Below are 53,139 nucleotides of genomic sequence, written 5' to 3' on the forward strand. Positions count from 1 at the left end.
GGGTAAGAACACTATATATTGAACACCATCTTTGGGTTTCAACGCATTTGTGGCTAATAAAAAGTAACGAAAGGTTTTTCGGATAAAATTTTGATAGTGTAGCTTAAGCTTGTTTCTCTGCTTCGAATCGATATATTTTATTTCGCTGAAATATGTTTTCAAATTATCATTTAAGCCTTTTTATTCAAAATTACTTTTGTCCCAATGATTGAACACAATGATTCAAATATTGAACAGGCAATGTTTTAATTATTGAACACGTAAACATTGAATATCATTGCATATAGCTAGGGGTATTTCGCTCGATAGTATGCCTTGCAGGTGCGATTTTGGTTGAGCTAGCAACCAAGAAACAGTTTGTTTATATTTCCAAACACCAACTGATGTTTGTTCAATACCTGGTACATGCATTTCTTTACGAAACGAGTACTGCAAGATTGAATGTTCAATAATTGAAACATTGGCGTTTTCTGTGATCCAATGATTGAACACTTCAATGTGTTAAATTTTAGGAAAATACGGATAAAAAAGGCTGCCACTCTTCCAGAAATCATATAAAAAGACTTAGTTGGAAACACACATATTATTATTTAAGGCGTTTATTTGCCTTTAATCAGATTTTTCTCCCAATCAATAAAAGCCTGTTTTCTTCACCCAGTTGAAAAACCAAGCCAAAATTTGAACACATATTCGGGGATTGTGGCTTTAAGAGTCCGAAATTCTTGATAAAAATTTGAACAGAGGTAGCAAATGCTTAAACAGTGGCCCAACGATTTTTAATTCATTTTTCTACTGTATATTATTGTTTTAATTTGTTAGTGTTTCACTAGTGTTCAATATTTGGTACCTGTTCAATAACTAGTGCTTCTACCCTATTTGTTTGATTCATTTCACTGTTTTTAACTGATGTTTGCTCCATTGCTAAAGATTCCTCATTTTAACACCTTCTAACTTTTTCTTTGTAGCTCATAGCAATTTGTGGTCTTTGAAACATTTGTGATCATTCAAAGAACATTTTTATCACATTTGTTAAAACAAATCTGTGTTAGAATGTTTAAGTACACCCAAAATAATCTGCACGTCGTGGCTACGTGAAAAACTACATAATTTTTATCCAATTGATTTTTACGTAAATGCTACGAAATAGTTAAGTAAACGCGCCCCTATTGGAATTTTTACTCACATCTAATTTACGTGAATTTTTAATGCTTGCAACATGGTTTGACGCTGAAAGTTACGAGAAATTTTTATACAATCGAGATTCCATTATAGTCAGCTATATCGTTCATTTTAATTATTATGATATTTGAATTATTAATCGTATGGCCTTTTTTCTATAATAAAAGTCATCCTAAAATTTATTTTTTATTGTTTATTACACAATCTACTAAACATACAATAGTCACTGCTTCCAATCTACTTAAAAATATGAAAACTTACTGTTTGAGTAACTCCTGCTCCTAGCCACCAAGCACTTGTTATTCCGGATTTCCTCCTTATTCGTCACCACCAATTTTTGGCTCGAGCCTTTGTTCAAGCGGGGGTGAAGGTTGCGCATTTGCCAGGTTGCCTTTCCGGAAACATCTGTTGTTTTTCCTGCTGCTGTTGTTAGTACAGTGAACTTGGTACGGTTGTTGCAGTCTCTGTAAAAGCAGAAAAAACCTCGATTGACATAACTTTGCCTTCCTGTCCTGTAATTTTGACTTACCGATAGTTGCATTTTAAGATTTTCCCCAGCAGATTCGTCGGCTCCGGCCATTCTAGCTGGGTCTTGCAGACACCAATAATCTCGCTTCTTGGTAGTTGCATGACCTAGTTGTAGCAAAGCGCATAAGGTGACTTGTTCATCCGCCGTGCGTTTTTCGTTTATAAATATTCGCTAATGGAATCAATTTTTTTTAGACAACCGGCACGGGTGTTGCTGTGTTGAAAAAGGAAATTTGTCTTACAAGTCACTGTGATTGTATCTGGAAAATAATTATACAAGTAATCAATAATGATAAAAAAAAATAAAAATAATTAATACTCACCTGATTATGTTCCAGCTTCTGGCGTGTTAGGCTTTTCGGATGCTCATCAGAAGGACGATTTTGTCGACGGTGGGCATCCCACCGAACCCAACAACGTCAACGGTCGTCGTCATTATCGTCGTCCAAATATTCAATGTTCATTGAATAAAAACACCTTCACTAAATAAACGATTCAAAATGTTTTTATGAGAAACTTAAACAAGCTGGTGTTTTTTGATTCCACCACGTAAAATAAAAAAAAAGTGCCATTGCGTTTTTCGCGTTCAACGGCGCGCCAGTTTGCTGTGGCGCTTATCGAGAATTTTTTTGGGGCTACAATATATTTAAACGTAAACAAATTCGGAAGGCTACCTTTTTTTCTTATAAGAAAAATGATCACACGCTCGAAAAAATTGATCAAAGCGGAATTCAAGACACCCACTTAGAATTTACGTGAATTTCATGTATCAGTTGCGGGTTGATATGTATTAGTTACGGGGAAGTAATGTGGTTGCTACAGGACACACGTAGAATCGATGGGATGCATCAAAAACTTAGTTTACGTGAAAAATCCCGTGAAATTAATTTCTTTATTATTTTGGGTGTAGGAGCCGAAAAAGTAATTTTCGCCGAATCGCAAGAACAAATCCAGGCAAAAATTTCATAACTCGAGCGCCGTTGAATGACCTCTTAGAGTTGACCGATTGAGCTGAAAGTTGACAGGAGGCCTTCTGCTAGGCCAAGGAAAAATTTGAGCTTCCATAGTTTGAAACAGTAAACATAATTTATATTTTGGCCATGTACAGAACATCAGCTTTTATAAAATTTGTTTGGAGGACATTTGTCAAAATTTGTAAATTTACCTAATCATATCATGAGACAATTCATTCTGTGGGTAAAAAAATTTGTATCACTTGATAAAAAAATTCAACTTGTTCAAAAGAGTCCAATGTGCATTCGTGAATCAATGAGCTAACTCTTGCAATTTTGTTTTTGTGTTTATACCGCCAATTTCGACATCGAGTATCCTTATCGAGGCCTAATCATTATCTTGTTTATCAATTTGTCTGTCTGTTCCGTATAGACTCGGAAAGTTCTGAAGCGATTTGCTTGAAACTTTACAGGAGGATTCTTCGGGGGTCGAGAGAAATTCCTATAACAGTTTGGGACATCTCCGCCTTTCTAAAAGAAGGGAAGGGGACTTTCAAACAAAAGAAACATGTTTGAATAATTCGAGAACTGATCATGCAAATGGATCCAAATTTGGCATGGGAGTGTATTTGGCTACGAGGAATGTTTCTTATTGGTTCGATTATAGTAAAGGGTGATACGGTCAAAATTTAGTCAAGGGAAAACGCGTGTAAATCGGTGAAATCGTTCATTTAAAAAATCAAATTAAATTTCTTTTTCATGTTTAATTAGTATAAAATTCAGGAAAAATATTCAGTTAGGCTTCCGCTTTTCCAAATCCGAATTGCCGGGCTTTACGCTAAACCCCTGCCATCAGATTTTGTACAGCCACCTTGTCCACCTTCTTCGCCGCAGAAAGCCAGTTTGCCTTGAACTGCTGCTCGTCATTAGCAGTTCTTTTGGTCTTCTTTAGGTTCCGCTTGACAATAGCGCAGTATTTCTCAATTGGGCAGAGCTCTGGCGTGTTGGGAGGGTTCTTGTCCTTGGGAACCACCTGCACGTTGTTGGCGGCGTACCACTCCATGGCCTTTTAACCGTAATGGCAAGATGCCAAATCTGGCCAAAACAGTACGGAACAACCGTGTTTCTTCAGGAAAGGCAGCAGACGTTTATTCAAACACTCTTTCACGTAAATTTCTTGGTTGACAGTCCCGGAAGCTATGGAAATGCTGCTTTTCAAGCCACAGGTAAAGATGGCTTGCCAAACCAGATATTTCTTCGCGAACTTTGACAGTTTCATGTGCTTGAAAATATCTGCCTTTCTCCTTCCGTTTTGCCGTATAAAACTCCTGTCCTGGAAGCTGCTTGTAGTCGGCTTTGACGTAGGTTTCGTCGTCTATTACCACGCAGTCAAACTTCGTCAGCATCGTCGTAAACAGCCTCCGGGATCGCGCTTTGGCCGTCGTATTTTGTTTATCATCGCGATTTGGAGTCACTACCTTCTTGTAAGTCGATAGTCCGGCTCGTTTTTTGGCTCGATGCCCGGTTGTAGAACGATACGATAGTTGATATTGACCAAATTTTGACCGTATCACCCTTTAAGTGGGCAAGAGAGGTGGCGGGACTCGATCCCCGATCGTCTGATTACGGTCTTTCATTCTCAAAATTCACTTTTTATTTATATTGTCAATAAAATGAAATTAATGACTTCTTTCTCGATCTTGAATTTATGATACTTGAATTAAACCGTACCATCGAAATTAATTTATGTGGTTTTTTTGGCTGTTTAATGAGAAATTAAAAAAAGCTGGCTAAACGGAGTTGACAGGAGAGCTAGTGAATTGAAAAAAAAAATCCGTTTAATCTTAACAATAACAATGTTTTATGGAATTTTGTTAAGAAAGAGCTCGTTACTGGTCTTTCATCTTATAGGATTTTTTTCCAGAGTGTCACCGTCTTCAATATCCAGATTTTATATTGTGTGATGAAAGATAAAAATAATGTTGGAAAATGAGCTTTAAGACATACTTGAAGTTCTTTGAAATGCACCGTGTACGTACGTGCTAAAGTCTGCTTCATTTAATATTGGAACAAATTCTTTTGCTCATTGTGGCGCTCCTAGTGGACGGATTTGGAAACTTTTTTCACCCACGTGTCGGGAAATTCATTACCTTTCACCATGTTTTTATGTCATAACACCAAACGATAGCATTTTGTAAACAACCGCCATGGAAGCCGAACGGAGAGATCAAATTGTGCACAGTTTTCTTACGAGTACGAGTACGAGAATTTCTTCGAAACAGCAATGAATAATTTTTTTAATTTTTTTTTATGAAAGAGTAAAGAAAATGCTACATTTGTATGAAAAACAAATTATGAATTCGTTAATAAATGACTGAACTACACGCAATTGTTTGTGTTCCAATATTAAATGAAGCAGACTTTACATCCGTCGAACTTGGTCAGCACTTGGTCGTACAGCTTTCGAGCACGGATTCTGGCCACATTGTTTTGCTTCAGCGTCCGATTTGGCTGTTTGCTGGCTCGGAATGACCTTATTCCTTCCCGGAGACGAATTCGTCGCACCGTACTGTGAGCGGCCTGGAACTTATTGGCCAAATCGCGGTCTGAAAGATTGGGATTCCTCTTGACGGCCTTGATGACTTTCCCACGCAGTTTCCGGTCGACAGTTCCATTCCGACGCTTCGAATGCGGCTTCCGAGCCGTCGTCAATGTTTCCTTGTACTGCTTGATAACACGCCATACGGTATTTCTGGGCATTTTAAGCTGTTTAGCTAGCTTCGATGCCGACAACAATGGATTTTCAAGAAAACTGTGCACAATTTGATCTCTCCGTTCGGCTTCCATGGCAGTTGTTTACAAAATGCTATCGTTTGGTGTAATGACATAAATACATGGTGAAAGGTAATGAATTTCCCGACACGTGGGTGAAAAAAGTTTCCATATCCGTCCACTAGGAGCGCCACAATGAGCAAAAGAATTTGTTCCAATATTAAATAAAGCAGACTTTAAATTTGTGATTGGACTCGGACATTCATCACGCTCCTCGCTGCGTGATAAGGGACTGCGATCTAACCGCGAGACAAAATACAATACCTACATGTGAGTACCTACCGCAACAGTTTACCTACAAGCTGGCGTCGCGGTCGTCCGTTGAGTTTCTTGCGTAAATGTTTGTTTAAATTTTTTAGCAAATCACTCGAAGAAAGAAACAACGGAATACAAATCTTGGCAATTGATAACAGCGCGACAATCATTACCACAAATTTTCAGCTAAGAGGTTTAGTCTACAATTGTGGGATTCGTCATTTCGATGAATGAATTGTCTTCCAAAATTAGTTCGATTGGAAACGTGCCATCTCGTTTCGTTTCGAGAAGAAAAACCGTTTAGCATAGCAATACATTCCATGCCGGTGTATTATATTTAGTCAGCGGAAGATGAAAGTGGCAATTAGAACAGGCTCTTGTGAATCTGCAGTGTGATTTCAACTAGCGAGATGTTAGGTCGATCAAGAGTGCTTTTGACGGTCGCCTTGTTAGCTGCACTTTTGCGGTCGACAGGGGGTGCAAAAATTTTGGGAATTCTACCCTCAACGGGATGGTCCCACTATGTAATCGGTGAGGGCATTATGAGTGCCCTGAATCAAGCTGGACACGATGTAACAGTTATTGGTGCTCACTGTCCGAAGGATGCTCCCAGCAATTACGAGTGTATCGTCGTGAAAGATTTGGTGTTTGATAAAGGAGGTAACGATTACGTTCGGTTCGAAGAGTTTTTAATATTCCCGGGAAAATTTCATACGATTTAGTTTGAAATTGAGTTTGATCGTTTGAATCCGATCCCTTTCCAGGATCCACCCCCAATTTGTTCCAGTACCGCAACGATCCGTACCTGAAGGTGCTCTACGATTTGTACACCATGATAGGGCCAACTTTATCGACCTTGTTGATGTCGCATCCGAAAGTAAAAGAATTACTTCAAGCCAACCGGTCATACGACGCCGTTATCAGCGAATGTTTCGTAAGTGAAGCGCTTTATGGTTTCGCGGATCACTACAAGGCCCCGTTGATAGTGTTCTCGCCCTTCGGAGCCTCCATGTGGACTAACGAGCTGGTGGGAACTCCATATCCGTACGCACAGATACCGCACGTGTTCCTAAGCTATACAGATCGGATGACATTTTGGGAGCGTTTCGTCAATACGGCACTGTGGAATATCGATAGCTTTTACTATAGGAATATCTTCCTTCCGAGTCAGCAGGAGATGTATGCTAGCTTTTTCCCCAATGCTTCTCAATCACTGGCCGAGGTGATGAAAAGTACGAGCTTGGTGTTGTTGAACCAGCATTTTAGTTTGAGCTATCCGCATCCTTACGCGCCGAATATGATTGAAGTCGGAGGTATTCAAATGAAGGAACCGAAAGCGCTGCCTGAGGTAAAAGGTTTGATAACGTTTATTGACACAAATGTTTGCATTTTTTTTTTAAATAAATTTCAAACAGAGCTCGGTAACATCATCTGTTGAATTCGCAGATCCGTAATCACATATTGTTAACTGATATTCCTCAATTTGAAATAAATCAGTTGAGTATATCTCGCGTGCGCTCTCATTACATCTCATGAAACAAAATGTTAACAAATAGTTTTATTACAAAGAAAAAATACAAAAATTAACATAAACTACAAGTCACAACTTTTTTTTCATTTAGAATATTTGTTGTATGGATAACAGATTCTAGATGTGAAGTACAAATTTTATATCCGTTTTCTGTGAAACCTCAGGACTTTCATATGACACAATGAAGGCGCACGCTAGAAATATGGAAATACGCAGTTCCACTCTAGCCCAAAGATTATACTTCGGTTCTGAGTTTGCACCTAGTGGAAGGTTGCAGATTATGTTTTGAATTTATTTTTCATGTTTGCGTCCAAAGCGAATTTTTTCGAGCATGATTTATAAAAATAATTATGAACGGTTTTTTGGAAGCCTAAAAAACAATTTGAAATCTGCTGTTGAGTTTTGACAAAAAACATGTTTTTCATTTTTTTTAATGATTTTTGTTGAGTAGTTACTAGGTTTTGACCAAATTTGCCCGGATGTTTGGTTGTCAAGTGTTAATTATGTTGGTGGTGATTAGAGGCTGACGACGGTTAGAGGCGGTGGCGGTTGGGCGGACACGAAAAAGATATACAAACATTGTAAAGCTTATAAAAACAGCTTATACGTTAGGTGTTGGCAATTCTGGACATGTGAATGATGGGAAGTGCGTATTTCACATTGATTCCAGCGAGATAAATCTCTTTGAAGGAAGCGTTTATCGGCTATGGCTCACAGTAATGAGTCATCGGGTACTTCAACATAAGAGCTTATTAGTTCAAGTAACTTTCTATCTTGGTTCTTGTGTATTGCTTCAGCATTGTTTTAAATTTCTTGATGTTCATTTCTTCCCTGAGAATTCCAGAAAGATTATTGTAATATGATTTTAGAGCCATTTCAGTAGGCGGTCGATCAATTGTCAGGGCGGCCTGGTTACGAAGTGTGTATTCGTGGCTTGGTTGTTCGTACACAACATTGTGGTCATAGAAATGCGAGTGAACGATCGAGGTTGCTTTAAGTTCTCCCAAAGCTTTATTGGGAGCGTTGAGTTTAAAGCTTCTGAGTATAGGACGCGTGTAGGGTACATCCTAGGCCGGTTGTAGACAGCTTACAAGCACCGATTTTGCGCAGCTAGGAGTTTTTTCAAATGGATATCCGCTGATGCACCCCTGATAAAAACTTGATATTGCAGCTTTGATTGGACGTATGGTTGGTACATCATACCTAAATGTTTCCGTGGTACAAATCTCTTGATTTTCCACAATAAACCACACGTTGTACTTCTTTATGTAATTTCTCTATGTGCTTGGTCCATGTTGGTCTATTTTCGATGTTGAGTCCTAAATATGTGAAATTTTTCACTCTTTCAATTGGTATGGGTATGGAGTCAACAGTCCAATCATCGTTTGATCTCCTGAATGTTGATACAACCCAAGCAACCAAAAGTCCCCTAAAATAGGTACAAAAACGCTTACTCGGCTCCATCATTGATATGAAGTACGTTCTATGCTGCCAAAAATTTAAGTTCTTATTGATACTTTCAAGTTCCAGAACAAGTCTTAATGATCTCCTATTCAGCTTCCAGCGACCTTTTAATTCAGCTTCCAAAAAATCGCATAATGAGCAAAAAATCTCTCTCTATCTCAACTGCACCCTTGGCTTCTGTTTATATCACCTTCCTTTGATTATTTACTATGTTCTGTACATGGTGCCACCATGATGCCACGCGCCGAATTAGAAACTCGACAAATTGCTCAATTACTTCTATCCTACATTTCCTACATATATCGCATCAGAATGGTCACTCAATTACCAAATTACTTATTGAAAAAAAAACTTGCCCGACTTGGGGATCGAACCCCGACCTTCAAGGTAAGAATCGAACATGCTACCACAAAGCCACGCCTAGATGTTGTTCTAACTGAAACTAAAACTCGAAGTGGTGATTTGATTCTGAAAGCACATCAATGCAATTTTTGTGACTTACCAAATCCCGTTTTGAGCACTTTTGTGCCCTTTATGCGACTTAAGTCCCGTATAACGTACGTATAAATCACTTTTGCAACTTTCAAGTTCGTTAATGAGTACATATAGTTCACTCATGTGAATTGGGCAAAACAAGTCACATACATACATCTGTGTTCGTGTTTTGGTTTTTTTTGGGTGTTCAGGGGTGCCAAGTGCATTGATATTTGGATAATGATTTTATTTTTTTAATTGCATTGTTATTGAAAAATCTTTTCATGAGTACTGAGAATTTGCCACTTTCCCGTAGATTTCTATTCGAATATGAAATTCAACGCATCATTTATCTGAACGAAATAACAACTGTCTGTATCGCACACTTAAATTAAGTAGCGAATAATGTGGATATGTTTAAAATAATCAGAGCATGTAGGCGATTTTTTTTTAAAGTCAACATAGACGGGGCTTTCATTAATTTATTTGTTTGTAACTGTGAATGATTTTGCATTCGTTTAGAAGTTGGAAACAACTCTCTTTTAATCTACCAAGCAGTACATGAAAATATATTCCAAATGTTTTGAATTCACCTTGAAAATATACGTTTGCAAAAGATGGCTTATCTTCATCCATTTAGGGACGACCCGTAATGAATTCAAACGCTTAGCTGTTGATAGTTAAACACTTTAATCAATTCAGAAATATTATGAGTTTAAAACAAGCAAATACTGATTCTAGAAACACTCCTAGCATCACTGGCGAGGCCACCAGCGAATCAATATTTGAGGTTATGGCTGAGGCCAATTTTTCGCCAATACTATTGTCCGTATTTACCCTTATAGTTTTGTTAATTTTGTTTGGTTCCGGCATGAATTTTTATCTTAAAGGATTACAACTCCATTCAAACACTGCTCAGTTTTTGTCGAAAAGTGAAAAAATGCTGCAAAAATGCTGTAAAAATGCTGCAGCTAATTTCTATTTACCTTACTCAGAGTGGCCGTTGTTCTCTGATAAAGCCGTGGTGGCTTAGAAAGGGCTCAACGAGTAAAAACTGAGTGTTGCGTTTCAAAACCGCCTAGAGATAGAATCTCACGTTTACTGTCTTACTTTTCGCTTCTTACATATCACTTTCTCACGTGTCACGTATCACAACTCAAATCTTACGTCTTACGTCTTACATTCTCACATTTCACGTCTTACTTCAACTTCGTTTTCTTACGTCTCACTTCACACTCCTATGTTTCACGTCTCAAGTCACAGGTCTTGCATTTCATGACATACTATTCATATCTCATATCTCACTTGCTCACATTTCACGTATTACTTCTCCCATCTCACATCTTATAACTCATGTCTACACTTCTCACTAAAGCTAGTTTCAGATAGAATTGGAACGAAAAAAATTTCCTGTATTTAAGTTATTTATTTTTGGATTCAAGATAAATTTTTTATACACTTGTAATAGGTATATAATATTTATAGAAAAAATACGAATGAAATTATTCGTTACGGTTTCGAAGGAATTCTCGATTTTTTTTCTGGTAACACGGCTCATTAGGCGGCGAACACCTTGTTCGTCCATCGTTTTAGCTATTTTATTCCACCAGATCTTCATCTGATTGATGTCTTTGACAACCTTTCCCTTTACCTTGAGTCTCCTCTTCATGATTGCCTAGTATTTCTCAATGGAACGGAACTGGTGGCAGTTGGGTGGGTTAAGGTTTATCGGAACAAACTGAAGAATCTTTCTCTGCTAAACCATTCTTGAACAACTTTACTGTAATGTCAGCTTGCCAAATCTGGCCAAAACATTATGGGATGGTCGTGGGATCTAATGAACGGCAAAATTCGTTTTTGGAGAAACTCTTTTTGGTATGTTTCCGACGTCATTGTCGGGGGCGAACACGAAATTATTGCTACACCGAAAATGTCATGCCAATTTTCTTAAAATGTTTAGAATCAAACCAAAATTTCAGGGTAGTTTTGTACATACAATTACTTCAAAATCAAAACAAAAATTAGTCGATGGAGCCTTGAGTGCAAAATTGAACGGATTTTTGCTCGCTGTCCTCCTCCATCAAAGTCTTAACATTGTCATCTGGTACCAGTTTTTCAGTTTTTTTTCCATTTTCTTAACATGTTCTTCTCGTCTTTGAATGTCTTCTTGCTCTTCCGAAGTTCCCGCTATATTATTGCCCAGTATTGCTCCACCGGGCACAGTTCCGGACGGTTTGACAGGTTCATGTCCTTTGGAACAAAATGGACAGAATTGGCCTCATACCACTCCAGGACAATTTTAGAATAGTGGCATGATGCCAAATCTGGCCGGTGAAAAACTCCAAACCCGGAATTTGCCTAAAATCGGCTTTTATATACGTTTCGTCGTCCATCACACAGTAGCCATATTTTGTCAGCATCTTCTATTAGAGCTTTCGTGCCAGAGTTTTAGCCGTCTATAAGGGTATATACGGACGATAGTATTGACGAAAAATTGGCCTCAGCCATAACCTCAAATTTTAATTTGCTGGTGGCCTCACCAGTGATGCTAGGTGCGTTACTAAAATCAGTATTTGCTAGTTTTAAACTAATTATAATATTTCTGAATTGATTAAATTTTTTAATTATCAACAGCTAAACGTTTGAATTTATCACGGGGCGTCCATAAATGGATGAAGACAAGCTATCTTTTGCTAATGAATGTTCAAGGTGAATTGAAAACATCTGAAATATATTTTCATGTACTGCTCGGTAGATTAAAAATGAGTTGTTTCTAAATTCTAAACGAATGCAAAATCATTCACTGTTACAAACAAGTGAAAGCCCCGTATTTGTTGAATTTGAAAATAATCGCCTGCATGCTCTGCGGCTCTGACTATTTTAAACAAATCCACATAATTCGCTTCTTCACTTAAGTGTGCGATACAGTAAGTTGTTCTTTCGTTCAGATAAATGATGCGTTTAATTTCACATTCGAATATAAATCTACGGGTAAGTTGCAAATTCTCAGTACTCAGGAACAGGTTTTTCAATAACGATGCTTTTAATGGCATAATCATCGTTTTCCAAATATCAATGCACTTGGCAGCCCTGAACACCCAAAAAAAATCAAAACACGAACATCTGTGTATCACTTTTCCACAGGGCGAATTTGTCGATTTTAGTACCGGAAAATCGCGTTTATCGTGCGCCCTTCTCAAAAATCGATTCTGTTCTCCCATGGTTTGAGGTTAGGGCTGAGGCCTTCTGTTAAAGTGGTGTTCGTGTAGAACTGTCAATATATCCTAATTGTTGCCGCTCATCGCGATTCGGGAATTTCTCTACCTTGTATGTATGTAGTCCAGCTCTCTTCTTTGCATTCCGGACGTAGCTCTGCGACATGCCGATCTTTTTAGCCAAATCACGGCTTGAGACGTTGGGATTTGCTTTAATCATCCGGTTCTCCTTTCCCTCCGTCTTTTTGTTCTCCGGTCCCGGTTTTCTTCCAGCCCTTTGCCGTGGTTCAACGTCAACTGCTCCTGGAACCGCTCCCACATTCTGGAGACGGTTGAATGGTGAATGTTCAATATTTTTCCCAACTGCCGGTGCGACAGGTCAGAAAATTCCAGGTGTTTGGAAAGAATTTGTTTTCTCGACTTGCGTTGATTCACCTCCATTTTCGTTGAATTGAAAAACACGACATCGAGTTTGACAGCATGTAAACAATACACATCAATGAGAAAGTGTGCAAAATTTGGTTGATTCTTACCCAATGGTAAAAAAGTTATACCCTGTTGAATGTTTCGCAATAATTTCGTGTTCGCCTGTTATTTGTAACGAAAACTATTGTTTTTTGCCACACCTGCAAATGCCCTGCCAAATCTTAAATTTCCGTGCAAATTTATATTCAATTGGAACATTCCCACGAGCCGCTGCCAAGTAAAATTTTTGACCTGGGATTTGCCCGAAGTCAGCCTTGACATAGGTTTCATCGTCCATCAAGAGACACCCGTCGAACTGGTCGTATAGCTTCCGAGCACGGATTTTGGTCACAATATTCTGTTTAATGGTCCGATTTAGCTTTTTGCTAGTTCGATACGACATGATTCCTTCCCGGAGTCGAATTCTCCTCACGATAATATGTATGTGCAGACCCGAATTTTCTGGCCAAATCACGGTCCGACAGATTGGAATTCCTTTTAATCTTCTTCAAAATCTTACCACGCAGTTTCCGGTCGACAGTTCCACTCCGACGATTGGCTGTAGGCTTCCGAATCGTCGTCAATGTTTCCTTATACCATTTGATAACGCGCCATAAAGTATTTCTGGGTAATTTCAGCTGTTTAGCTGCAGTCCACAATGGAATTTCTAAATATCTGTGCACAATTGTTGATTGTTTACAAAGCACAGTCGATATGCGGAATGTCATAAATACATACGTGGAGCTGACAAAATTCCCGACACGTAGGCTCTAAGAACTTCCAAATCCGTCCACCAGGAGCGCCACAATATCATCAAAAGTTTGTTCCAATTCTAAATGAAGCAAGCTTTAACAGTAACGCAGTTATCAGAAATTTATAGGTAGGTAAAAGTAGCTGTCATAAGTTTGATGAAAGCATTTTTTTCGCAAATACGACAAAGTTACTGTTCTTTTATCTTATCTGATTTTTTTTCCAGAAGGTCACCGTCTTAAATATCCAGATTTTATTGAATAAAGAAGATAAAAGAAATGTTAAAAAACTTAACTTTTAGACATACGTGAAATTCTTTGAAATTGCGCTAAATTTGTGATTGGACTCGGACATTCATTGCGCCCCTTGCTGCGTGATAAGAGACAGCGATCTAACCGCGAAACAAAATTCAATACAGATGTGAGTAGGTACCTAACGCAATAGTTTACCTACAAGCTGGCGTAGCAGTCGTCCGTTGAGTTTCATGCGTAAATGTTTGTTTAATTTTTGTAGCAAATCACTCGAAGAACACAAATCTTATCAACTGATAAAATTTTCAGCTAATAGCTTCCAAAATTAGTTGGATTTGAAATGTGCCATTTCGTTCCGTTCCGAGAAGAAAACCCGTTTAGCATAGCAATACATTCCATGCCGGTGTATTATTAATAGTGAACCAGCCGTGTGATTTCAACTAGCGAGATGTTAGGTCGATCTAGAATGCTTTTGACGGTCGCCTTGTTAGCTGCACTTTTGCGGTCGACAGGGGGTGCAAAAATTTTGGGAATTCTACCCTCAACGGGATGGTCCCACTATGTAATCGGTGAAGGCATTATGAGTGCCCTGAATCAAGCTGGACACGATGTAACAGTTATTGGTGCTCACTGTCCGAAGGAAGCGCCCAGCAATTACGAGTGTATCGTCGTGAAAGATTTGGTGTTTGATAAAGGAGGTAACAATTACGTTCGGTTCGAAAATATTTTAATAATTTCTGGAAAAAATCTCATTCGATCTGGTATGAAATTGTGTTTGATCGTTTGAATCCGATCCCTTTTCAGGATCCACCCCCAATTTGTTCCGGTACCGTAATCATCCGTACCTGAGGGTGCTCTACGATTTGTACACCAAGATAGGGCCAAGTTTATCGGCCTTGCTGATGTCGCATCCGAAAGTAAAAGAATTGCTTCAAGTCAACCGGTCATACGACGCCGTTATCAGCGAATGTTTTGTAAGTGAAGCGCTTTATGGTTTCGCGGATCACTACAAGGCCCCGTTGATAGTGTTCTCGCCCTTCGGAGCTACCATGTGGACTAATGAGCTGGTGGGAACTCCATATCCGTACGCACAGATACCGCACGTGTTCCTAAGCTATACGGATCGGATGACATTTTGGGAGCGTTTCGTTAATGCGGCACTGTGGAATATCGAAAGTTTTTACTACAGGAACATCTTCCTTCCGCGTCAGCAGGAGATGTATGCAAGCTTTTTCCCCAATGCTTCTCAATCACTGGCCGCGGTGGTGAAAAGTACGAGCTTGGTGTTGTTGAATCAGCATTTCAGTTTGAGCTATCCGCATCCTTACGCGCCGAATATGATTGAAGTCGGAGGCATTCAAATGAAGGAACCGAAAGCGCTGCCTGAGGTAAAAGTTTTGATAATGTCTACTGACACAAATTTTTTCCTTTTTTTTCAAATTTCAAACAGAACTCGGTAGCATCATCTGTTGAATTCGCAGATCCGTAACACATTTAATGCGTTTAACATTTAACACATTTAAACGCTGTTCAGTTGGCTGTAAAACAGCTCTTTCTCCTGCAAATCGGCAACGTTTGTTGGCGCATAACACTAGACCATTGTATGGTTACTTACCAGTGTTCTAAATCTGGCTACGATTATTCTTTCGTTTATCGGTTCCCTTCTAAAGAGCGCCGCATGGGCCTGCGGGCTTAACAGTAAACCAACTTCTCGTTTCCGGGTTGCGTTTTCTCCACGTATGCCAGAGTATCAGGACTTGCCCGGACTTGTGTCTTGTGTTCTCCAGTGTTAGGTCAACCAACTCCGCTCAGTCCCAGAATTTCTAGCTTGAGGCGGCTAGCTTCTCTAGCAAGTTGAGCCAGCTTGCCTTGTTGGGAAAGGATTGAAACGTTCCATGTTCCAATTCGTGTCCGTGTTTTCATGCTAAAAGTCGTCGCCAAAGTTCCAAGTCGGTCATTTTTTTCGGATTCCGTAACAATTTTATAATTGGGGAGCAATAGGTTGTTAGCCTAAGGTCCTTATCCCGTGATGGGGCTGCCATCTTGGACTTAGCTGGCGGGAACCGCATTTCATAAAATCAGCCGCTCGCTGCCTGACAAACGTTGTTTGAGCCGCCCCTTAACTGGAGAGTGCGGACACCTTCTCAGTCTGCTTGCGACCAAAGCATCCACCGGGGTTGGGTACCAGATCTCCGCTTAGTTTACTCGCATCCTAGCCGGTACCACGTGGAGGTTGAGATAGGACACAATTTAGGACCAATTTTTTTTTTCACTTTTATGTTCCCATAGTCTTCTTTTACAGTGAAGAAAAAAAAAGGATTCCAGTCAATCATAGACCAATGGTCGAGTTTTTAAACACTTTTTCCAGTCTTTTGCGAAGTTTTCGATTGAATCTGCAGTCTTCAGTTACCTTAGGTTAAATTGTAACAAAAGTTTTCTTAAATGAGCGGTCAAGTTAATTAAAAGTGAACGAGCATGTGGATTGTAAATGTATGCTAATGACATTCAAATTTTTCTTTAAAGGCTATTTTTCTGTGATATTTTTTGTATCCGATCAGACCTGTTTTTAATCTGGCCGTTTTTTAACTTTGACTTTTTTAACTACTTAGCGAAATGTTCGGTTTGCCCTTGACTAAACCTTTCCCATTAATTGCTTTCATACTACTTACATATCACTTTCTCACGTCTCACATATCGCATCTCAAATCTTACGTCTCACGTCTTTCATTATCACGTTTCACGTCTCACTTCACCTTCCTCTGTTTCACGTTTCACGCCACAGAATTTTGCGTTTCACGATTTACTATTCATGTCTTATATCTCACTTTCTCACATTTCACGTATTTCTTCTTCCATCTCACATCTTGTATCTTATATCACTACTTCCCGAGTCTTATCTATAATCTTAACTTCCCTTATTTTCCATCACGCGTCTCAAGACTAACATCTTACCCCAAGTAACCAAAAGTTCCATAGAATGGTCTCTTAGAAGCTTACTCAGCCCTGATTGAAGGCTTTATAGCGTTCTACTCAGCCAAAATTTTAAGTTCTTATTGATACTTTCAAGTCCCATAAACAAAGCTGAGTAGAAGGCTAATCAGCTTTAAATAAAAATTTGAAAAAAAATCATGCAAAAATAAAAAGCGATTTTAATCCGTTTTTCTTGCTTTGAATTCTGATTTGCTTTATCTTTATTGTTTATTTATATTTGATTCTATTTTCGTTAATTTTAAACTTACTTGAAAAATTTTCCTGCATATAGATTTGAACTTGAACCTGCGGGGTGAAAGCTGAGCACCTTACCTTTGTACCATGGCTGTTTTCTGATTTAATGGTATTTGAAACATCTATTTGAAATAATCTACGGGTTATCCTTTTAAAAGTAGGCGGGATGAAAAATGGTAAACAACCAGAAGTTGTAAACAAGAGCCGCCGTACGAAAAAAATATCCTTGCTTTCAAATTTGCAAACCATGAATCAAGATCACCGTGTGGGTAATCAATTTTTCCCGTGTCGAACCCGCAACATTTGCAATTAAACGTAAGTGCGCGAACGAAATGTTAGTTTTTTTTTGTGATATTTGTATCTCATTGTATTTGCAGTTCAAGAAAGGAATATACCTAAATATGAGGGCCGTCAACATGCCGTTGCAATTTCCGTTACAATCCAATTTCAAAGAGCTGCAGAAACGGATTCAATAGGAGGAAGTTAAAATTTGCTTCTCGTTTTTTATGTTTTTAAACAGAAAATATCTGTTCATTTCAGATTGGCTGAAACCAGAAAACAAAACTTAAGAAAATTATCAGAATTGCACGCTTTTACGGGAAATCTTCGAATTCAACATTGAATAATATGAGTTCAATCGACCCACATTTTAAAAGAGTCCATCGATGAATTTCCCGTCGCGACAACTTGCCCTTGATACCAACTGTTTGTTGTAATGTACTAGGATGTGTCGATGCTGTTTCTGTGAGAGTTGCTTTTATCGAGAAGGAAAATAAGAAGGGACGGAGTCGGAATTACTATGTTTCTACTAATGCGGAAAACGTATAAACTATGAAATGTAGACTGATAGTGAATACTTATAAGTTATTTAAATTTAAAAACTTTGAATATCGCTAATAAATACACATTTTCAAAAAAATTTTAACTTTTTTTATGTTTTCCCCTGCCCCCATTGTCCAATTCACCATCGACGTAGGGGAAAATAATTTTTTTTTTTTGAGAAAACATCTTAATGAACCTGACAGATTGAACCGTCACCAATTAAGAAAGGCTTTAAAAAAAATCCTAAGCGAATGTGAAAAAATCATGTGAAAAATATCGACACAACTCGGACAACACACAAAGTCTATAAAAGTTCTGCATGGAACTAAAAAGTTCATTAGAAGTTCCATATGGAACTTAAAAGTTCGTTGGAAGTTCCGCATGGAACTAAATAGTTCGTAAAGGGTTCATTAGAAAGCACGATATTTCAATATAATTTTCAAATTTTTTAAATCGCTTAGAACGCACAAAAATGTTCTATGATACTTCTATGGACTTTCCTGGTTCGTTAAGAAGTCTAAATTGAGCATTTTCGAAAAATTTTTGTTTTTCCTCTCGAGTACCTTTTACTCAGCCAAATGTGAACTTTGAATGCACACGATTAAGTAACTATGCGAATTTTGGTTATACGTCTCTCGTCTCACTTCCTTAACATCTCACTTTTTCGCAACTTATGTCTCTCAGCTCACTTCCAATGTCTCAGGTCTCACGTTCTACTTATCATGTATATGACACACTTCGCCTCATCACGTCTCAACACTCATCTTCTCACGTGTAACACCCTAAATCTTACGAGAACGGCTAACCTCGCCGTCTCCCGCCTCATATCTACGTCTTACCACCTCGTTGAGTCCTTTCACTCAATACGATACCAAAGGTTTAATGTTACTCCAAATGTTATATCTCTTCTTGAGGATAAACTGAAGTCGCCATTCTGAATTTCAAAATGACGGCAAAGTTCAATACTTATTCGAATTTTCTTCATCAGAACTTTTGACCTGGTATTAATCTACGTACTTAAGGTTATAAGTCATACCACTGTAGTATTTTTAATAAATATTTTTCCCTTTCCAGGACCTCGAATCCTTTATCCAGAACTCCAAGAATGGCGTGATTTACTTCAGCATGGGCTCGATGTTGAAGGGTAGCAACTTCCCGGAAGAAAAACGAAACGCCTTCATCAATGCCTTTGCCCGGCTGAAGCAAAACGTTCTCTGGAAGTACGAAAACGTCAGCCTTCCAAATAAACCGGAAAATGTTCAAATTAGAAAGTGGATGCCTCAGAACGACATTCTAGCGCATCCTAATGTGAAACTTTTCATCACTCATGGAGGTCTGTTAGGATCGACGGAATCCTTGTTTCACGGCAAACCCATGATCGGTGTTCCAATCTACGGGGATCAACGACTCAACATGGCTAGAGCTGAAAGGACTGGCTACGGAATCTCCATTGAGTACGAAGATTTGAACGAGGATTTGATCCACCAGGCGATAGAAAAAGTCCTTAATGATCCGGCATATGCAAAGAATGCTCAGCTGATTTCCGACCGGTACCGAGATAAGCCGATGACGCCAGCTCAGACGACCGTCTACTGGGTGGATTACGTTATCAGACATGGTGGCGCCCCACAGCTGCATTCGGCTGCCGTTGAGCTTTCGTTCGTCGCGCGTAGCACGTTGGATGTTTACGGAACAATGCTATTAATGGCCCTACTTATGCTTGCATCTGTTCGGTATTTGGCGAGGAAGATCTTCAGAATGGTTGGCTCACATCCAGTTGCAAAAACGACAAAAAAGAATGATTGATTTATTTAGATAGGTTAATTTCGTATAGTTATGTACGGTACTATACTGTATATGTAAATAAATTCTGTCAATAATAACTAAAGAAATTACTCCTTTAAATGGCTTAACTTCATTGACTATTCACATCATCCATCGATTTTTCAAATTCACTTTTAAGGATCATACTACTGCGGTTCAAAAAACACAGGTCAAAGAACAGGTCAAATAAACCTTTTTTTCGATGCGCCAAGAGCTTCAGACCTGAGTTTAGCTAATTTAGGTATGCCGAATTCAAATACACATTCAGTTTTTCTCAAACAGCTTTACTTTTTGAGATTAAAAAAAACATATACATGACCTTATAAAGGGTTTAGATTCAAAAATTTATTTAAAAAAAAATAGAAAAAACCATAAATCTTAAATATTTAATTGAAATAAATTATCAACTTTCATGAAAACCACAAATAATGTTGACTTCTGAACAGGCTTGAGAATGTGATTGAGATGTAATTCAAACTCGTAACAGTCGCAAGACATTTCCCATAACATTCCTAAGAGATTGGTTTCATGGTTCGATTGGTTCTAGGAATGTCGCAATGAAATTCGTGGATTTTAGTAGTTGTGAATGTCATCAAAATCATGTTAAAATGTCCTTTTTTCGACTGTTATGAAGTTCATTGATCGCAAAAAATAAAATAAGATACCTATCCAAAACGCGTATATTAATCAGTTGACGTATCTTTAGAGAGATTAAACTCGAAAATAAAACAAATTGATGATGATTAATGGCACAAATACCGCGAGAAATTAGGCTCCGATTTCTACTTGCGACCCCTCTAGTGAAAGGGTTTGACTTGAACGCGACGAAAACTAGTGTCGCGAGTTAGTAAGTACAAGCTACAAGTGTTAGTACCTCGAGAAATTAGTTCAGCTCCGATTTCTACATTCGACCGGTCAAGTGAAAGGGTTTGACTTTTAGGTGACGAAAACTAGTGTCGCGAGTTCGCTAGTACAAGCTACTAGTTTTAGTACTGGTAGAAATAAGTTCTACCGGTACTAAAACTATTCGTTTGTACCAGCGAACTTGCGACACTATTTTTCGTCTCCTAAAAGTCAAACCCTTTCACTAGAGGGATCGCAAGTTGAAATCGGAACCAAAATAATTCCTCGTGGTACTTGTGCCATTAATCATCATTAATTAATTTCGCGTTTAATCTCCCCGAATATTCGATTCATCTACTAATCCAATAGATCTAAATCCTATGGTTTAATTTCAGTCGCGGTCGCGTCGGTCAAATTCATATTGTGAATTTAAATAAAATTTTTAGAAACGTCGCTGGTGAATTGGCAACAAAACACGGACTTCCGACAATCTAGTACTTCATTTCTCTTTGTAGGAAGTCTTTCGGAAGTCGGAAGTCCGGACTTCCGAAGTGAAATTTAGTGCTGGCGCTATTATAACATTTCAATTAATGTTACGATTGAGAGTTCGTGACATTTAAATGTCTATGTCGCCGTAATATTCCCAAAAAAGAATGTCATTCTAGCTATCGCCAACTTTCATATGACTATTTTTCCATAACCGTCCCGATCTTAAAGCAAGTTGTGACATTTTTTCGAATGTCATTCGACTTTTTTTCGAGTAACATTCTTTTGGAATGACATTTGCAAAAAGGAACAAAGACATGACAGCTACATGACCGTCCGTTCCGATGACTGCGACTTTTTTCCGTGTGACAGTCAAACGACATTTGTAACATTTATCATCCCTGCCTCTGAGAAAAAAGTTACAACAGACAGACGGAGTGTCTTTGTGTTTTTTTTTTTAAATAAAAAAAGGTTATCTGTTTATCTAGAAAAAGGGTAATTAGCCGATTAGTTTTATTTCGACCCGAAATCTTTTCGGTTATAGAATCAAAACGTTTGAACCGATTTTCATAGAAAATACAAAATAGGAAATGTCAAAATATGTCTGCTGTCAACTGTTTTATTTTTTATTTTTGATTTAAGGTGTATTTCAAAAACCGACCTCAGTCAGAGACGAAGCAACACTTAACACAAGATGTCTTCCAATAAGTAGAACTCATCTGGACATTCTCTGAAATATGATGCAGTTTTTTTATTCAAATGAATTAATTAAGACCCCTTTAAGAGATTATTTTAAAGGAATGCTCAGTTTTACAGAGCACAGCTGGTAATAAAAATAATTCTGTTTTTTTATCGTGATTTTGTTCTCAAAGCTTGCTTCAAAAAGAATTGGTACAAAAACAATAGTCTGTATTTCAGTAATTAATTACACTAGTTTACAGAATTTTTTAAAAAAAATTGTGAATTTTATTGACCTAGGGGAGATGGGGGCATAATGGCCACCTTAAGGAAAACGGTTATTTAACCATAGAAAATAGCTATAATATGGAGGTTACATTATTGTTTCGTGTTCAGACACTTGAAAAGCCTATTCCCTAACGGGCTGAAACGTGAAAAACTAGATGAAAACGTTAAAAAATGCATTTTAAAAAATTTTGCCAAAAGCTGAAAACCAGCCACTGTGGAGGCATAATGAGACCCCCCCTGAGGCAGTATGAGCACCATTAATCAGAGCAAGATGTGCGTTTTTGCCGGGGAATCTAGCAGCGAATTCAATTCGATGAAGTCAGGTGAGTCGTAGATTCATCAAACAAAGCAATAACAAAATAATCTAGGTCTGTTTGTAGAATACAAACAATTCACGCACGCTCATACATTAAGTGCTTTGTTCGGAGGATGATGCTACTAGCCGTATTATGTAACAATAAAAAAATCTATCATGAAATGTAAATGAAAAAAAATCACCTCGAACAGAAATCTAACTCTAGTCTTTTGATTACCTCTACGACACCTTACCAATAGGCTAAATCGTTGGATGAAAACTAGTCAAGGTGTGGCGCTATAAATCAATTTTAATTCGCTGCTAGATTATACGGCAGAAAATGCTCATTATGCCTCGATAATATGGTGCTCTATATGCCCCTGGTCAAAAAATTTAAGTAAAAACGTGTTTTAAAATTGATAAAAGTGAAAAATCAAAAATTTTATGATGGTAAAAATTGAGAAACAATGTGTACATCATGTTGCAGTGCGTACATTAAAGATCAAGGTTATTTTAAGATCATAAGAGCTTATTTCGTGGTGCTCAAAAATTATAATATTTTCGTAACTTGAGAACCAAGCTAGTTTTTTTTTAAATATCTCTGTAAAGATGATAAGGAGATTCCATTTTTTGTGAAAAATTAATACTATAGGAAGTACGAAACAAATCCTCATGAAAATTTATTTTAGAAAATACGCACTTTCGTAGAAAAGCGTAGTTCTCATTATGCCTCGGGGACTCGTTATGCCCTCATCTCCCCTACCTATATTTTTGAAATCGGGCGCTGAATTCTAAAATGAAAATTAAAAAAAAAACGCAGTAAAACAGTTTCAGAGTTGTGCTCCAAATATGAAATTTTCAAATAAAAAAAGTACTTGTACTCAGATTTAAATATCTCGGAATGCATAACATTGTATTGTTGATATTAGTGACTTTATGATTGAAAAATTATAAAAAACGCATTTTTTCAGAGGAAATTTTGTTTCAGCAAAAGTTTTAGGCTCAAAAATAACATTTAATTGAATTGATTTTCTATTGGCCTTACACATTACTTTAAAACGATGAGATTTTTTTTTAGATAACCTCACAAAAGGGGATGAACGGATAGAAGTTGAATTTTGTTGTCCGACGCCATCTGCTGCAAGGGTCTCAAAATCGCTTGAAACCTTCACAATATGGATATTGGGTGAAAGGGCTCAATGAGCAGAAGCCGCTTCCACTTGTTCAAAATGCTTTTAATAAAGAAAAAATCGTATGAAACCCCAACAACATGAGTGAAATGGCTCAAAGAGTAGATGAAAAATATCAGACACTGACAAAAAAATTAACAAATATATAAAAAATCTGAAAAAGCGGTGGAAAAATGATACAAGAATTTGACCTATGTTCTAAAAATAAGACACAATGATGGATAAATATAACAAAACTGTTGTAAATTTAGTATGACAAATTTGTTTATAAAAACACTATGACTAAGAATCTGATAAACAACTAAAAGAACTATGACAAAAAATACGAAAAATGAAAAAATGACAAATCAGCACAAACACTTGAAAAGGGGATGAAAGCCAAAGTAAACAAAACGTTTTTAGTGGATTCAAGTAGCACAATATGAGCCCCACAAAAACTGTTTTAAGTTTATCAGGTTCCATTGAAATTCTCTGAAAAAACTGAAGCCATAATTTGAAATTACTCCCCAAAAACTTTGTTGTACAATATACACCCTTTGCTCCGAAGATCGATATGCAAAACTTTGAAAGTGGGAAAATGCATAAACCTTTTCACACACTCTTATACCGTATTTTTTTTCACCTGGAGGCAAACTAGAGGCAACCTAGGTTCGCTCTAACTGCTGTCATCGTGCTCATTTATTGCTCGAGAGGCAACCTAGGTTCGCTCGAAAAAGGGACGGAGTCGCCCTGAGAAAAAAGTCAGTTTTGCGAGAAGTTCACCAATACTCTCAACGTTGTTGTCAAAACATTAAACAGCTGTTTTTGGCTGAAAACAAAACAGTTGAAATAATGAACGGGCAAATGATTATTGCCGCGATTTTGAACCTCTCAGCCAAGAAAAATCGTACTATCTGCAGTCCAGTGCAATCCGGACACGAAAAACGGCAATCCGGATGTGAAGAACCGAATGAAGAAATCCAGAAGGGAGAACAAAATGACAGCTGCATGTAAACATTGCGCTTGTTCTCACGCACACCTACGTATGGAATAACTCGAAACCCGAAACTTGCTTTTTTATTCTGACGGTTCTAGAGCCAAATCCTGAATCAAAAAAAAATACGCCATTAAAGAACGACCCAAAAGCGTCTGTCAAAAAATAGGGGAAATTATATCTTGATCACACTCACACACATGAGACATTAGACTGTGTCGAAGTGGGGTAATTTTTGAATTTTTGAAACCCTGGGGTCTTAAAAGCTTCTTTTTGATTCTAAACTCATCCATGATTTTGGCAAAAAATTTAAGTAACGTTTACATGAGCTAATTTGAACTTTTAGGTTTGTATGAGAAAATTGAATATTTTGTACTGAAATATCAACATCATTTTTATTTCTTCTCCATGGAACCAAGCCCGCTAATGGTTTTAGTGCCAATTTATAAATTCTCTAAAGGATTTTTATCGCTGAAGAACTTTGTCGAAGTCTTTAATTTCGTAACTTATTAGGCAAAAAAGTTATTAGCTGTTTAACAGGAGTTTGTTTTTTTGGCATTGAAAAATAATAAGTTCAATTGACACTGGCCTCGTGAAGTATTGCATGAAAAGAAGTGACGCAATACCTGGCGAGGCACTCAGCAGTGATGTCAATTGAATTTATTGAATCAAAGTAATCAAAAGATTCCTTTTAATTCAACCACGGTACCGCTACCTAATTTACAAATATGGTTAAAATCATAACACAAATTTTACAATAGAATCACAAAAAGTTGACAAATATATGATAATAAAACTAACATAAAAAAATTGACAATTGTCATATAAATGTGAAAAATATTAACAAAACTTTGACATCAAAGTGCCAAAAAAATTACATCAAAGCGCCAAAATTATGACAAATGTGCTAGAATATTACAAAGTTCTGACAAAAATATGACAAAATAATGAAAAAGAGGATGAAAATATGACAACTGAATATGACAAAAATTTAACAAAATATGACAAAAATCTGAAAAATCTAATACAAACAAATGAGAAATGTTATAAACTATACCACAAAATTTGACAAAATGATAAAAATCGGACATGACTTAGACAAAAAACAAAAAATTAAAAAAATTATAAAATTATAAAAAAAAATTACAATAAAATGACAAATATCTGACAAAACTATTACAAAGTTTTGTGAATTTTTGTTATTTATTTTAATTACATTTGTCGTTGAAGCGCTTAACACATTTGTAATATTTTTGTCATAGTATCATTTTTTTTTGTAAATTCTTTATTTGAAACGGCTCATACCTTTAGGCTTTAAGGAGCCAAATTAGTTTTGTTTGATTACAATTGTGTGCTTATATCTAGTTCACTTTTGGGAAAAAAAGTAGATAGATAGAGAAATATGAAAATAAAAAGAATTATAGACGAAGATCAATAGTTTTAGGGAAAAGATATATTTCAAACATATAGTTCAAGTCCATCACAGCTAACACATCCCTTACTGGAACGTTGGGTGGCTTTCCTCGGGCCCGAAGGGAATCTATGAAATTCGCTCTGGCGACAGGGTGGTCCTCACACGACCAAACAATATGCTCGATGTCATGGTAACCTAGGCCACAACCGCATAAATTGCTGCCAGCAACATTTATTCGATAGAGTACCGCATTCAAGGAATAATGATTGGACATGAGACGGGAAAATATACGAATAAAATCCTGACTCAGGTTCAATCAATTAAACCAAAGCTTAAGGCTTACCTTGATTTATGTCATTTTATTGCCAAACTTTGTTAAACTATTTAAAAAAATGGCGTATTCTATTGGTTTTGTAAAAAAAGTATCTTTATTTTGTCTTACTTTTATCACATTTGTCATATTTTTTTCAAATTATCTGTATAGTTTTTTTTACTCTATTGTCAAATTTTGGTAATAATTCTTTCATCTGTCATATTTTATTTTCTATGTTTTGGTCATAGATTGTTGTCATTTTATTGTCAATTTGTTTTTCTCGTAGATTTTTCGGATTTTTTTTTGTTTTTTTGTCATAGTTTTACTATATTTTTGTAATTTCTGAAATATTTTTGTCGAAGTTTTGTTAGATTTTCTTTTATTGATGCGATTTTCAGTCATTTACAATGTTTTGAAGTTGAGTGGAAGTTTTGTTTCAAGAGGGCGTCCGACGGCGTCAGACAGCGAAATTAGACTTCTACTCATTTAGGCCTTTCACGCGATAATTATTATTGGGGTTTCATGCGCTTTTTAGTCATATTTTGATAATAATAATAAAATAATTTTAAACTTTGAAAGTCATTCGGATCTGCCAGTCATGTTAAGCATTTTGAAGTTATGCGGAAGCCGCCATCTTGGATTTCAAAATGGGAATGGTTCTTGAAATTCTGAGGATTTTTCATTCTGGGCAAAAGGTTTCGGTTAAATGGAGTACAACCATATTAGTAATAGAGTTAATTTAGGGTATGTCCACTTTTTCCTCAACAAAACACTTTCGAAGGATTTTGAATTCAACTCAATAAGTGCTTCTTTCAATTATTAACTTCATTCGAAAGGAGATTTTTAAAAACCTTAGATTCCAAAAAACCGGCTAAAATTTATGGTCCCTTACCTTTTTCCATGTGGAACGCAGATCCAATCTTAGAAGTTGTTCTTTGGTCCAACAAAAATCATCCACCTGTACACAACAGCTGAAAACGCGATTTTAATGTGGTCAAGATGACGAAGTGTTTTTTTTTCTCGCGGGAGCCGTCACGGAAGGTTCTCCATTCAAAAATTCCAGCATATCAGAACCGCGAGTTGATCCATTGATGGATGAGCCGTTGTTAGTGATTGGGACAAAAAATTCGGCAGATTTGTCGATTCTAACTCGTTTTGGTGATTTTAACGACAACGGTCAGTACCTGTTGCCGAGTTGATCCGGCAGGTTGTGAAATTTGAATTCGGTTGCTAATTCATTGATAAGAGATAGGAATCGCGAGCAGAATGATAATGAAATTTTCGTGGTTGATACTAATTTTAAGTGTAGCGTGGATATCCAATTTGAACTATGTTGAATCCGCTAAAATATTGGGAATTTTCCCTACCACTGCTAAGTCTCATTACATCATCGGATCCTCGTTGATGAAAGCTTTGGCAAAAAAGGGACATGAGGTAAGGATTGTTCAATTGTGTTTAACAAAATTCAAGAGAAATTAGTAATTTTCCATCTCTTAGGTCACGGTTGTGAGTCCATTCCCGCAGAGCAAACCACTCAAAAACTATCGAGATATTACAACGACCATAGTTTGGGAAGCTGTAAAACGTAAGTTACAATCTTTTTAACTTTTTTTTGTGAGTAAATGTAAAATTATCATATTTTTCTACTCATTTTTTGTAGCATTTTCTTCCAACATGTTGGAGTTCGCCCAGAAGGGTATGCTGGACACCATCAAATCAACGTACGGTTTCGGCCATGCGGTCGTTAATGGCACCCTCAACGATCCGGCTGTGGTAGAACTGATCGCTTCGAAGGAACATTTCGACTTGATTGTGCTCGAGATCTTTATGAATGACGCAATGCTCGGTAAGATATTAGTCCGGTCCAGGCGAAGATGTTTTTTTTTTCAGCTTTGACCTTCATTTTCGTCTTCGCGTTCGTCTTTGCGTTCAGTGAACTTAATTGTACCTATGAAAGTTCTGTTTCTGAGGGACAAAAATAAAGAAATGATTGATCGATTTTTGTTAAGGTTGAACTTAAAAAAGTATTTTAGAGGATATGTTTTGTTATTTGTTATTTGTTATTTATTTCCTATCAACGGATCACATGTTGATCCAAATGATTACTTAAAATTAAAAATTAAAAACATAACATTAAGTCTAACTATGGGGTTCTCAAGGCCCGTATCACTTTTCTTCGGAAAACGTCCCTCGAAACGTCGAAGTCAAAATGCGCCGAGAAACGGTTGAACGATCTCATTGCGCCGATGAGGGCGCTGTTAGCTCCGTAATTGTTCATTCGAAGGGGAATGTGCAACTGAAGATCCAGATTTCTAAGACCACGGGGTCGTACACTAAGCGGAATAGCCTCCAGTAGCGTGGGACAGTCGATTCGCGATGACAGGAGGTCGGCGACGAATGAGGCATCGATTTTCGTAGCTAGGTAAGCGAAAAGGGTCTTGCCAGTTCAGGTGTCTAAGGGCGTATCGCAAGAATCGCCGCTGGATAGCCTCGAGCCGATCGACACCGTTCTGGTAGTAGGGACACCAGACAGCTGATGCGTATTCAAGGATGGAACGAACGATGCTGGAGTATAGGCTTTTCAGGCAATACACATCCTTGAAGTCCTTCGCCACTCTAAAAATGAAACCGAGACTTCTGGATGCTTTGTCAATCACGTAGTTGGTGTGTGCCTTGAATTCCAAGCGCTGATCTAAGATTACGCCAAGATCGTTAACGTGGTTCACACGTGAGATGGGTCCGTCTCCTAGGAAGTACTCCGCGATTAAAGGTTGCCGCTTACGAGAAAAGCTGATGACTGCACATTTGTTGCGGTTTAATGGCAGACAGTTAAGGTCGCACCAATCAGCGAAGAGGTTAAATTGACATTGCAGAAAATTTATGTCGTCGTGGTCGTTTATGGTGTAAAATAGTTTTAGGTCATCGGCATAGCAGAGTTTGGGGACGTCGAGGAGTGACAACACGTCGTTGAAATAAATTAGGAAAATGATCGGTCCTAGATGGCTACCTTGGGGCACACCAGAGGTGGCTGGGAACTGCCTAAAAAAGGTGTCACCCGTTCGAACAATCAATTTACGACCGGTTAAGTAACTGCGGAACCAGCCCAGTAGCGTACCACATAATCCTAAGCGTTCGAGTTTTCCGATGGCAATCTCATGGTTCACCTTGTCGAATGCAGCGGACAGATCGGTGTAGATTGCATCAGTTTGAGATTTGGCAGCAAAACTTTCATGCACAACAGAAGTAAACGTTAGCAAGTTACTTGTTGTAGAGCGTTTGGGCATGAATCCGTGCTGATCATTGGAGATGTAATTTTTGCAGGACGTGAAAAAAGGATCCAAGATCATCAATTCAAATAATTTGGCAATAGAACATAAAGCAGAGATTCCACGGTAATTGTTAATATCTCTCCTATCTCCTTTTTTATGAACCGGGAACATGTAAGCTTCCTCCCATAGTAGAGGGAAGATGGCTCTATCAAGCGAAGCTTGAAAAATGAGCCGAATAGGGGTCAGCAAAACAGGCATGAAACTTTTCAAAAAAGCAGCTGGTATCCCGTCCGGACCTGTAGAAAAGGAATTCTTGAGCTTCGCTGCTGCTTTAGAGATGGCTGCCTCCTCGATTTCAAAACCATTTATTGAAAAGCCCACTGGCGAAACGTTTCTGACAGCACTAGCTAAATGTTCTGGGGATGTTGAAGCTGAAGTGAAGATACTGGAAAATTTTTGGGCGAAGAGATCGCAGATACCACGATCAGAGTTCGCCGTGATGTCGTCCAAAAACATGTTTGAAGGTATACCAGGTTCCTTACGCTGACTCTTTACGTGTTTCCAAAAAGATTTTGGGCAAGACTTGAGGTTACGTTGTACGCGACGTAGGTAGTTATGGTAACAACGTTCGCTGGCTTTTTTATAAACGGAGTTAAGTTTACGGTATATATCCTTAGTGTAGGATGATTTTTGCTTCTTGTAATTTCGAAGAGCACACCTTTTAGCAGTCTTCAGTTGTCGCAGTTCAGTCGTGATCCAGGGGATTCGCGTATTTCCGCTGCTAGAGCGTTTTGGAACGTGGCGATCGATGACATAATTCAGAATGTGTGAGAAGGTATCAGCAGCGGCGTTAGGATTTGACAGATCAAGCTCAGATACCCAGTCGATAGTTGCCAGAATGTGAGAGATGTCATCGAAGTTGGCGTTTTTGAAGTCGAGGTAGAAGGTCGCTGGTTTTCCTACTATAGCGATCGGCCTAGTTATTTCAAGTGATGCCAGTAGAGCAGGGTGATGTGGGACTACTTTAACTAGCGGTGCAGGAGAAATACTAGCTGACCCGATAAACTTCGTTTTACCTTCTAAACTATAAATCGTAATAAATGTTTAATTTCATCTACACGTCCCTAACTGCACCGTGCTCGCGAATAGATTCTTATGGAAATCGTAACAAATAAAGTTGAATTTGTATTGGGACCACCTTCCATAAAAAGTGAGATCCTTGAAACTATTATACAAACCATCTCTGACCCAAAAAACCCTCGGATACCAAATTTCACTTCATTCCGACCCAAGGCCGTGTGAACGAGGGGGGGGATGGGGGGGTTGGGGTTTTAGGGGTTTAACCCCCCCCCCCCCCATGAAGATTATTTCAAGTAAAATTTTCATCGTAGTATTGGAAAATAACTTGATCTTAAATAAGTGTTAACAAGCAAGTCAAAAATTTTGCTCGCCTCCGGCGGAATTTAGTCTTAAAACACCTTTGGCTTGAAACATTTCATTCTACGACACTTCACGATTTGAAATCAATTTTTCATTGTTAATTTTGATTTGCTATTCAATTAACCTTTTGTATTGAAACTCTTAACTTGACATACAAAAACCCTTAACTTCGTCTTTAGAATGGGTTTTTATTAAGAATTGTAACTAAACAAGAACAGAATTTGAAATGAACAATTTAAACTTTAAAATTAATTTATCGAATATTAATTTTCTACATCGAAAAGTTGGAAACCATGCAACAGGCACAATGATCAACAAAATTAGCAAATAAAAAACAATAAAAAATCCTCTACCTTATTACTTAAATTTTGATTTAATAAAATCTTTGATGTCATTAACAATGTTATGCTGATATGAACTATTCTTCAAGAAACTAATTTCAGTCTTAATAAAATTTTGTACTTTTTATTCTAGCTCAACATCAGATTTGAAAAGGTTTTGATTAATAACACTAGACCACAAAATCTACATTTTTCCAAAGTAAATGAATTAAAAAATGTAATTTTGTCTAACTTGAGTGCCCCGAATCTAAATATACAATCTGTTTATCAGGGATCAGCTGTTATTGAAATAACTTTTCAAAATAGGTTAAAATCTTTTAAGGAAGTTCTGGACTTTTTTTGACAAAACTTGAAAACAACAAAAAAAAATTTTTTTGAAATAAAATTTTTAAATCATTAAACAATTTTCTTCAAACTTAAAGTAATTTAGAGTTCTGTGAAAAAAGTTATAGTTGATTTTTATTTGTTTACTTTTCTCATTTAACGAATTTTTAATTAAGTTTGAACCAATTTTTTTAACCTTTTTGCAGTAATTTCAAAAATACTTGTAAGGATGTCTTTCAAAATTTTCAAAAACTGTCGAATTTTACTTTTTTGAATCATGCATCATCATCATCATCATCACCGTCAAAATATTATTCCTAAATTGAATGAAGTATTATGAAAGAAATCAGGACCAGATTTTTTCTCAAATGTATGTTTTATAGTTAATCAGTTATCAATGATTGATTTCACTTAAAACTGACACAGTTTTAAACAAAATTTGTTAGTTAAAATTTAACAAAAGATTCGAGTTCAGGGCGCTAAAATCTACCAAATAAATCATTAAAATATAAGCACCAAAATCACCAAAATATTTCTCTCTTGAGTTATCAATTAAATTTCTCAAATAAGTTTAATAATGGTAACCCGATCAGGAGGGAAAAACAAAATAATATCAAGATGAGATATTTTGATATTAATTTTTTTCTATCTTAATGAGTTTTAATTCAGTACTCGTAGGATGTTAAAATATCTCAAATTATATCAAAAAATCTATACGATCATAGCTTAATTATATCAGTTTTTGATATGCTCTTATCAAGATTATATCTGGTTCAGATAGCATAGTTTGATATTAGGCAGAACAAATCCTATCAAAATTATAACTTATCAAGATATAAATGCTTCGAAAAAATTTCTAGAGGAATCCCACATTATTTGTTGAAACCATGTTCCATTTTTGGTTTCCTAAAATTTGGACTCTTTTTCAAGAATCTGTTGAGCGAAACTCATTAAAGTACGGTTTGGGCCGTTGACTTCGATGTCCGTGTTTCAGAAAAAGTTGCACGTATATCAAAATAAGATATAATCATTTTATTTAAGGACAATCCGAAAAAAAATCTTTATAATTGAAAATGAGCTCAACCCCATTCAAGTCTGTCGATCAGAATAAGATATAATTCAGATTGGAGAAAGTTAAATCAAAAATTTTGAGTACTTAATTATAACTGAATGAGATGTAAATATCTTGGTGAGATACGTTTGATTTATTATTTTGATATGCTCTCCTGATCGGGAAGACGTAATTATTGAAAAAAAATCCCTTTTAAACTTATCTTTTTCATCTTAATATTTTGTTTAAATTTTTAAATGAGTTTACCGAATTTCATAGTACAGTTTTATACAGACACGAATGCCATGTAAATGGTAAAATGTCTTTAATAAAAATAATAGTAATAATAATAATAATAGTACAGTTTTTTTTTCCAATTTTTAAATAAATTTACCGAAAGTATTTAAATTTTAAAAAATATTTTAAAAAGTTTGTCTATGTTTTTCAATTCAAATTTTTGTGTTTTGAAACATAAACCTTTAATTTTTTTTCCTTATCAAAAATTCATTTAAATTGCGATTAATTTTTTTTTTCATATTCAAAAAACATCAACGCTTGAGTTAAAAATGAAGATAAGAAATGTAAATTAAGATGAGTAATAAATATCAATTATTATCATTTTCCTAACAATCAATCATGGTTTAATTTTTACCTGATCTGACATTTATTTATTGGATATTATTCGAATTAAGATTAATTTTTAAATCTGTATTTTGGAAATATTAACATATTTCAAATTTGAAAAAAATTGGACTGTTAAGATATTATTTTGAAGCAAATTTCTAGTTCAGAGTAAGGAACATCATTTTGAAAAATTTATCAATAACTGCCCAAAAACATCATTGATTCAAAACATCCATTGTGATTTGATTGGTCTATTTTATCAATAAAATTTATTATTTTTTTAGTTCGTGTGAAAATTATAAGTAGGGAAATGATGTTAGAAATCAATTTCCTTCTTTATTGTGTAATTTGATATTGTTATTATTTTTAGCTAAATTTGAATTTTGAAAACCCCCCCCCCCCCCCCCATGGACGGGTCCTTCGCACGGGCCTGTTCCGACCGACCATTCATACGTGATGTTGTTACAAAGAAAACGCCTCCATTTTTATATATAAGATGTGAAGAGATAATTTTGTATGGGGACCCCCCTTTCATCAAAAGTGAGATTCTTGAAACTATTATACAAACCATCTCCGACCCAAAAAACCCTCGGATACCGATTTGGCCTATTGGTAAGGTGTCGGGGAGGTAGACTCGAGTTCGATTCTTGTTCAAGGGGATATTTTTTCACATACCATTCATGATTGATTTTTTTGATTGTTACATTACACGGCTAGTAGCATTATCCGTCAAACAAAAACCAGAAACATAATGTATGAGCATGTGTTAATTTTTTGAATTCTACAAACATAGCTAGATTATTTTGTTATTGCTTTGTTTGATGAATCTACACCTCACCGTTTAGTGCAAAATGCATCGATCATGAATGATAAATGAAGAAAACCACCTTGACCAGGAATCGAACTCGAGTCTACTGATTATCTCTCCGACACCTTACCAATAGGCCAAATCTACAGATGAAACAACCCAAGCAACCAAAAGTCTCATATCTACTTAAACTCGTGCCTCGTGTTCGAATTTTGCTGAACAAAGGTTCCAAAGGGAATTGATACCGAATTTTCTCGAATGTGAGCATGAAAGTTACAAAAAGTTCCTCAAATATCCTTCTATAGAATTGAAGTTCCAAAAAGTTCCTCAAATAGCTTTTTTGTAACATGTCAATCGCATCCACACAGTATAAAAGTTACAAGTTAGGTCTCAAATAACCTTCTGTGAACTTCAAGTTCCAAGAAGTTCCTCAAATAGCCTTCTCTGAACTTCAAGTTCCAAGAAGTTCCCCAAATAGCCTTTTTTGAAACATGTCCGCCATTCCAAAAATATGAAATGTGAACAAACATCACAAAAGGGTATATCAAAAATAAATCTTTTTTTTTTTGAGCTTAGAAATTGTTGAAATGTTTAGTTTATTTTGAAATTTCAACTCAGAACAACTTAAAGCTAACTCGCAAATGATTGTTTTTGAAAAGAGTAAATATTTTGACTTTATAAAATTTCGTCCACCTGTATTTACTTACCACGAATTTATCACACATAGAAAGTCAGTTGAAGCAATTCATTAATTAAACATCAAGAAAAACTCAAGAATTTGTATAATTTTAGGCTTAACAGTTATAAACATGGAATTTCATTTTTTTTAAAAACCGATATTATTTTAACCGATGATTGATTTATATGCCGTTTCGTAATGTTTCTTAGTAATATTCAACATGCGTCTTTGCTTCTGGCCGCTGGCTGCCCTTGCGGGTATTCAAGGAAGCTTATAATCACTTCGAATTTTGGCTGCCGATAAGGCATCATCTAGGCGTGGTGTCGAGGCAGCGTGTTTGGCTATCATCTCGGAGGATCGGGTTCAAATCTGATACCAGGACTTTTCCATAAGGTTTTTTTGATTGCTCGAGAAAGCGAATCAAATATTGTGTAGCAGAACTGGCGTACGAGCCGGCATGTATCGAACAAAGTTAAAAACAAAGCAATTAAGTAAAATCAATTGAGGAAGGAGGTGATGTGAGGAATAAAGATGGATGCCGAGAAACCGGCAGCACCACATGGGCTGATGGTGACCAAAGTAAGAGAGGAGAGGAAAATAATTTTTGTTTTTGCTGATTAAACGTTTACTTGTGGGCTGAATAGAAGGCCGTTCAAATCTGTAAAGGAACTTCAAAGTTTCAATAAGAACTTAAATTTTGGGCTGAATAAAACGAACTTCAGCGCATTGATTATGCTAATTAAGCTGTGTTCGACCCTTTTAACGAGACTTTTGGTTACTTGGGAAGTCAAGCTGTAGCTCTTTTATTCAGTTGACTTCATCGAGTCGAATTCGCTGCTAGATTCCCCGGCAGAAAACGCTCATCGTGCCCCGATTAATGGTGCTTATACTGCCCCAGAGGGGGTTCTCAATCTGCCCCTACAGTGACTTGTTTTCAGCTTTACGCAAATAAATTTAAAATGCATTTTTAAACGTTTTTGTCTATACTTTTTCAAGTTTCATCCAATAAGGCAATAGACTATTTGAGTGTCTGAACACGAAACAATGATGTAATTCACATATTACAGCTGTTCTCTATGGTTAAATAAGCGTTTTCCCTCAGGTGGCCATTTTGCCCTTATCTCCCCTAGACAGCTTTATTTATCTTTCTACGCTTATTAAAATTGCATGAGCGCTTAGCAAAGTTATAAAAAATATTCTTAAGGTAAATCAGAAGAAAATTACGATTTTCTAAAAAATGCTTATATTTTTGTACATTTTCCCTACATTATTTTTAAATAATCTGGAAGTATCACTCCATCAAGGAAAGTTTTAAATAGAACATGCATGCAATCCGTGAAAACTACATATGTACTGGTCAACCAGATCAAGTTATTTATTGTTCTTAGAATAATCTTAATAAAGCTAGTGTATAGAATCTTTTTTCTATACACTAGTCCGGTCAAAAACAATAATTTTTAATTTTTTGACTATACTGCCCTTTAGATGGCAGCCATGCTGAATTTAGAAAACCGGCCATATACATTTTGCAGTTTGGCCGAAAAAACTGACCTGTGCAAAAATTCAGATCAATCGGACTTGATTAAGGGATGCCTCAATGCACTCAAATTTTCGAATATTGACCCTCGAAAATAGTTCCAAAGGAAATCGAAAAAATCGAAGTTTTAATTTTAATGCCAAATGACTTAAAAATGCATAAAAATTCGAAATCTGATGTTATCTTGAAAAAAAAAATTGTCAAAAATCGACCTAGAAATTTCAAAAATTGCCCCAAAAAGAAAATCGGAAATTTCAATTTTCATACCAAATGACTTAAAAATGCATAAAACGTCGAGATCTGGTGATATCTCAAAAAAAAAAAATGTTGGCAAAAAATCGACTTTCTGGGACTTATAGGGTGTCCCATTAGACTGGCCCATAACAAAAAAAAATCCGTATATTCCACGCGCCCCCCCTAAGGTTGGTGCCTTTAGGTGAAAAAATGACTTTCTGAAAGTTTCAGGTCATTTGGCAGAAGCACGAGCTGGCGCAAAGGACTTGAAATTTGTATGGAGATTTTCGGCAAAATGTATGAAAAATCGACATATTTTCACTCTTTGTGTTCTAAAATATGTTTCCAGTGTGCTAGAAAGCTCAGAATATCAGGAATTGTAGTTCAAACAATGAAAAACAAGTTTGTAGAATATTGTGACGCGATTCGAGTTGACTGTGATGAGTTATTTGCAATTGAATTTGTGATTTATTTCGCATTTCTTTGATATGTATATCGTGAACGGAATCGTACGGAGAAGGGATCCACGTTTTAGGTCACATTCTTGACTGAGACAATTTTCTTACTGTCGTAAGCACGCATTACATTCCGGTCCAAAGTTTTGTCCACTGAACCCGATTTTTGCCCAGATTTTTTTGTCCACGTAGCTGCTTTCCTCTCCATACCTCTGAATCGACTGCTCCAATGCACAGTGGTCCAGGATGAATCCTTATCCTGACAAAATTAATTACGATATTTAAAATTATTATTAATAATATATTAATTTATTATACTATTTATAGGTTTCGTCCATCACTTCAACGTACCATGCATCGGTGTTTCCACATTTGGTGCCTCCAAATGGACCAACGATCTGGTAGGAAACATCGCACCCCCATCATACGTGCCGAATCCATTCCTCGGATTCACCGATCACATGACTTTTGCTCAAAGATTAATGAATACCGTCATGTCGGGAGTTGAAATCCTAGTGGAAAACGTTATGGACAAACCAGTTCAAACAGAATTCTATCAGCAAGCTTTCCCGGATCCGAAGCCGTCACTTGACGAGCTCAAAAAGACAGCTGTATCGGCTGTGTTGCTAAATAACCATTTCTCCATCAGCTATCCTCGGCCATACGTTACCGGTATGATTGAAGTCGGGGGTATGCACGTGAACAGAGTTGCTAGCCCTCTACCGGAGAGTATCCAAAGTATTATGGACAATGCTACGGACGGAGTAATCTACTTTTCCATGGGATCCAACATCAAAAGTAAAGATCTACCGCCAGCTAAACGTGATGCTTTCCTGAAAGTATTTGCCAAGTTGAAGCAAACAGTCCTGTGGAAATGGGAAGACGACAACCTTCCGAACAAGCCTTCGAACGTGATCGTTCAAAGTTGGTGGCCTCAAGACGATGTGCTTGCACATCCAAATGTGAAACTCTTCATTACCCATGGAGGACTGCTGAGTACTACCGAGTCACTGTATCACGGAGTTCCGGTCATTGGTATTCCAGTTTTCGGTGATCAACATCTCAACATGGCCAATGCCGAACGGGGAGGTTACGGTCTATCGGTAGCGTATCAAGAAATTTCGGAGGACAGGCTCGACGAAGCGATTAATTCGATTCTAGGTAACGAAAAATTCCGCAACAGCGCGCAAGCAATATCCACGCGGTATCGGGATCAACCACAATCGCCGCTAGATCTGGCTGTTTACTGGGTCGAATATATAATACGTCACAAGGGAGCCCAACATATTCGAATGGCTTCGGTTGATCTTAGTTTTGTGCAATACCACAATATTGACGTATTTTTGGTCATTTTTGGGGTGCCTCTGTTGATCGTTTTGGTATTGAAGCGATTGCTTTGTAAACGGAAACAAGAATTTTATAAAAGCGCTAACGATCGCAAAAAGAGAAACTGAATAAAAACTAATGTTAAGGCCTATCAACCTAAAAACAAAATTTAAAGTTTTAACTCAAGCTACTAGTATCTAAAAAACCATTTAATTTAAGAAAGTCGAATGTTGTTTCGAAGATAATAAAAACATAAACGTTACATCTGTTATTGAAAATACTGAAGTTTCTTGAGTTTTCAATACATTTAGATATATGAAACAGGTCTTCATAAGAATCCTCCCACGACAACGTATTTAAAACAACATGATATCACGATATCACACCTGATATTAAAAATGTTAATTATTCTGGGGTTTTGTGAGTATATTGAAAGATCAAGAAATAAGTACCAGATAATCTGTTTCCGTACGTTGGACGAATTAGTATGTATTCTACGGAATAAATGTGTGAGCAAATGTCTGGTGTATTCTTCATCATGAGAAAGATCCTGGTTGGTATGAGTCTTCACAGATTGTTCGGCTCCCAAGTCAACAGTTGATCGTGACCATTGGTTCTTTTTGACGATGATGATGGCCCCACCTCATTCCCCAACACAGTTTTGAGCTGGCCATTTCTTCAATACAGTACTGCGCTTCTTACTGGTACTTCGTTCTGGCTACGTTGCCGTGGGTCAAAATCCAAAGTGGTCCTTCGAACCGGATTCTCCTACCGGACCGGGAGCAATAGAAGAATCGATCGCACAAAACAAAAGAATTTTTTTGAGCCGCATGAAGACGCACAGCTGTAAGCGGAGCTTCGCGATAAAGGGGACGATTCAAGTAGCAGGAAGGTTATTGCCGACTGATCCAAATCAAGTTGAGGGTTATTTTTTTTCTGTGGATCGTATTGTCGCTGAATCCCCAAATCGAAGTTTCAGTCAACATCAGGAACGGCGACATTACAAATTACCAGCGCGAAAACTTCGGATTTTAACTGCATTGACAAATTGCCAAAATATATTTGCAGAATTCAAATTGTTTATGACTATTAAAAATCCCAGAAATTTTCATAAAGAAATTCTTTTTCTGTTGCCCATTAGCTTCGAAAAGGGGATATTTTGGTGATATTCAACAGAATTTCAATTAGGTAAGTATTCAGAGTACTTCAAAGTGTTCGAAACAAGGATCCAAAAGCACTTCAGAGTTCAGACAGCTTAAGTTTCAGAAATAAGCAAAAAGGGAAGTTCTTTTGGAATAGTATCTACAGTTATGATGTTAGAATAAAATTATATTCTTTAAAACTGTATACAATATAGACAACCTCCTTTAGATAAAAAGGAACGTACTTACCACGAAAGCATTGCATCACACACAGATAAAGCTCTAGCCCGTTTCTGCCAATTGCCTGCTATATGAAGTCGGTAACATCATCTTACGCCTCCAGGGCAACTTTCTCCGCTTCTGTGGAATAGAGAAAAATTAATAAAGAAATCGAACATTTAAAAATCGATTTATACTTTTTTCTTTCTGCTTCTTCTCCCGAACGAGTTCATCCTGCGGGACATCGGGCAGCTGTAAATCTTCTTCGGCTGGGGCAGCTGAGGCTTCGCCGGTTCCGATCAGCTGTTCCAGCTCGGCTAGCACCTCGTCCTCGTCCTCTTCGGTCAATACTCCATTCAGGAGGGCATCGATTTCCTGTTGCTTCTCGATGCTTTCCCGTGTTTCGTCCATAATTCGTTCGACCTCATCGATAGATAGCATTTCATTGACCTTTTTGAGGGCTTCGTTACCGGCCTTCAGACCTTGCACGATTTGGGCCTCAACTTGGGCAAACTCGATATCGGCCGCCAATTTTTCAATTGTTTCTAGCTGGGCATCGGTATTCGATAGAAGTTTTTCCTGGTACTTCTTTTTGCGTAGCAGCGTTTTGGCGCGTCTGAAAACGAAATTGATGTTTCCAAATAAGTATTCAAACTGGATTGTAGATGGCATCCAAAAATGCTAGATTAAAATAGCGAGAAGGCTATCGTTAATCTTCGTCAACATTTGGCTGATGAGACATGTTTATGGTTGCTGAAAGGAGCAAAAGTTTTCCCACACTAGTCGGGAGACTTGAGACATGCATCAGTTCAAGTTGCCGAATGTGAACGAGGTTTTACTCATAAAAATTACAATATTCGAATCTATATATATAAAAAGCAATTTCTGTATGTTTGTTTGTTTGTTTGTTTGTCCTCTATAGACTCAGCCGTCTTAAGAGCTAGAGAGCTGAAATTTGGCATGGATACTCATTAGGACCAGGAAGGATGAAAAAAGTTTTCAGATTTTCGGATGACCCCTTCTGAAGGGGGTCGTCCATACAAGACAAATATTGTTTTCGCGATATTGACGTTATTTTTCGTCGGATTGTGTTGAAAATTTGCAGTGTGTGTTGAGTGTGTTGAAAGACGAGCAATCGATTTCAGGTGTCAAATTTTTTGTAAGGGGACAGCCAAAGGGGTCGTCCATATTAACTGTTCGCTGTTTTTGCGATATTGACGTTATTATACATCGTATTCAGTTTAAAATTGGTACACGATAGTTTTGAGTGACGTGCAATCGATTTGAGGTATCAAATTTAGTGTAAGGGGCCGGCAAAAGGGTCGTCCATATTAAATTTCCAGTATCTTAGTGATATTGACGTTTTTATACATCGGATTGGGATGAAAATTTGCACATAGGAGTTATTAGGGACAAACAACTGATTTCACCTATCCGAACTAAAATCAGGGGTCGGCCAAAGGGGTCGTCCATATTAACTATTCACTGTTGATGCGATATTGTCGTTATTATACATCGGATTCAGACGAAAATTGGTACACGAGAGTTTTGAGGGATGAGCAATGGATTTCAGGTATTAAATTCAGTGTAAGGGGCCTGCAAAGGGGGTTGTCCATATAAACCTTTCAATATTTTTGCCAAATCGTCGTTATTTTACATCGGATTGGGATGAAAATTTGCACACGGTAGTTTTCAGGGACGAGCAACCGATTTCAGATGTCAAATGCTTTGCCAGGGGTCGACGAAAGGGGTCGTCCATATAAATAAGTTTTTCACTGTTTTTAGCAATATTGACGTTATTATTCAATGGATTGCTTTGAAAATTTGCACACGGGAGTTTTGAAGGAAGGGCAATCGATTTCAGTCATCAAAGATTGTATAAGAGCCTCCGAAAGGGGTTTAGCTTTTTGGCAATAATTGCGTTGTTAAATGATCGAGTCGAAATTTATACACGTGGTTTTTTGGCACGGTCAAAGGATTTTTTATTTCAAATTTAGTAGCAGACGACAGACAAAGTGATCGACCAATATTTTTGCAATTATAACTTAACAATGAATTCAGAAGTGCATCTGGAAAATGCTTGGCAATTGGCTTTCATACAAACTGTTCATAACATATTCCAAGTTGAAAGCGAAACGGAGTTCGTATGGGATCAGCTAGTATAAAATAAACTTACTCTTTTCTTCCAGTTGCCAAACATTTCTTGGCCATTTCGCGATCTTTCTCCAATTCAAGCTCTATCCGCTTTTGATACTGTTTCAATTTATCTCTTTGTTGTTTCAATTGCTGAAATGAATTAAAAAAAATATTGGTTCAATTCTTACATATTTAAATAAAAGCAAAAAGATGCAATACCAGAACTGCTTTGTCCTGTTCGGTAACACGGCTGGCCTTGCTGGATGATTTTCCAAACAGGTTTCCCATTGTCGGTAAGACAAACTTTAACTATTCCTAACAAGTAACACTTAATTTTTAAACATAAATTGGTAAGAAAACTATATTAAATTAATATTATATTAATAAGCTTTTGTTCTGCGAATCTTGTAAACGGGAGGATGACTCTTTTTGTTTTTGTTTTGAAACATAAACAAAGAAAGATACACGATAAATATATAAGAAGTATTTTTGAGGGGAGAAAGTCATACCAGATCTGAGTTGACAAAAATGTTATTTCGTGCAGATGAGATTTGCAGCGCTTTTATGTTCATAGATATAGTGATTTCATCACTTAAAAAAAGTTAATTTGTTATCGCTTTTGCCATTCAAGAAAAAAACCAGAATTTTGTAAACACTCAGAGAAATCTTGGTGTTCGAACCAAAAAAAAAAAAAAGATTTTGATTCTATTTTATTGAAAGTTGAAACAAACTCTTTTTTATTTTTTTTACAATGTATTATGAGTTTGATTCTAAAGAAATATTTTTGAAACAAATGATTTATTCTTTGATTTAATAAAATACTTTGAATCAAAAAATTTGTTCTAATTTCAAAGTCGAAAAATTCTTTGAAATAAAGGAAAACAGATTAGAAACAAAGGATGTTTTTATTTGTCCCAGAATCAAAGAAAATTTAATTTAATCTTCCTTTGTTTGGCCACTAAACTTAGTAGATTTTATGAATTCTATAAATAACGTAAATTAAGCAGTTATTAAACTTATGAAATTTTGGTAAATTTTTGTAGATTTTGTAAAAAAAACTTTAAACTTTGTTAATTTTTGAAAATTTGTGAATTTTTTTAATTAAGTTAATACTCTAAAATTTTGAAATTTTGTAAATTTAATAAATTTTGTTTATTTGGAAAGTCTCGTAAATTTTTTAAATTTTGTAGCTGTGTAACTTTTATTTGCATGTTTGATTTCATTAATATAAAGGCTTTAAATATTCAGTGCATACGCCTGGTAACTTTATTGGTGAATTTTGTCAACATTGAAAATTAATTTAATTTTAAATTGAATTACTATTTTCAATCTATGAAAAATATGTTCCGTAGCCGTAATTATGCCATATTTAGCTTTTTCAAGCGTTGTGCCTTTTGACTCAGTCGACATAAAATTATCAAAGGATTAATTTTGTCCTTAAAATTAAAATTTAACTATTAAACGAATTTACATAAGTTTAATTTTACAAATTTCTGTTAGTGGACACCCGTAAATATTTTATTTTGTGTTACGTTTCAAGCATTTCGTCACGCATGTAACGCCTGTGGTGTCAAAAAAACTGACAGCTGTCAACTTTTAATTCCTCCGTTTTCGCGCGAGCCTGCGAATGACAGCAGCAAAAGAGATGGAAGGAAAATCTATCGGTACTCTTTCCGCGACCGAGCCGATTACAAGGAAAAGGCGAGAGGGTCGATGATATCCCGATAAAATCAAGAAAGAAAACGAAGACGACAGCCTGCCGAAAGAAATCGCAGCAAGCAAGCAGCAGCTAGAGTCGTCGCGTAAAGCTGCAAGTACCCGTGTTGAGAAGCACAGAAAAGTTTCTTAAAAATTGGTTTTCCCAGTAATTTAACGTGGTTTAAATTCATCTTTTGAGTTGTAAGTGAGAGCGCTCGTTTTGGGGAAAAGTGTGTTGATGTTCAATTCGCGAATAAGTGATTACCAAACGTGCAATAGTAAAGTTAAAATTTGTGCGAAACTGCTCTTTTGGGTTGACTGATCGGGTAGGAGCAGCAGAAAAAAAAACGGAAGAAGGTGGAAGAAAATCGTTTGCCAATTTTCTGCTTCTTGCCAAAAAGCAGTAAAAATGTTGGCATGTGTAAAAGACGGGCAAAATAATAGGAAATTTTAATTGGTGCCGTGCTGCAAAAATTGTGCTCGCTGAAAGTGTTGGGGTACTTGAGTACTTGAAAGTTGGGGTTAATTTAGCTTTATTTGGAGTTAATATTCTAAACTAAAGCACTTAAAGCAGGTGAAAAATACTGAGGAAAGCTGCTCCAGACTTCCTGTTTGAGATTTGAAAAATCAAGAAAAAGTGACGCTCCCAAGGGAAAAAAATGATGTGATCTTACTTCGGGACGCTGAAATTTGGTTTTTTGTTGAGCCTTTTTTTCCTCATTTCTTGTGACTTCTAAGTACACAGCAAACAACTCTAGATTGTTAAAAAACCTACAACAAAAAAAAATCACCTAAAAAGTAAGAACAAACCAACATCCAAAAGCAAAGAAAAAACAAAACCAACACTGTACCGTAGTCGCAAAGTCGAATCGGATCTGTACATCCCCGGGAAAATCCCCCGGAACCAAACAACTGGAGACCTGGTGCTGCTGCCGCGGCAATGCCAATGTTGTCACAATTTCAAATGAACTTTCGAGCGTTTCTGGTACTGGCCTCGAAGATATGGACCTGCCTCTGCTACATGTTCAATCGACAGGTTCGAGCGGTAAGTTTGACTTCAGTTGTATTTATCTTCCATCCACTCTCACCCTGCAGAATAATAAATTTCTCACGGTTGTTGACGAATGGTCACTTTTTTTTTTGTTCTGCCTTCCATTGCAACGCAACGATATTCAAGTCAGCTAGAGCTACCTAGCTAGCTAGTTTTAATGATAGTCTCTCGCATTCGGCTTTTTATTTCGTCGATCGTTGCTGGTTGCTGCAAGAAAATCATACGTGCGATTCGATTGCTTAACCTACCGGCGTTTTGCACTGCTCAGGGTGACCCCCGACCGATGCAGTCCGATTTAGTTGGATTTTCAATAGATATAGTAGTTCTAACACAGATGAATTTGTCATGGTCAATTCAACCATAGACTATTTCTGATAAACTGTTAAACTAGTCAACCTACTAAGATACCCAAGTAAATGCGCTTTAATCAATCAATTTGACAAATATCCAGAAAAACCGGGAAAACGGATTAGAATTTGTTGTTTTCTTCTGTCAGTTATCACTACCTATTCATATAAACGTCTTAATCATATTCATTCATGTTGTAACTTCAATCCATTAGTAATGTACCCTTACATTTTGTATATGTTGAACTGTAGTTAATACTTTTTGTATACCGATATCCAAATTTCAAAACGACCTACAAAATAGTCTAATACTGACTTATTATAAATATTGAAAGATTTGGCATTTTCATATGTTTTTTAAATGTTATCAAATAATCTGTATCAGTTTGGAATGTTTTATCGCCCAAACTGTGAAAGTAAGTCCTTTCAGTAGAATTCATTTAAAAAAAATTAGATTGTTACTTTTTAAATTACTAGAATATGGATGCTCAGGGAAAGGCCGTTGGGTAGATTTAATGAAAATTTGGGTGGATTTAGTTCATAGTGCATTGTTTACATCCTGCAAGTTTTAAAGTCCTGTGATCAAAACTCGCGGAAATGTAGTCGAAAGAACAGCTAATGCGTGATGAAATCTTGCGCATTCATCACGAGAACAAGGATCTCTCGCATGGTTCCATCGCTAAAACTTTGGGAATAACAAATTCCATGGTGTCGCGAGTGATTGAGCGGTTCGAGGAACGATTGACCACCGATCGGAAGCCCAGAAGTGAAGGAAAAAGTATTCCGTACAACACCAAAAATCACAACCTTGTAGTTGGGGCCTGCAACCGAAACCGGAACGCCTCCGTTCGGGATGTGGCTAAGAAGCTGCATCAAAGCCGAAATTTTGTCCAGAAGGCCAAAACTCCGCCAAAAACCGTGCCAAGAAGTTGTACCTCAGCATGCTGACGAAATTTGTATGCTGCATCATGGACGACGAAACATATGTGAAGGCCGACTTCAAACAGATCTCCGGCAACATGTTTTTTAAGTGAAGCGTTCCGGAGCGTGCCAGCACTCAGAAGATGTCCAAATTTGCGAATAAATGCCTGTTTTGGCAAGCCATCTGCACGTGCTGGAAGCGGAGTACACCTTTCGAGACCCAGGACACGATGAACGGACAGGTGTCCATGAAAGAATGCCTCCAGAAGCAACCACACTTCACGGTGGTTTACCTGTTGGAAGCGAAGGACGAGGTTTCGACGCTGGATTGCCGAAAATGATGTGGGCTGAAGCTTCTTACCTCGCAAGAGATGTAATGTTCGATGAGAAGCCGAGTTCTACAGCATGGATAAATCCGGAAGAAGAAACCACGGAACCCGGGACGGTGCCGCCGTTGAAAGAACCTGCTGATGAGAAAGTCGATCCTGAAAATCATTTCGTAGATCTGTTGATCGAAGTAGATGAATTGGACCCTCAGCCAAATGAAGCGGTGACAGTAGACATGCCGAAACGTAAAATTTGTGCTCCGAAAAAGTTCCAGGATTACCAGACGATGAAACTTTATTAACTTTATTTTCTATCTTAACATCCTATTTATAGTAGAACTATCCCTATGGTTACATATCTAATGTTTATGTCATGTGCATGTTGTTATTCGTACGATTGATTGTTTCGATTGAACAAATCTCAACACTCCGCCTCAACATACACACTCACAATCTTTTAACTGACTCCGGTGGCTACTCCTCTTCAACCAACTTTCAACGCATTCTATGCACGACGCTTTCGCCCCTGTGGCAGCTCGATGACCTTACTTCTGGCTTCCGGAACGACCATCTACCAGTGGCTCCAGCCCGTCTATCTTCCATGATTCCTGGCTCGACGACCTTCCAAACCGAAGGGCGGAAAAGCTATCAAAAACAAGTGGGTCTTCAAAACGAAGCGTAGACCCGATGGCCAGATCGAGCGCTTGGCCGTGAAAGGATACGCACAGCGACCGGGAATAGACTACGACGAAGTTTATTCACCGGTGGTCCGGTACTCAACCATACGTTATCTGATGGCGTTGGCAACAAAGTCGACGTAGACCAAATGGACGCGGTCACAGCTTTTCTGCAATGCAGACTCAACGACGAGGTAACCCATATGGAGCAGCCAGAAGGTTTTCTGCCAGGCAGGACAAAGGTGTGCCGGCCTAGGAAAGCGCTTTACGGATTGAAGCCATCCAGCCGTGTCTGGAATCAGCAGCTAGACGAGGCGTTATGGGAGTTCGGACTGGAGAAATCGAAAGTGGATCCATGTCTGTACTTCGCCATAGATGAGGACAGAATGTTGTTCGTCACTATCTATGTGGACGACTTTCTGATTTTCACCAACAAAGCGGAACTGAAGAAGCAGCTGAAGAGGTTTTTGAGCACAGATGAAAAATTTGGGCGAAGTGAAGTTGCACCTGGGATTGAGGATCAGCAGGAATCGAGAACGTGGTGAATTGACCCTTGACCAACACCGACATCGAAGAAGTTTTGGACAGATTTCACATGGGATGTTGTCATCCTGTAAGTACACCGTTTGAGGTCAGCGAGCGGTTGGACAAATGATGGAACCCCTGATTGGTTATACCGATATTGATTGGGGGAGTAACGACGACAGTAAATCGATTTTTGGTTTCGTATTCCAGATCTATGGATCAACGGTGTCCTGGGCTTCCAAGAAGCAGCCTTATCATCTACAAAAGCAGAGTACGTGTCAATAAGCCAAGCTGCCTGTGAAGCTGTATGGCTCCGCAATCTATTAACGGAACTCGGAATCGTTTTGAAGACTCCTACTGTATTATATCAGGATAACGAATCTTGTATCCGAGTAGCTAAGAAGCCCAGAGACCACAAGCGGTTGAAACACATTGACATACGATACAACTTCATCCGAGAAAGTGTGAAGAATGGAATCATCAAGCATTTACTAAAGGCCTTACCAGAGGACCGTTCCAGTACCTAAGTATGAAGCTCAGATTACTTGGTTGAGCGAGGTTGTTAGAGTACCTAAGTTAGCCTTGATCACTAACGAAGAAAGCAATGTAAGGAAAATAAAACTTTGCTTTAGTTGTTACCAGACTAACGAACACTTCGTACGTGTTGTTTTAATTACTGCGTTCATCATCTATCTCGGCTCACTGATGACCGCTGACAACGACACCAGCTGTGAAATCCGGCGACGAATGATCAGCTGAAGTCGTGTTTACAATGGACTCCTCAAGCAAATGCGTTCGAGAAGGCTAAGTCCTTGCACGAAGTGTAACCTGTACATGACGCTCATTAGACGGGGTACGCGGGTACGAGACATGGATATTTTTCGAGGAGGACCTACGCACACTCGGAGTATTCGAGTGACGAGTGAAGGCTAAGGATGAACCACGAGCTTGTGGGACTCTACGGCGAACCCAGTATCCAAAAGGTGGAGAAGGCTGGACGGATATGCTGGACAGGACATGCGAGAACTCCGGACGACTGTCCTGCAAAACAGGTGCTCGCTAAGAATCCGGTAGGAACGAAGGGTGCAACGAGCGCCTTTTTTCACATTTTTGAATGATTTTTTAGTTCAAAAATGCTGTCAAATAATGTAACAGTAACTAATCAATGAACTTATTATATCATAAATAAACTTTATGTAATTTCTCGTATGAATATTAATTAAAACCAATATGAAAAATATAAAAATCGAACTAGAACAGATTGGAAAGGTCAGGGTTAATATTACCCGTAATCATTTTTCTCCTTATGCCTAACGTTCTCACTCGTTCTGAGAATTACAAACTTAATTCGTTCAGGCATCCACCTGACCATCACGTTTGATCAGCTTCCCCACTTAGTCGACCTTGAAGTAACGCAGTTCACTAGAACACGCGTAAAGCATTTTCTGCCTTTCTCTTTACAACATTACAATACAACCGCCTTCTGTTATATCCGATAACACCAGTTTCAGACAAAAGCTACAAAGTTAGCGCCTGTTGGCGCCTTTTTAATGACCGCTGCTGACAACTAACTACCCGCCGAACCTAAACCGGTCTTCAATGAAAGATTCTGAAACGAGATGCTTCTGCTAGTCTCTAACGTAAACGGGAAGCGTGTGCTCCATTTTTGGGGTGACGACGCTGAAAAAAGCCGGTCAGATTACATTCTTGGAGTACCGTCAGCCATAGGAAGACGAACGAAAGTCGTCAAAGGAAAGTGAAAAACGCATTTCCTGTCTTCTTGCAACAGTGCCGTGCCGCGTTCGTTGCGGATTCCTATCAAGGTCCAAATTTGGATCGTGCTCCCTTAAACCGCATCAACAACAACAACGACGACGGCCATACGACACAGGCGCACGCCACCAGGAATGGCTTGGTTATTTTATTTACAGTCGGTTGTTAGCGTTATTTGTTATTATGGAATCACAGCAGCAGCGCCCGGCTGAAAGAGTGAATGAAATCGTAAACCGTTTCGCTCGGCAGCGTTCTCATTCTGAATGATGATTGCGCGCCCCCCGTTTGACGAACTGGTTTGTTGATAATTCAAGCCTTTTGAACTTGATCAGCATTTGCAACTGACCATCATATGGCGGCGGTCAGGTACAGAAGCACAAATTATTTGTTGAGCCAATATATGTAGAATAAGTTTTAAAAAAGTCTTCAGTGTTATTTCGTTTTATATTTCTCGGGTTAGTTTCCAATTTAAGAAATCGATCAACTAGCCAAAAAAGTACGTCAATTATTACAGGCATCTTCAACCATTTACCGGTTTGGGAGCAAAGTTTGTTTACTTTTGGATTCGATGGCGTCATTCCGATGATGAACGGATGCGGATTGTTTTGTACCTCCTCTTCGCGCCGCATCTAACAATCTCGACCCAAATCAATATTTACATTTCAACGGTGTCACGTGTAGTTCGTCAAACAACTGCATTACTTGAACTTTACCAGAAAAAATGTTGTATAAGATTGATTAATCGATGTATGGATTGTTACAAATTGAAGGGATTGTAGGCGGATTAGAGTACAGAAACTACCTTGGTTTAAGAATGTTTCTCCGGAAAATAATTCGTTAATTTTATATTTATCGACGCTTGCTAAAAAAGAGCAAATTCTTACTTCAAGTTTGTTAGACACGAGTGTCATTAGGATGGTGAAATGCAACAAATAAACCTTAAATGAAAAATACTTTCAAGATTCTGTCCAAGCTGTAGTAATAATTTCTCCTCAAGTAAGATAGGAATCTTCCAGAGACAAATCCTGCCAAAGGTGACCGCCAAAGGCTGAAAGTCTCTCTAATAAAGACAAAAAAAAATGTGTGTGAAACTATACAGGGTGGCCACAGAACCGGGAAAACCGGGAAAAAACCGGGAATTGAAAATCGAACCGGGAAAACCGGGAAAAACCGGGAATTCAGACCCAAAATCGGGAATATTAACAAAAGAAAACCGAAATTCATTTTTGGTTCTAAGATCAGGGATTCAACCTAAAATTCAATTTCCAAGACAGAATTCAACAGTTCAAAAATGTATAAGAAGAATATCATAAATTTGGAAATTTTTAAACTATCCTCAGATTTCTCTTCAACTACCTTCAAATTGAAAAAAACTCACTAATTTTACCGGATCCTAGAGTTCAAAACTGCCTCGAAGAATGAGATGAGAAATTCAAAAAGTCTCCTAAAATTTGTTCAAGTTTCGCATATCATTACAATTATTTTTTTAAAACTATCAATTTCGACTGGGAATGTGAAAAGATGCTAATATTATAATTTTCCAATGATAGTATTTAATTTAAGAGTTAAACACAAGACAATTATTCTCATGCACGGCACGGTCTTTTTAGTAGCTTAATAATAATAAATTTCACATCGCTGAAAATTTCCTTAAATAAAAAGGAAACCTTCCCCTATTAAATACACTGTTTGGAAAATTAACTTTTTTGATCACTGGTCCAGAAAATTTCAAATTGAAATTAAAGCTTGAATATGTCAAGATTCTTTTGAAAATTTGCGAAAATTTCGAATGAACTGATTTCTAACCTGATTCGTGACGAAAATTTAAATAAAATTTCGAAAAAATCCAGTGAAATTTTTCCTTTTTTCATAAAGATATGTTTATGTCGATAGAAGACACTATGTAAATTCTTCCAAAATCTTTAAATGATTCAACATAGCATAGTACTTTCTTAAAAATATACCTACATATTTGTGTTTTGAGTGACGCATTTAAGAAAAAAAATCCTTGATTTTGAATGTTAAAAAAGACCCATATCAAAATAACAAAATTATTGCCATAATATTAATAATTTTAGTTAAATTTTTTAGCTATATTTTAGAATTTTTCTAAGATACTCAAATCATAGGTTTCGAATCAATGATCAACTTTTATGAAGACCGCAAATTGTGGATACTTTTCAGGAAACTGAGGTGTCCTTTAAATTTATTTTTCACAATCTGGTGAAGTATGAGAATTTAAGGATATTTTCTAACATTTTAAATCAAATGATTCAAATATTTTTTTAAAAGCATAAGTTTAAAAAAAATCTGAAGTCTTCAACAAAGTTGTAAAAAGAATTTAAATCTTTGATTTTAAAAGCTCATAAATGTTCTTCAATGATGTTACAACCAATAACATTTTTTCTACTGCTTTTTTTAATTTGAGGATTTTTTCAAGCATTGTTTCTTTGAATCTAGGATAGCTAGGTAATATCTTAACCCTCTATCAAATGGAGAATAATAAATTGATTCGAAATCTGTTTTTGTTTTTTTATACAAGGTTTTCGGTTTATTAGTTATCAATGATGTATTTTACTCATAACTTAACAGTTTTTAAATTTCTAAACCCAATATCACCAGAACTAGATTTGACAGAATCTGACAAATGATTCGCATTCAGGACGGCACAATGTATTTGTGAAACAAAGGCTTTACAGATTTGAATATATTACATAACCTACTTTATAGTTTCTGAAATTTTATGTACACTGTTGAGTCTCTTCGATTTTTAAAACCTTATTTGTGCACTTTTCAATTTGTTTTTTTTTGCGTAAATTAATAAAATTAGTTTTGATTTGTTTTCCTGATACAGGGGTTGTTTCCAAGCAAACATTAGAAAATACGTTATGACCATATTATTAACCGGAACAGTTATCTAATTTTCATAATTTAACCCCGAGAAATTGACTTCAAATTGAAATATATTTAGAACAATTAACGGTTACTTTTTTCACTGAAATCAAATCCACATTTTTCTGCATAACAAAGCTCATACTCTACTCAATGGAAAATGAAAACGCTGAGAATTTTTTTCTGGAATAGTTTTATTGCAAAGAATAGATCTATTTTTCAAAAAAGTTCGAAGCCAAATATGGAGTCGTATGCAGTAGAGGATTCAGAAATGTTTTTTTTTAACTTTGTATGGCGACTACAAAAAATTACATTGTCTCTTTTTAATTTTTTTTTCTAAACTTGCAATTTCAATGTATCAAAATGAGTCCTGAAGTTCAGATTTTTTCAATAGTATAGGTAGTTTAATTCGAGTATCAATCAATTTATACTGCAAAATTTAATTTGACTACGCTTTGAAAATCAAAAATAAATGTTTCTTTTATTTATTGGTTTACGATGCTTTTGATTTTATTATAATAAATTTAGATATAAGTATTTTGAATTCCTTTTGAATTTTTTTCTATATTCATTTCAAAACTGGAATTCCTCAGTTTGAAATTAAAAAAACAATGGATGAATCTGAATTGAATAAATGTTTTCAATTTTGTCTGTATCTTAAACTTTGATATGCTGTTGAATAAGCATCAAAACTGTTTAACTCTGTAACTTGTTGCCCATGTTTTTTCAAACTTTTAAAGTCAGAATTCAAAATGCAAAAAAAATTTTTGGTGAATAATTTTTAATTAGCTAATCATTGCAACAAGGTGCAAAAAGTTTATTTTTTAGCACGAGTTTTAAATTCATTCAATGGGGCTTGCCGAATTGGATAATTACGTTGAGTGCTGAAAAATTCTAGTTTTGCGACGAGTGGCATACACAATTTAAAAAAAAATTGGAAAATTCATTAATTGACCTACAAGTAGTGCATCTTGCAAATAACCACATGTCAATGAATATGCCAAATGATTGAAAATTTGTGATGAAGTAGATCGTGGACTGTACTTTTGCAGGCAAAACTTTAAATATTATTGCTTTTCGATAATGTTTTCAGTGT

The 53,139-nt window shown here is 37.0% G+C and overlaps 4 protein-coding genes across 5 annotated transcripts in view; 3 read left to right on the forward strand and 1 right to left on the reverse strand.

Annotated features, from left to right (window-relative positions):
* The first annotated feature begins 5,852 nt into the window (after positions 1–5,852).
* LOC129757172 (UDP-glycosyltransferase UGT5-like) lies at positions 5,853–19,826 on the forward strand. Its single transcript, XM_055754303.1, has 3 exons — positions 5,853–6,407; positions 6,512–7,095; positions 19,019–19,826. Exons 1-3 carry the CDS (start codon positions 6,158–6,160, stop codon positions 19,748–19,750), a joined length of 1,566 nt encoding a protein of 521 aa, XP_055610278.1. The 5' UTR covers positions 5,853–6,157; the 3' UTR covers positions 19,751–19,826.
* Positions 19,827–27,447: 7,621 nt separating this feature from the next.
* Positions 27,448–38,844, forward strand: LOC129757171 (UDP-glycosyltransferase UGT5-like). The gene is made up of 4 exons (XM_055754302.1): positions 27,448–27,682; positions 27,746–27,833; positions 27,909–28,094; positions 37,338–38,844. The coding sequence occupies exons 1-4, from the start codon at positions 27,515–27,517 to the stop codon at positions 38,462–38,464; spliced, it is 1,569 nt and encodes a 522-aa protein (XP_055610277.1). The 5' UTR covers positions 27,448–27,514; the 3' UTR covers positions 38,465–38,844.
* Positions 38,845–39,644: 800 nt separating this feature from the next.
* LOC129756328 (charged multivesicular body protein 6) lies at positions 39,645–42,279 on the reverse strand. Its single transcript, XM_055753178.1, has 4 exons — positions 42,053–42,279; positions 41,874–41,983; positions 39,895–40,313; positions 39,645–39,838 (listed from the first exon to the last, which is right to left on the reverse strand). Exons 1-4 carry the CDS (start codon positions 42,119–42,121, stop codon positions 39,810–39,812), a joined length of 627 nt encoding a protein of 208 aa, XP_055609153.1. The 5' UTR covers positions 42,122–42,279; the 3' UTR covers positions 39,645–39,809.
* Positions 42,280–43,584: 1,305 nt separating this feature from the next.
* Positions 43,585–53,139, forward strand: part of LOC129754908 (CTD nuclear envelope phosphatase 1 homolog) — a 42,429-nt gene continuing 32,874 nt past the window's right edge. The window contains exon 1 of one of the 2 annotated variants that reach the window (XM_055751171.1): positions 43,585–44,576. In XM_055751171.1, coding sequence (XP_055607146.1) covers positions 44,472–44,576 — 105 coding nt within the window. In that variant the 5' untranslated portion in view covers positions 43,585–44,471. The remainder of the gene's footprint in view (positions 44,577–53,139) is intronic. The other variant, XM_055751170.1, reaches the window with a different exon arrangement.

This window comes from Uranotaenia lowii, chromosome 3, assembly GCF_029784155.1.
Source record: "Uranotaenia lowii strain MFRU-FL chromosome 3, ASM2978415v1, whole genome shotgun sequence".
In the NCBI taxonomy this organism is placed as follows: domain Eukaryota; kingdom Metazoa; phylum Arthropoda; class Insecta; order Diptera; family Culicidae; genus Uranotaenia; species Uranotaenia lowii.

What these genes read in the sequence shown, in the direction of transcription:
- LOC129756328 (XM_055753178.1), bottom strand. Translation starts at nt 42,121, where the DNA reads ATGGGAAACCTGTTTGGAAAATCATCCAGCAAGGCCAGCCGTGTTACC. An exon ending in AACAGGACAAAGCAGTTCTG is followed by an intron (nt 41,984 to 42,052) that starts GTATTGCATCTT and finishes AATTCATTTCAG; the next exon opens with CAATTGAAACAACAAAGAGA. An exon ending in TTGGCAACTGGAAGAAAAGA is followed by an intron (nt 40,314 to 41,873) that starts GTAAGTTTATTT and finishes TTTCGTTTTCAG; the next exon opens with ACGCGCCAAAACGCTGCTAC.
- LOC129757171 (XM_055754302.1), top strand. Translation starts at nt 27,515, where the DNA reads ATGATAATGAAATTTTCGTGGTTGATACTAATTTTAAGTGTAGCGTGG. An exon ending in AGTTTGGGAAGCTGTAAAAC is followed by an intron (nt 27,834 to 27,908) that starts GTAAGTTACAAT and finishes CATTTTTTGTAG; the next exon opens with CATTTTCTTCCAACATGTTG. An exon ending in TATGAATGACGCAATGCTCG is followed by an intron (nt 28,095 to 37,337) that starts GTAAGATATTAG and finishes TACTATTTATAG; the next exon opens with GTTTCGTCCATCACTTCAAC.
- LOC129757172 (XM_055754303.1), top strand. Translation starts at nt 6,158, where the DNA reads ATGTTAGGTCGATCAAGAGTGCTTTTGACGGTCGCCTTGTTAGCTGCA. An exon ending in TTTGGTGTTTGATAAAGGAG is followed by an intron (nt 6,408 to 6,511) that starts GTAACGATTACG and finishes ATCCCTTTCCAG; the next exon opens with GATCCACCCCCAATTTGTTC. An exon ending in AACCGAAAGCGCTGCCTGAG is followed by an intron (nt 7,096 to 19,018) that starts GTAAAAGGTTTG and finishes TTCCCTTTCCAG; the next exon opens with GACCTCGAATCCTTTATCCA.